The following is a 72,089-nucleotide window of genomic DNA, read 5'->3' as shown; positions in this document are numbered from 1 at the left end:
AATCAATGTTGAGGACTCCCAGGGCTACTCCCTCCTGACTGTATACCACGGTGCCACCACCTCTGGTGGGTCTGTCCTGCCGGTGGGACAGGACATACCCAGGGATGGTGATGGTGGTGTCTGGGACATTGGTTGTAAGGTATGATTCGGTAATCATGACTATGTCAGGCTGTTGCTTGACTAGTCTGTGGGACAGCTCTCCCAATTTTGGCACAAGCCCCCAGATGTTGGTAAGGAGGACTTTGCAGGGTCGCCAGGGCTGGGTTTGCCGTTGTCGTTTCCGGTACCGAGGTCGATGCCGGGTGGTCCGTCTGGTTTTATTCTTATTGTTTTTCGTAGCGGTTGTTTACAACTGAGTGGCTTGCTAGGCCATTAAGAGTCAACCACTTTGCTGTGGGTCTGGAGTCACATGTAGGCCAGACCAGGTAAGGATGGCAGATTTCCTTCCCTAAAGGACATTAGTGAACCAGATGGGTTTTTGCAACAATCGACAATGGTATCATGGTCGCCATTACTAAGACTAACATTTAATTCCAGAATTAAATTGAATTGAATTTAAATTCCACCAGCTGCCGTGGTGGGATTTGAACCCATATCCTCAGAGCATTTGACTGAGCTAGTCTAGTGACATAACCACTGCGCCACCGCCTCCTGAATAAATCATCAGTCACCTATTTGATGCATGGATGGACAGCAAATTGACTGATAATGCTTGGAAGGAGGTGGAGGTGTAAAAACCTGTTGTCCAGTTACAATGCCATCCTATGCATAAGCTTGTCTGCAGATCTTCCAGAAGCAGATGGCACAGTTCTGTAACTACCTGCTTGCTAAACCTCAGCCTCCAGAGACGCTGCTCTTCAATCATTCCCATGTAGCTGTGCCTGGGCTTGTATTTGTATTGATGGCTGGCATTTCATTGGATCTGAACAAAATGCCTTTGGTGCTATCTCTGGCAGGCATTCTCTTATTCATTCACTTTAAGTGCCAGGGGAGCACTGAAAATAATGCCCACCATAGTGGACTTTATGGCAGCAGAAAAACAGTAAAGCAGCAGTTCCTTGTAGAGTCCCTACAGGTGAGAACCTGGCACCACTGCAACATCTGTTTTTGGGTAAGTGGGAGTACATTGCACCTGCATGAATGCTGGAATTTGGTGGGCTTTCCCATTAATCAGCATCTATCCAGGAAAAATGACAACAAGGCTTAGGTCCAATAATGCACAACACCTTCAACGATTGGACAGTCATTTTGGACCAGATGGAAACTAGATGCCTAAGGACCCTTCCACTGCACTCCCATCACAATTCTGGTGGGAGTTCAGGCAAAGGACTGGATAACAGACCAAGATTCAGATACAACAGGTTCTGGCCTGTGCTGCCACTATGTGCAGGGCCTTGTAAAGGACAGAACCTCCGATTACACTTAAAAGAGCACCTGTGTCAGAGCAGTTGGGCTGAGGGTGGTGACACCCTATATTGTGAGTTCCTGCGTTCGCGGGCTCACAGGGACCTGGAGGAAATTTGGAGGTTGGTATGCTGCGTGAGACAAGGCACATCAGCTTCCTGAAGGACGGAGGAAGGCCCCACAGAGGTGGAGGGGATCCAGGTTGGTATTTGTGACCTGGACTCCTGAAGATTGATGATGAAATTATTTATTTAGCTTTGGCCCGGACTGGGGGTACTGCTGTATGTTTTCTTTGGGAGTCTCAGCACCCACCAAAATGTGCCAGACTTTCTGGCCTGTGGGACAAGTAGTTGCCTGAGATGTGCTCCTAGTTGCATGGGTTCCCACCAACTCCATGCAAGTAAAATGCGCTCCCCTTGATCCTGCATACTCTGGCGGGCACAATCCTGCAAAAATGCCAGAATAGTAGCTTGTTGAATTTCGGGGCCTGGCTGGGAATTATGCTGCCCACGTTGCTAGCCAGTATCTCACATTTTGCAACAGCAATTTCTAAACAGCAATATTTTTGCCCATGAGGAATGGTACAGGAGTTGAACTGTATTATAATACATTGTACATGGTACAACGTCCCTATCATTATAACATAGCAATACGCCAGCTCCTTGGAATTAGCTATTTTATTTTAAGCAAGTTAGAACTTCTGGCAAAATAGCAATAGATGAACATAGTAAACATTTCTGCATTAGTGAACTTGCTGATCTTTCAGCTGCACATTTAAATACATGAATGTTTCCCACAACCAGAGCCAGTGAATGACATCTTTCCAGTGTGACTGCACTGATGAGTTTTTACTCAGATGGGTAATTCAAGCCTTTCCCACAGTAACCACATTGATATGGTAACTAATACAATAAACAGTGAATAAAAAATACTGACCCATAAGCACACCCATCCCCTCTTGCAATAGCTGAAATTATTTTTGCCTGCACAGGCCTCCCCTATATCATAGGCCTCAGACTTGCCTTCTGCTTCATGCGTGGGTATCAATCCTTCAGCTAGGATTTCAATCTTCCTTGAATTGCTATGAAGGATTCAGGAATTACATTTTACACAGTGTCCCAAGAAAATGGTTGGAAGTACATTTCTCAAAAGACCCAAGCCCTGTTTCTGGACCCAAGACTTTGTTGTTAATGATTTGTGAGCCCACTACTCTATTACTCCCACTTTGCAGAAGTGAGACTCTCCTGCTCCCACTTTCTGGGCTCAGGCCATTCTTGCTCCTGCCTACCAGTCCTGGGATTCCTCTGCTCCTGCTTCCTGGGCATGGGAATCTCCTGCTTCTGCCTCTTGGGCCTGAGATACTGCTACTATTTCATCCTGGGCTCAAGAATCTGATGTTCTTTTCTGTCAGAACAGTACCAGTGAGAAGGAGTGGCTAACATGATGCAATTTAAATTTTGCTGAATCAGTTCATTGGCGTGGAATTTTGCAGGTAATAAAGAAACACAGCCAGCTAAAAAAATTACCTGTTGATTTCAAAGCTGAAGGAGCTAGCAAACTGGACTCAAGGATAAAACTCAAAGGTCCTATTATGTCAAATGAAATAGGGATCTAAGTCCTAATGCAAGGAGAATACCAAGGAGATGGCTAATAGCAGCAACGTCTGCTGAGAATAGCTACTGCAAGTGTAAGGACTATAAAACAAGATCTGAATGAAGGACAAGCTATAAGGGGAACCTAGAATGTTGGGCCCTACAGAATTATCTATTTCATTATTCATTCATGGGATGTGGGTGTCGCTGGCAAGGCCAGTATTTATTGCCCATCCCTAATTGCCCTTGAGAAGGTGGTGGTGAGCCACCTTCTTGAACCGCTGCAGTCCATGTGGTGAAGGTACTCCCACAGTGCTGTTGGGGAGGGAGTTCCAGGATTTTGACCCAGCGACGGTGAAGGAACAGCGATATACTTCCAGGTCAGGATGGTGTGTGACTTGGAGGGGTACTTGGAGGTGATGGTGTTCCCATGCATCTGTTGCTCTTGTCCTTCTAGATGGAAGAAGTTGCTGAAGAAGCCTTGGCGAGTTGCTGCAGTGCATCTTGTAGATGGTACACACTGCAGCCACGGTACGCCGGTGGTGGAGGGAGTGAATGTTTAAGGTGGTGGATGGGGTGCCAATCAAGCGGGCTGCTTTGTCCTGGATGATGTTGAGCTTCTTGAGTGTTGTTGGAGCTGCACTCATCCAGGCAAGTGGAGAGTATTCCATCACACTCCTTACTTGTGCCTTGTAGATGGTGGAAAGGCTTTGCGGAGTCAGGAGGTGAGACACTCACCGCAGAATACCTAGCCTCTGACCTGCTCTTGTTGCCACAGTATTTATATGGCTGGTCGAGTTAAGTTTCTGGTCAATGGTGACCCCCCCAGGATGTTGATGGTGGGGGATTCGGCGATGGTAATGCTGTTGAATGTCAAGGGGCGGTGGTTAAACTCTTGCTTGTTGGAGATAGTCATTGCCTGGCACTTGTGTGGCACGATTGTTACCTGCCACTTATCAGCCCAAGCCTGAATGTTGTTCATGCGGGCATGGACTGCTTCATTATCTGAGGAGTTGCGAATGGCACTAAACACTGTGCAGTCATCGGCGAACATCCCCATTTCTGACCTTATGTTGAAGGGAAGGTCATTGATGAAGTAGCTGAAGATGGTTGGGCCTAGGGCACTGCGCTGGTATCTATGATATCTCACCTTTTTGGCTGATTTTCAGATCATTATGATATTTCTAGTAGTAGTCCCAATTCTGTTTTGAAAGCAGTATGGATAGCTAGCAGAGAGTTTTTCTACCAATTTAACTGATGTCACCTGGGGTGCTTGATTAATGAATTTTTCTCCATTCCTTCTCTTTCTGTAATGGCCAAATGCCAACAAAACTGGAAAAAAAACAACTTGTGTGCACATTCGCTATAGATTTCCCCCAAATTTTTAGTACAATATATTCAAGAAACACATTGTTCTAGGTACTCAAAATACACTGTGGAGGGGAAAGCCCTTAAAACAAGTGGTTAATTGAATAAAGACAACCTCTGAGTTATGTTGCAAAATTGATTAAAATATGTTCTATACCTGTGATCTAATACAATTTGAAACTGTGATCTAATACATTTCTTTATAAAATGGATAAACTATTCAGTACAAGATAAATCTAATCTATTTTTGATAAGAATAAAAAACAATTTTTTGCTGTACCCAATGGGTTAAAATATCAAGAATTTCTTCATGTCTTAAATGTCCTCACTACCAGAGCTGACTACTTGGTTCACTGCCATACCAAGAATTTCAATAAAATTAATACTTTATTGCTAAACAAACCATTTATCCAAGTTCAAAAATTTAAGAATGTACCATATACAAAAGTGCCCTTCATACTCAATGTTCTGTGTTTCTCATCAGTGCTAAGTCTACTTCAGACCTTCTACATGATCAGTACCTGATACAAATTGCATTCAGTCTCATTACAAGAAGTGTACTGAAATTTTGTAAGAAAAATTGCACTGTAACCACAGCAGAACTTCTTCAAAATACCTTAAAGAGATTTCAGGCACAGCTCCTCTGTCCCAGAACTGTTATGTTCCACCAAATTAATTATAACAGGCAGTTTTATGCTGCTGTACTCTGTGCCATCATGGTCCAGCCTATAATGCCCCATACCAGCAATCGCATGAACAGGTTCCACTTTGCTTGAAGAGATGTATCATGCTCTTGTGCCAGCAATCACATGAAATGGTGTCACCCTTTAAATAAAAAAGTAACAAAATTATAGAACTAAACACTATATTTTTCACCTGACATTAATGTAGTTTAGTTCTGTACCAAAGATCGCAGTGGCACTTCTCCAGTCGTAATCATAGAATCATACAATCATAGAATAGTACAGCACAGAAGGAGGCTGTTGTGTATGTAATATGTGTGCTACTTTGAACCTATGGACAGGACTGCACTACTTGTTGGGCGTAGTGATACGCAGTACCACTCCTGGCCATAGGGGTATAAATAGTACTGTGGGTACTGATCTCCCCTCAGTTCCCGCCTGTGGGCATGAAGTAAAGACCTATGTATAGTCCCTACCTCCAACCAGTAAAGACCTGTTTGAGTTATACGTTTAAGTCTTTGTGTTAATTGTTCAATACAATACACATACTTAACACTGGCGATGAGTCAGGTTCTTACCCTGCGGCAGTTGAAGAGTGGTTTAGAAACATAAATATGGACTGGCATTCGCTAAAAGCCATAAAGAGTGAGAACTCGGTGCAGATAATCAGCCCAGACTCTAGAACTGATGATGGTAAGACCAACCCATGTGCAAAAGACAAAGTTTCAGCACAGAATTCCACTGAGCAACAACAACATAGTTCAACAGAGAATTCTGAGTCTGTCAAGTCTACTGATATGCACATTTTTGAGGGACACTGGGCTCGAACTCAACTCCATTTCAAACTACAACAGCAATTAGAACAAATGCTTCGCCGTTTTGAGCAAGAGTTGAATGCAACGAAAGAGTTCTTTGATATAGAGTTGGAGAATCTGGAAAGACAACAGAAGCAGCTGATGGAGAAAATGGAGCAGGAGCACACAAAACGTCTGATGTCAGAGGAGTTAACGGTCAGCCAACTCCTGCATATGCTGAAGGACAGGACTCTGAAATGGGAAAAACTTGAACACGAACTTCAATATTCAAACGAAAGGGGTTCGGAGCTCTCAAAGGTTATTGGAAGAGCTGAGGTGGCAACACAGACTGAGATGACTGCAACAGAGCAGCCCTTGGATGCCAAAAGTACGCTGACTCACGTCAACGTAGAACAACAGACCGCTGAAACAGCTGCTCCGGTAGAGGGATTGAATAGTCCGATCAATCAATCTCCAAAAGAAGTTGAAGTAGTAAAATCTCAAATGAGGTCATTAGTAAACGACTTGCTGAAAGCCCAGAAAAAGCTGGATGAAGAGGTACGCATGAAGAAGTCTCTTCAGGAAAGATGTCTGGACTTGGAACAAAAGCTGGCTAACGCCCAGCTGGGTATGGAGGAAATAGAAGACCCTCTCGCTGGCCTAGATCAGGACGACACCGAATATTACTATGTCCTGTCCTGCCCAACTTGTAACTTCGACTCCCACCATACAGAAATCATGGAGGAGCACCGAAAGTCTACGGAACATCGGGAGAAGGTGGCTCTACTACGGAAAAAGGAGGGAGAGAAGGAGGAACTGCGCATGCAGCTGGCAGCTGACAGTGGAGCCCAGAGAGTCTCCAAGAAGCAGAAAAGAAAAAGTCGAAACAGAAGATGACCCATCTGAACCATTATTACCTCTACCAGATCACACACGTGGTCCCTCCGAACGGAGCCAATTCAGTTCGGAAGTTCAAACTGTTAAATCCATGGAAGGACTATTGAATGAGTCACTCCAGCAACGTGAACCGACTCCACCACAGAGATTGAATCTGTGAACTGTTTTCCGCAGAGACTGAATCTGTGATCTGTTTTGACATGAAGTTATCTATGTATCTATGTTATTCTGTTATGTAAACCTGAAGTTATATATGTATATATGTTATTACGTTATGTTAAATGGGGAGATGACTGTAAAGCTAGGAAGGGAGGAATGTTGTGTATGTAATATGTGTGCTACTTTGAACCTATGGACAGGACTGCACTACTTGTTGGGCGTAGTGATACGCAGTACCACTCCTGGCCATAGGGGTATAAATAGTACTGTGGGTACTGATCTCCCCTCAGTTCCCGCCTGTGGGCATGAAGTAAAGACCTACGTATAGTCCCTACCTCCAACCAGTAAAGACCTGTTTGAGTTATACGTTTAAGTCTTTGTGTTAATTGTTCAATACAATACACATACTTAACAGAGGCTATTCGGCCCATCAAGTCTGCATTGGCTCTTTCGAAGAGCAATCCAGTTAGTTCTACTCCCCTGTTCTTTCCCATATCCCTGCAATTTTGTCTCCTTCAAATATTTATCCAATTCCCTTTTTGAAGGCTGCTATTGACTCTGTATCCAGCACCTTATCAGGCAGTGCATTCCAAATCCTAACCACTCGCTACATAAAAAAGTTTTTCCCCATGTCACCTCTGGTTCTTTTGCCAATCATCTTAAATCTGTGCCCTCTGGTTATTGACCCTTCAGCCACTGGAAACAGTTTCTCTTTATTTACTCTATATTTAAACCCTTCATGATTTTGAACACCTCTATCAAATATCCTCTTAGCCTTCTCTGCTCTAAGGAAAACAACCCCAGCTTCTCCCGTCTAACCATCTAACTGTAATCCCTCATCCAAGGAACCATTCTAGTAAATCTCTTCTGCACCCTCTCCAAGGCCTTCACGTCTTTCCTAAAGTATGGTGCCCAGAATTGGACACAATACTCCAGCTGGGGCCTAACTAGTCTTCTATATAGGTTTAGCATAACTTCCTGGCTTTTGTAATCTATGCCTCTATTTATAAAGCCCAGGATCCCAAATGCTTTATTAACTACTCTATTAACCTGTCCTGCCACCTTCAAAGATTTGTGCACAAACACCCCAGGGCTCTCTGTTCTTACATAGAAACATAGAAGATAGGAACAGGAGTAGGCCATTCAGCCCCTTGAGCCTGTTCCGCCATTTAATGAGATCATGGCCGATCATCCAAATTCAGTACCCTGTCCCTGCTTTCTCCCCATATCCCTTGATCCCTTTAGCCTTAAGAAATATATCTAACTCCTTCTTGAATATATTTAATGAATTGGCCTCAACTGCCTTCTGTGGTAGAGAATTCCACAGGTTCAACACTCTCTGGGTGAAGAAATTCCTCTTCATCTCAGTCCTAAATGGCTTACCCCTTACGCTTAGACAGTGGCCCCTGGTCCTGGACTCTCCCGCCATGGGGAATATCCTTCCTGCATCTCGTCTGTCTAGTCCTGTTAGAATTTTATAAGTTTCAATGAGATCCCCTCTCATTCTTCTAAACTCTAGCGAATATAAGCCTAATTGACCCAATCTCTCTTCATACGTCATTCCTGCCATCCCAGGTATCAGTCTGGTGAAGCTTCGCTGCACTCCCTCTATGGCAAGAACATCCTTCCTCAGATAAGGCGACCAAAACTGCACACAATACTCAAGGTGTGGTCTCACCAAGGCCCTGTACAACTGCAGCAAGACATCCTTGCTCCTGTACTCGAATCCTCTCGCTATGAAGGCCTTCTTAACCGCCTGCTGCACCTGCATGCTTACCTTCAGCAACTGGTGCACAAGGACACCCAGGTCTCATTGCACTTCCCCTTTTCCCAATCTACTGCTGTTCAGATAATAATCTGCCTTCCTGTCTTTGCCACCAAAGTGGATAACCTCGCATTTATCCACATTATACTGCATCTGCCATGCATCTGCCCAATCACCCAACCTGTCCAAATCATACTGGAGTTTCTCTGCATCCTCCTCACAGCACACACGCCCACCCAGCTTTGTGTCATCTGCAAACTTGGAGATATTACATCTAGTTCCCTCGTCTAGATCATTAATATATATTGTGAATAACTGGAGTCCAGCACCGATCCCTGCGGTACCCCACTAGTCACTGCCTGCCACGTGGAAAAAGACCCGTTTATTCCAACTCTTTGCTTCCTGTCTGCCAACCAGTTCTCTATCCAAGTCAGTACCTTACCCCCAATCCCGTGCGCTTTAACTTTGGCACGCCAATCTCTTATGCGGGACCTTATTGAAAGCCTTCTGAATGTCCAAATACACCACATCCACTGGTTCTCCCTTATCTATTCTACCAGTTACATCCTCAAAACATTCCAGTAGATTAGTCAAGCATGATCTACCTTTTGTAAATCCATGTTGACTTTGTCCGATCCTGTCACTGTTTTCCAAGTGCTCTGCTATTACATCTTTTATAATGGACTCTAGCATTTTCCCCACTACCGATGTCAGGCTTACTGGTTTATAATTCCCTGTTTTCTCTCTACCACCTTTTTTAAATAGTGGGGTTACATTAGCTACCCTCCAATCCATGGGAACTGTTCCAGAGTCTATAGAATTTTGGAAGATGACCAGCAATGCATCTCTCTCTATTTCTAGGGCCACTTCCTTAAGTACCCTAGGATGCAGATTATCAGGCCCTGGGGATTTATCGGCCTTCAATCCCATCAATTTCTCTAACACCATTTCCCTACAAATACTGATTTCATTCAATTCCTCCCTCTCATTAGACCCTATGTTCCCTGACATTTCTGGGAGGTTATTTGTGTCCTCCTTTGTGAAGACAGAACCAAAGTATGTATTTAATTGGTCTGCCATTTCTTTGTTCCCCATTATAAATTCCCCTGATTCTGACTGCAAGGGACCTATGCTTGAATTCATCAATCTTTTTCTCTTCACATATCTATAGAAGCTTTTACAGTCAGTTTTTATGTTCCCTGCAAGCTTACTCTCATATTATATTTCCCCCTCTTAATTAATCCCTTTGTTCTCCTTTGCTGAATCCTAAACTGCTCCCAATCCTCAAGTTTGCTGCTTTTTCTGGCCAATTTATAGGTCCTCTCCTTGGATCTTATGCTATCCCTAATTTCCCTTGTTAGCCAATGTTGAATCACATTTTTGTTTTATTTTTATGCCAAACAGGGATGAACAAATTCTGTAGTTCATCCATGCGATCTTTAAATGTTTGCCATTGCCTATCCACCGTCAACCCTTTAAGTAACACTCCCCAATCCAGGCGAGCCAACTCGCGCCTCATACCATCATAGTTTCCTTTATTTAAATTCAGGACCCTAGTTTCTAAGTCAACTACTTCACTCTCCATCTTAATGAAGAATTCTATCATATTATGATCACTCCTCCCCAAGAGGCCTCGCACAACAAGATTGCTAATTAATCCTTTCTCATTACATAATACCCAGTCTAAGATGGCCTGACCTCTAGTTGGTTCCTCGACATATTGGTCCAGGAAACCATCCCGTATACACTCTAGTAATTCCTCCTCCACAGTATTGTTACTAATTTGGTTAGCCCAATCTATATGTAGATTAAAGTCACTCATGATAACCGCTGTGCCCTTATTGCACGCGTCTCTAATTTCCCATTTAATGCCATCCCCAACCTCAGCATTACTGTTTGAGGGTCTGTATACAACTCCCACTAACGTTTTCTGCCCCTTGGTATTTCTCAGCGCTACCCATACAGATTCCACATCATCAGAGCTAATATCCTTCCTTACTATTGTGTTAATCTCCTCTTTAACCAGCAATGCTACCCACCTCCTTTTCCTTTTTGCCCATCCTTCCTGAATATTGAATACACCTGGATGTTGAATTCCCAGCCTTGGTCACCCTGGAGCCATGTCTCCATAATCCCAATTACATCATATCTGTTTACATCAATTTCCACAGCTAATTCATCCACCTTATTACGAATGCTCCTCGCATTAAGACACAAAGCCTTCAGGCTAGCTTTTTTTAACACTCTTAGTCCTTTTAGAATTACTATTTACTGTAGCTCTGTTTGATTTACACCCTTGATTTCTCTGCCTTCCACTTTTGCTTTTCTCCTTCCTGTCTTTTGCTTCTATCATTGCTTCCCTTTCCTCTGTCTCCCTGCACAGGTTCCCAACCCCCTGCCATTTTAGTTTAAACCCTCCCCAACAGCACTAGCAAACACTCCCCCTAGGACATCAGTCCTGGTCCTGCCCAGGTGCAAACCATCCAGTTTGTACTGGTCCCACCTCCCCCAAAACCGGTTCCCATGTCCCAGGAATTTGAATCCCTCCCCCTTGCACCATTGCTCTAGCCATGTATTCATCTGAAATTTCTTTCTATTTCTACTCTGACTAGCACGTGGCACTGATAGCAATCCTGAGATTACTACCTTTGAGGTTCTATTTTTTAATTTACCTCCTAACTCCCTATATTCAGCTTTTAGGACCTCATTCCATTTTTTTACCTATATCGTTGGTACCTATATGCACCACGACAACTGGCTGTTCACCCTCCCCCTCCAGAATGCCCTGCAGCTGCCCCAAGACATCCTTTACCCTTGCACCAGTGAGGCAACATACCATCCTGGAGTCTCGTTTGCGGGCGCAGAAATGCCTATCTATTCCCCTTACAATAGAATCCCCTATCACTATAGCTCTCCCGCTCTTTTTCCTCCCATCGCATGCAGCAGGACCACCCATGGTGCCAGGAAGTTGGCTGCTGCTGCCTTCCCCCGATAAACAACCTCCCTCAACAATATCCAAAGTGGTATATTACACCCGCTTTAAAATTGTACCATTTAGCATGTATTGTCTCTCTTCATTCTTCCTACCAAAATGTATCACGTCACATTTCTCTGCCTTGAATTTCATCTGACATGTGTCCACCCATTCCACCACCCTGTCTGTGTCCTCTTGAAGTCTATTACTATCTTCCTCACTGTTTACTACACTTCCAAGTTTTGTGTCATCTGCAAGTTTTGAAATTGTGTCCTGAACCCCCCAAGTCCACGTTATTAATGTACATCAAAAACAGCAGTGGTCCTAGTGCTGAACCTTGGGGAACACCACTGTATACCACCCTCCAGTCTGAAAAACAGCCATTCACCACAACTCTCTGGCCTAGAAATTGGGTATAGCCCCACTTGGGGCATTAGAATTGGCGGAGCGCAAATTTTATAGCCAGGCGCAACTTATCGACACCTCGTGCGATATTGGGTTGCAGCACCCCAAAGGTGATTGAGGCACGAGTTCAGGCATTACATGGGGCACCTAAGGCGCTAATATGCCGATGCAACCCAATATCGGGCCGTCCAGCCGCAGCGCAGGTGCTCTCAATTACCCATGACCACGAGACTTCCAGGCAGCGGCCAGCTCTTAAAGGGGTGGGTCAGGCAGCTCCAGCATCCACACTCTGCGCCTTTTAGGCCTGCAAATCGGCGCAGGCCCTTCTCTGGCGCAAAAACCTTGGAGCATATGGAGAGGGTGAGGCAGAGAGCAGAGCGCTTCACCAATGAGTCTCTGGAGGAATTGGTGTCCGCAGTGGAGCGCCGGCGAGATGTCCTCTACCCCGACAATGGCAGGAGGCCTAATCATAAGGACCACCGATGAGCTTGGAGGGATGTTTCTCAGAGGGTCAACTCCAGCAGCATGGCGACCAGGAGCCCTGTCCAGTGCAGGAAGAAATTCAACGACCTCACTCGGGTCGTCAGGGTGAGTGGAGCTAATGTAAACTTATGCATCCCTCCATTAGCACCTGACTTTATGGCTACAGGGTGCGCGATGCCCCAATGGCCATCTGTCAGCAAGCACCCATGGCCCTTTCTGGTCACACACATCCACATTTGACTCAGGGCATCATGTAAGGGCTGTTCCACCATGGGGGGCATGAGATCATCACTCAGGGCATCATGTAAGGGATGTTCCACCATGGGGGACATGAGAACATCACTCAGGGCATCATGTCACATCACTTCCCGTCCTTTGCCCTGCAGGCCAAGCTGGCGCGGAACCGAAAGGAGCAGCTTCGCACCGGAGGAGGCCGTCCTCAAGTGGAGCCTCTGACAGATCTCGAGGAGAGAGTCCACCAGATTGTGGGAGGACGTCTGAGTGGTCCTGTCACCACTGCAGCTGCTGACTCCATTGTCCACAGCGATGGTAAGGTTCTCAACTATTACAGCTGTCAGAAGTCACACAACACCAGGTTATAGTCCAACAGCTTTATTTGAAATCACAAGCTTTCAGAGCACTGCTCCTTCGTCAGGTGAAGTGGAGAAATGCATAAAGACACAGCTTATATAGTCAGAGAATCATGTCAGATGTTTACAGGTAATATTTCCAACTGCTATTTATCAGTACTCAACACCAACAACAGCCAATCTCCAGATGCCATCCTACAACTCATCCGCTTCATCCTTGACCACAATGTCTTCACCTTCGACAACCAGTTCTTTACCCAAACACACGGAACAGCCATGGGGACCAAATTTGCACCCCACTACGCAAACATCTTCATGCACAAGTTCGAGCAAAACTTCTTCGCTGCACAGGATCTCCAACCAACGCTATACACCAGATACATCGACGACATTTTCTTCCTATGGACCCATGGCGAAGAATCACTGAAAAGACTGCACGATAACATCAACAAGTTCCATCCCACCATCAAACTCACCATGGACTACTCCTCAGAATCGGTTTCATTCCTGGACACACGAATCTCCATCAAAGACGGACACCTCAGCACTTCACTCTACCGCAAGCCCACAGACAATCTCACGATGCTTCACTTCTCCAGCTTCCACCCTAACCACGTTAAAGAAGCCATCCCCTATGGACAAGCCCTGCAAATACACAGGATCTGCTCAGACGAGGAGGAACGCGATGGATACCTACAGACACTGAAAGACGCCCTTGTAAGAACGAGATATGACGCTCGACTCGTCGATCAACAGTTCCAACGGGCCACAGCGAAAAATCGCATAGACCTCCTCAGAAGACACACACGGGACACAACCAACAGAGTACCCTTCGTCGTCCAGTACTTCCCCGGAGCGGAGAAACTACGCCATGTTCTTCACAGCCTTCAACATGTCATTGATGATGACGAACACCTCGCTAAGGCCATCCCCACGCCTCCACTACTCGCTTTCAAACAGCCGCCTAACCTCAAACAGACTATCGTTCGCAGGAAATTACCCAGCTTTCAGGAGAACAGCGACCACGACACCACACAACCCTGCCACAGCAACCTCTGCAAGACATGCCAGATCATCAACACAGATACCATCATCACACGTGAGGACACCACCCACCAGGTACATGGTACATACTCATGTGACTCGGCCAACGTTGTCTACCTCATATATTGCAGGAAAGGATGCCCCGGAGCATGGTACATTGGCGAGACCATGCAGACACTGCAACAACGGATGAACGGACACCGCGCAACAATCACCAGGCAGGAGTGTTCCCTTCCAGTCGGGGAACACTTCAGCAGTCAAGGACATTCAGCCTCCGATCTTCGGGTAAGCATTCTCCAAGGCGGCCTTCGAGACACACGACAACGCAAAATCGTCGAGCAGAAACTGATAGCCAAGTTCCGCACCCATGAGGACGGCCTCAACCGAGATCTTGGGTTCATGCCACGCTACATGTAACCCCACCTGATGCAGGGTCATCCAGACTTGAGTCGACATTGGCTTGTTCTCTCTACACAGATGCGGCCGGACCTGCTGTGATTTCCAGCAAAAAAAATGTTTTTTGTCTGTTTTTTTGTTTTTCATACAGACCCCAGCATCTGCAATAATTGACCCCTTGTGACCCCACCTCATTGTTCTTTGATGTAATGTTTTCCTGACTGACCTGTTTGGACACCATTCACACCTTTGATTGCTGTGATTATCTCTCTGCCGAGGTGTGATAAATGGCAGTTGGAAATATTACCTGTAAACATCTGACATGATTCTCTGACTATATAAGCTGTGTCTTTATGCATTTCTCCACTTCACCTGATGAAGGAGCAGTGCTCCGAAAGCTTGTGATTTCAAATAAAGCTGTTGGACTATAACCTGGCGTTGTGTGACTTCTTACATTTGTCCACCCCAGTCCAACTCCGGCATCTCCACACCATTACAGCTGTCACCTTCCAGTTGTTTCCCCCACCAGCATGCTTTCTCAATGTGGACCCATGTCATAGCATTGCCGCACTGTTGCATCCCTTGCTGCCGAACTATCCTTTTGCTAAAGCCACTCTTCAACCTCCCTGCTTTCAGATGCTGCATCACCAGCTCGGGAGCTGGCCCCTCAAGCTGCCAGTGGAAGTGCCTCCGGAGGCGACGACCAGGAGGAAGCCGGACCATCCGTGCCACCCTCTGGGGAGCCACTGCATGTGGAGACTGGGGATAGTAGTTCCCTTGAGGGGTGGGGGGGCTCTGATGTGTTATGTTCATTAATAACTAGACATTCTTATTATGAACAGCTAGCTTCTAGCTTGACATTTATTCAGTACACGTTCTCTAGGTACAGCATCTGTAGAGATTCCTCATGTGTGCTTCTGTGTGCAGGCTTCCATCTTGACTACTGCCTTCTGGGTAGCCTAGTGCATCCTGGGTAGTGTAGTCTTAAACACATACAACTAAATATACAGCTCTATACAGCTCTACGGCTCCATCTAGTGTACCACTCCAGAATGACATGTTATTGATCATTACATCCCCCTTTCTTTGAGGTTAACAAAATCAATATCAATCAACTTTCAAGAGAAACGATAAGGATGATATCAGTAACACTTTTGTTAGTGCTCTATAATCATAAACATTTTCACAACAGTCAATACATTTTCAATATAGTTTTTTTTTACTCAAAGATTAAGTCTATCAGGCTTTTTTACTACACGTGTGGGTCTTCTCAACACAGGTAAGTCTGATGTGTTTTCATGAGATAGTTCTGGTGGTGAATGACAAGATTCAGTTGCGGCATTGTCATCAATCTGCTCTTGGATAGTTTCTTGTGTTTTCAGGAGGGAACGGCGGTTCCTCCTGAGAATCTGTCCTTCCTCAGTTCTAACAGTGTATGACCTTGGTCGTACTTCCTCAAGAGCTGTAGCTTTCCTGTTCCATGCATCTGGATCCTCAATCCTGACAACATCATCCCTTGTCAATGGTTTTAGAGTTTTGAATGACTTGTCATAGTAGGATTTCTGTTTCAGCTTTAACAGTTGAAGTCTCTGTCTCAGTTCCTTACTTTGCTTTTCTTTTGCACAGCAGGGTAGCGTGGTGCGCAACTTGCGACCCATTAGTAGTTCAGCAGGTGAAGAACCACAGTCTAAAGGTGAGGCTCGGTAGCTCAGCAGGGCGAGATAAGGATCAGACTTGCTTTCTGTCGCTTTCTTCAGTAGCTGCTTGAGAACTTGAACACCTTTCTCTGCCTTACCATTTGACTGAGCATACAAAGGACTGGATGTGATGTGCTGAAAGTCATACTGTGCTGCAAACTGTTGCCACTCCTTACAGTTGAAGCACGGACCATTGTTGCTAACGGCAATCCTGGGAATTCCATGTCTGGCGAAGATGGATTTCACATGCATTATGACACTGCTTGCTGTGGTGCTTGAGAGCAGCACCATCTCAGGATAGTTAGAATAGTAGTCAATCACTATTAGATATTCTTTACCATTCAAATGAAAGAGGTCCATACCAACCCTTTGCCATGGTGCTGTTGGTAAGTCAGCTACTATCATTGGTTCCTTTGTTTGTTTATTTTGGTATTTCTGACATGTCTCACATTTGTCTATCATGTTCTCAATGTCCTTATTTATGCCAGGCCAATAAACAGTGTCTCTTGCTCTCCTTTTGCATTTTTCAATTCTGAGGTGTCCCTCATGAATCCTTTTGAGCATGCCTTGACGTAGAGCCTGTGGAATGACTATTCTGTTCTGTTTTAGTACTAGTCCACTTGCGACACTCAATTCTGACCTTATGTGAAAATATTTTGGACAGGAACCTTTTGGCCAACCATGATGAATGTTCTCTATTACTGTTTGTAATACTGTATCATTTACTGTTTCTTCTGCTATTTGCTTTGATTTTGTGTCTGACACGGGCAGCGCAGCAGTGACCATACGCACATGAACATCCACGTCTTCTTCAGTAGAGCTCACATGACTCATTGTGGGTGCTCGGGATAGTGCATCTGCTAACACTATGTATTTGCCTGGTGTGTAGATCAATTCAAAGTCATATCTTTGCAGCTTCATCATGAGTCGTTGAATCCTTGGAGACATCTCATTCAGGTTTTTTTTTATGATGGCAACCAGTGGGCTGTGGTCTGTCTCAACTGTGAAGGTGGGAAGTCCATATATGTAGCCATGGAACTTTTCTAGTCCAACTACCAAGCCTAGACATTCCTTTTCAATCTGGGCGTATCGACACTCAGTATCAGTCATAAACCTGGAGGCATAGGCAACAGGCTTCCAATCTTCACCCTCTGCTTGTAGCAAGGCCGCGCCTAGGCCATCCTTTGATGCATCCGTTGACACTTTGATTCTCTTTGTTGGGTCAAAGAAGGTGAGTACAGGTGTGGTTGTCAGCACTGTTTTGAGATTCATCCACTCTTGTTCATGTCTTTCTGTCCATGCGAACTCATTTGTTTTATGTAGCAGGTCTCGCAGACAGGCTGTCTTGGCTGACAAGTTAGGAATGAACTTTCCAATGAAGTTTATCATCCCCATGATGCATAGCACTCCTTTTTTGTCAGTGGGTCGGGGCATGTTGAGTATGGCGTTTACTTTTTCCATATCTGGCTCTATTCCTTTACCAGATAGATTATCTCCTAGGAAAGTGACTTCCTGGACGCCAAACTGACACTTGGCTTTGTTGAGCTTCAGTCCATTCCGGTGTATGCTCTGTAGCACTTTAATCAGTCTCTCATTGTGTTCTTTCAGTGTGGAGCCCCAGATGATGATGTCATCAACATAGACCCAAACTCCTTCCAGACCTTCAATTATGTGTTCCATCGCTCTATGAAAGATTTCAGATGCAGATATTATCCCGAAAGGCATTCTGAGGAAACAATACCTGCCAAATGGTGTGTTGAAGGTACTGTATTTGGTGCTCTCTTCATCCAGTTTTAGTTGCCAAAATCCTTGTGAGGCATCGAGCTTTGTAAAGTATCTGGCACCTGACATTTCACTGGTGATTTCTTCTCGCTTGGGAATCTGGTAGTGTTCACGTTTTATGTTTGCATTTAAGTCCTTTGGATCCATGCATATTCTTAGATCATTGTTCTTTTTCTTTACACATACCATGGAGTTAACCCAGTCTGTTGGCTCTTCGACTTTCCTGATGACTCCTAGTGTGGTCATTCTGTCCAGTTCATTCTTGAGCCAGTCACGCAGGGGTGCTGGAACTCTTCGTGGAGCATGTACCACTGGCTGAGCATCCTCTTTTAGCTGGATCTTGTAAGTGAATGGTAGAACTCCAAATCCTTTGAACACATCCTGGAAATTACTCACCACAGAATACACTGAGTCATCTGGTCTGCTTATGGCACAGTTTATATGGTAGACTCTCTTGACCAGTTCTAAGTCTTCACAAGCTTTGTCATCTAGTAGTGAATCAAGTCCTTCAGCCACAACAGAAAACATGAGATGATGCACTTTGTCTTTGACTGTCACTTTAAGTCTGCATACACCTAAGCTATCTATTTTCTGTCCATTATAGCTCTTCAGTCGTACTGACTTTTTCTGTATTTTGGGCTTTTCTTTCATGTTTTTAATGTCACTCATACTGATTAAGTTTGCTTTTGCCCCAGTGTCTAGTTTCAATGTAACTAATGCTCCATTCACCTGCAGTGGGATCATCCATTTGTCCTCTTTTACTGCAGTGACTTTATGTTCAGTATTGTTTATTCCTGAGGGCTGCACATTTTCTGTATCCTTTTCTATATTATCTCACGACACCATTCCTACAAAAAATGTCTCACTTAAATCAGTGTCCTCAATCACATTAACTCGGACTTGTTGCCCTTTCTTTGTTTTTACTTTTGAAAAGCATTGTTTGGCAAAGTGATTCTTTCCATGACATTTTGTGCACATTTTTCCAAACGCTGGGCATTGTTTTAACTGGTGTTTGTAACCACAGCGTTTACAATTAAAAATTCCTTCCTCCGATTGCTTTTCATTTCTGTTCTGCCCATGTTGCTTCCCCTTGTAGAACACAGCACCGACAGCAGCACTTACTACAATCGCATCATTATTGATTTCACTGAAAGTCTTCGCGTGCTGTCGAGCTAGCTCACTGGCTTGGCATATATTCACAGCATTTTCCAATGTTAGTTCGGTTTCTCTCAACAGACGTTCCCTGACTTTTTTATCATGAATACCAAACACAATCTGGTCACGAATCATGGATGCTTTCAGCTCAGAGAAATTACACGTCTGTGCTTTCAGTTTCAGATCGGTCACAAAGCTATCAAAAGTTTCATTTTGCCACTGTGTCCTCGAACGGAACACGTATCTTTCATAGGTTTCATTCTTTTTGGGAGAACAATGTGTATCAAATTTCTTTAGCACATCGTCTAAATTTTCTCTGTTCTCCTCTGGATTAAATACAAATGTATTAAATACCTCTATTGCCTGTGGGCCTGCAACCGTGAGCAGCAACGCTATTTTTCTTGCGTCTGGCTTCGTACCGAATCTGATGGCAGCAATGTAGAGTTCGAATTGTTGTTTGAAAGTCCGCCAGTTGTAGTCGACATTTCCCATGAGATTCAAAAACTCCGGTGGCCTCAAATTCTCTATGTCGCTTTTCACAATTTTCAGCAGATCTTCACCAATCCTGGTACCATGTTATGTTCATTAATAACTAGACATTCTTATTATGAACAGCTAGCTTCTAGCTAGACATTTATTCAGTACACGTTTTCTAGGTACAGCATCTGTAGAGATTCCTCATGTGTGCTTCTGTGTGCAGGCTTCCATCTTGACAACTGCCTTCTGGGTAGCCTAGTGCATCCTGGGTAGGGTAGTCTTAAACACATACAACTAAATATACAGCTCTATACAGCTCTATGGCTCCATCTAGTGTACCACTCCAGAATGACATGTTATTGATCATTACATGATGAGGAGCCAGTTGCAGGAACCAGCGGCCTGCAGCAACGCGTGGGGGGTAGGGATGCTCGGGGGCTGTCTCCCCGGAGTGCAGAGGAGGTGTGTTGCCTTGCCGAAATGAGCACCCAGGCCCGGCTCAGGCACACTGAGCTTATGGCTGCAGTGGGGAGGATGCCTGAGTCCATCGACACACTGGCAAAGAGTGTGCTGGACTTTGGGGCAGCAATGGAAAGGACTGTCCAGGGCTTCGGGGCAGCAATGGAAAGGTCTGTCCAGGGCTTGTCCGAAGCAGTGGAAAGGACTGTTCCGGCCTTGTCCGAAGCAGTGGAAAGGACTGTTCATGGCTTCTCCGAAGCACTGGCACCTGCCACGCAGGTCCTCACTGCTGCCATGCAGTCACTTGCTGGCCTCGTCCACACGCAGATTGAGGCCACGCGAACACTCACTGCTGCCACCCTAGCTGCATCAGGCAGGATCACCCCAGGCCCTTGCAGCACCACAGCAGGCCATGAATCTGTGGAGCAGTCGATAGCGGCGGATGATCCGGTGCGGCACCGTCAGAGTGCCAGTGTGTCGGCCGACCACGGTGCAGGTGTCCTCTCTCTGCATGTGACCAGTCCTGATGCCACCGCTGGCACGTCAGCAGAGCAGCTGTCACCGCCTGCGTGGCACACTGCTAGCAGACATGCCCAGTTGGAGCAGCCTGCTTGCGGGACCTCCAAGCCCAGAGATCGTCCAGGCCGTCCCTCAGGGGCTTCAGCGCTTCCAGACACTCAGCAGGCGTCCCCCAGCCTTGATGCAGCCACTGGGGTACAATTACGGAGGAGCTGCAGGGAGGGAAGGGGCCGACCTCGTAAGAAGAGTTGGTCTCCATCAAGGGGTCACCAGTAGAGGGAGGTGCTAAGACGTCTCTTTTTCCGGTTTTAAGGCCGTCCACACCTGCTGTGTTTGTTTGTTATGGTTTGGTTAGTTTCGCCGGGTTGCCATACAGTTATCTGTTAGTTTGTTAGTTATGATTTCTGTTACCATTACGTTGTCATGCTGGAAGGAAGCACTTGTTTGAAAATAAAGAAAACTGTTTATTTACAATCGAGCTGTACACTATTTACAATCATCGAGGCCTTCATAGGCTTACAGCGAACCGGAGGGCGCGGTTCGAAGGGCCTAGAACCGAGCCCTTATGAGCCTCTGACAAATGGCCTTTCCAGTTTCTGGAGCCCTCCCATCTTCCTGCTCCTCCTCCTCCTCCTGATCCTCCTCGCCCGCATGCTCCTCCTCCTCCTCCACCTCCTCGTCCGCCTGCTCTGCTGGATCTTGAGGGTCGGCTGGCATTGGCTGGGTGCGTCGAATGGTCAGGTTGTGGAGCATGCAGCAGACAACAACGATGCGCGCCACATGCTCCGGCGAGTACTGTAAGGCGCCCCCCGAATGGTCTAGACAGCGGAAACGCTGCTTCGGCACACCAATTGTGTGCTCCACAATGTTCCTGGTGGCCTGATGGCTGCTGTTGTAAAGCTCTTCTGCCGGGGTGCTGGGCAAACGGAGCGGGGTCATGAGCCATGGGCAGAGAGGATAGCCCTTGTCGCCCAGAAGCCAGCCTCGTGGGTGAGCCGGTGCCTCAAAAAGGTCAGCCACTGAGGTCTGCCGCAGGATGAACGCATCATGGCTGCTGCCAGGGAATTGTGCGTTCACCGCCATGATCATCTGCCGGTGATCACAGGCCAGCTGCACATTAAGGGAGTGGAACCCCTTTCGGTTACAGAACTCCTCCGGATTCTGCAATGGCGCCCGCAAAGCCACGTGTGTACAATCAATGGCCCCCTGCACCATGGGGAAGTCTGCAATAGCCGCGAAGCCCTGTGTGCGCTCCCCCTGCTTCTCCAGGGTCACAGGGAAGGTGATGAATTCGCGTCTCCTTTTGTAAAGGGCAGCTGTAACTTGCCGGATACAGCAATGCACCGCAAATTGAGAGATATTAGAGATGTCCCCAGCTGCTGCCTGAAACGATCCGCTGGCGTAAAAGTTGAGCGCAACAGTGACTCTCACAGCCACCAACAGAGAGGTCCTGCACCGTATCCGCGGCTGCAGATCACCAGCAAGCAGGTGGCACAGCTCAGTGACAACATCCTTACCAAATCTGAGCCTTCGCAGACACTGCTCCTCTGACATGGTAAGGTAAGAGACCTGCTGCCTGAAAACCCTGGCAGCGTATGGTCGGATTTGGCGACGTCCATTGGCCCTCCTCCTTCTGGCCAATCCCGGCCCTCTCTCCCTCCATCTCTGTGCCCTTGCCAGTTGTTCAGCCAGGATGACGTTCCCCTCCAAAGCAGCTCCCATTATTCTGGTCGACGAGTAAGATGCAGTCAGCTTTCTGGATCCAACTGTTCTGGACAGGGCTGAAGGTCCCAAGGCTTCTCTGGCTCAATAAGAACAAGTCTGTGTCACTGAAGGTCTGCAACTCTCTCCAGCAGCAAGCAGTATGGCCAGGCCAAATGGCTGCCGGTTTTATACTAGTGCTGTCCCCTTTAAAGAGCGCCCCCCGAGTCGGAGAAGGACCTGGTAACGTTCCATCCAACTGTCACTAATAGCGCCAGGCAGAACGGAGGGGGGCGCCACTGAATTTCCGGTACAGGGCGCCAAAAAGGCGTTGCACAATGAAATGACGTCATTATCTGGCTGCGCCCGCGAGTGGGCGCAAAGACTTAGCGCCGGCGCTAACAGACTACTCAATATGGCAGGATGCGCTAGGATCACTGCACACGTCCGAAAATTGGGTAACGCCCCAAATCTCGGGCTCTTTAGGCGCTAATCGCTGGCGCAACCAACCGAATTTCTAGGCCTCTGTTTCTATCCCTTAGCCAATTTTGTATCCATGCTGCTACTGTCCCTTTTATTCCACGAGCTTCAATATTGCTTACATGGTAGTTTATCAAATTCCTTTTGAAAGTCCATATACACATCAACTGCACTGCCCTTATCCACCCTCTCTGTTATCTCATCAAAAACGCAATTAGATTAGTCAAACACGATTTGCCCTTAATAAATCTATGCTGACTCTCCTTTATTAGTCCATACTTGTCCAAATGGCTGTTAATTTTATATTGGATTATTGTTTCTAAAAGCTTTCCCACCAGCAATGTTAAACTGACTGGCCTGTAATTGCCCGGTTTATCCTTCTACCTTTTTTTGAACACGGGTGTAATATTTGCAATCCTCCAGTCCTCTGGCACCATCCCTGTATCTAAGGAGGATTGGAAGATTGTGGCCAGCACCTCTGCAATTTCTACCCTCAGTTTCCTCAGCAACCTAGGATGCATCCCATCCAGACTGGGTGACTTATCTACTTTAAGTACTGCCAGCCTTTCTAGTACCTCCTCTTTATTTTTATCTCATCCAGTATCCTGACAGCCTCCTCATTTACCATAGCTTTGGCAAAGTCCTCTCCCTTGGATAACACTGATGCAAAGTATTCATTTAGTACCTCAGCCATGCTTTCTGCCTCCACCAATAGATCTCCATTTTGGTTCTTAATCAGCCCAACCGCTCCTCTGATAATCCTTTTATTGTCAATATGCCTACAGAAGACCTTTGGATTCCCTTTTATGTTAGCCGCCAATCTATTCTTATACTGTCTCTTTGCCTCTCTTATTTCCCTTTTCATTTCTCCTCTGTACTTTTTATAGTCAGCCTGATTCTCCCTTGTATTATCAAGCTGACAGCTGTCTTATGCCTCTTTTTTCTGCTTCATCCTCCTCTCTAACGCCTTCTAATAGAAATAATACCTGTCTCTACTTTAATTTATAGGGAGAGAAGGAAAGATAATCCTGAAGAAGACTTTCTTAGAACTGAACAGTTGCAGATTCTTGGTGAAAATCAGTTATGGTTATAATCAAACAAGACATTTGAATTATGTCTCTTGTCATAATTATATCAACAGATCCTGGCAAGATTTAGATGCTAATACTCTTGCAATTTAGAGTTTGATCTTTAGGAACTTTGGGTGAACCTCTTTGGGACTTCTCCCATCTGCTGTCGTAACATTGGTGGACATTCAGCAGAAACCCCATTTACCCACATAGACAGGGTTTCTGTCAAAGTTATGGCAGCAGAGTGGGAGAAGACCAAGGAAATTCATCTCCTACGTTTCCTACAGATGGCTTGAATGAAAAATTGCCTGTTTCTTTGCTCTTTCCCTCAAAACTTGTTGGCTCAGAAATTCGGGTCTCCACGGGTGAGTACGCACGGGGTACTCACCCATAGGCCCAATGGAAGTGCCGGTTTCCTGCATGCACTGCGCATGCGCGGGAAACCGGCACTTCCGTTCCCCTGAAAGCAGGGGTTCAGAGGTCGAACGCGTGCGCGGGGGAGGCTGCGCGTGCGCATCGAACTTCATTTTTATTTACAGGTTTTCCCGGGAGGGTAAGTCTGCAGAAGTTAGAAATGTAAAAAGCAGGCATAAGGCCTGCTTTTTACAAGGTAAGTGGTGAATTAATTAAAATTAAAACATATTTTCCACAGGTTTATTATTTTTAAATACTTTAAAGCAAGGTAAGTTTATTTTTAGCCCCGTTAGAAAATAAAATTATTTTTTCAAAAATGTAAATTATTGTTTAAAATAGTTATTTCATTTAATTTATAGTTTATTTAAAAAATGTGATTTAAAAGAAAATTTATTTGACGATTTAGTGATGTTTTGTAAGAAGAAGGAGCCTGTAGTATTTCTAAGTTTGACAGCACTTCCTGTCAGACTTATGAATGGAGCATTCCCTGCTCCGATTGGCTGCCCATGGCCCACGTGATCCCAGGGGACGCATCGAACTAACTGCGCCCCTGGGATATGCAAGCACTGCGCGCCGGCAGCTGGACCAGGCCCCGGATCAGAATTCCACGGGGGCCCACAGCTCAACGGCCGGCGCGCAAGGTAAATGCAGATCGGGGTCTTGCACCCACGGGAAGCCCCTGACCCGAATTTCTGGGCCATTATTTTCCCGTCCACTTCTTTATTCTGGTCTCTTATGTTTTAAATTTTCCAAAATTACTAATGACAGGCACTTGCTAGCACATCAATTTTGAAAGTTTTCTGTTGTTTATATGTTTTTGGGCTAAGAGGAACCCTTCTGATTACAGTTACAGAAGCATGACAGACTGGATATGATGGGTTTGGAGGAGCCTGGAACATCCTGTACTGGATTAAGTTGGCTTGATATAATGATTCTGGGAGCCAAAAAGTTGCTCTGTAAAATCTTTCAAACCATTTTGTATTACAATCGCTTATGAATTTCCAATACCTTGAGATCATAACCATCTTGAAGCTGTGAGTATTGTAATGTGTCTTGTGCCTTTTGGGGCCACTAATTTGTCTAAAATAAAACACTTTCTAGTTTGTAGAAGGTAGGATCAGGCATACAGTGAATGGCATAGCTTCTCTGAAACATTTATGCCTGCCATCTCATCTTGGGAAGCACCATGGAAAGAGATAAGGAAGAAGTATTACAATAGTGTTAGTAAAGAATGCCTTTTAACAGTGGTAAAATGCCAATATATCATTTGTTCAGCTGCTGTTGTGCAAAACTTGCCTCTTTAATAGTGGAGGAGTAAGTGGAACAATGAGACTAATAAAGGGTACTTGCTGTGTGCTTACACCAAGCCAACAAACACTCCTTCCCCCAATTCTTCTACGGATTACAGCTCAGAGATTTAGAGAGCATTCTCCTCAAAGAATGAGAGGTCACAGGTTGGGGACTCCTCCAGCACTATGAGCGCTCCGTCTATGATTATACGCTGCCTTCTTTTGAATGTAGACACAAAATATACACATTTAGAATTTGGAAAAAATACGCCTTGCCTACATACCTCCTTGTGCGAATCCATTAAATTGCGGCGGGCATGTCATTTCTGGTGGCAATGTTAGTTCTGGGCGCACCTTGCATGTGACAGTATAGACCATTTCAATGCTACAAAGAATGTGTGCCCTGCAGCTCCATGGAGGTGACAGCATGTGTAAAAAAGCTGAAGGTTGTCTCTATGCTTTGCACGCTGCCCCCCTGTTGGTGAATGGATGGGTCAGGAAGGGACAGAGCGAGTAACAAAGGTAATAAGGCACCAGTGAGTAAGGTGACATCAGGGAAAAATAGAAATACGTCAAAGCTAAAGGCACTATATCTGAATACGCAAAGCATTCGCAATAAAATAGATGAATTATTAACGCAGTTAGAAATTAATTGATTTGATCCAATAGCCATCACGGAAACGTAGTTGCAATGTGGCCAAGGTTGGGAACTAAATATTCCAGGATACTTAACTTTTAGAAGAGATAGGCAAAATGGAAAAGGAGGAGGGGTAGCCCTGATAATAAAGTGATGGGATAAAGGCAGTAGAGAGAAAGGATCTTAGCTCCAAAAATCAAGAAGTAGAATCAGTTTGGGTGGAGCTAAGAAACAGCAAGGGGGCAGAAAACATTGGTGGGAGTTGTTTATAGGCCCCCAAACAGTAGTTGTAATGTAGGGCGGAGTATAAATCAGGAAATTAGAGGTGCATGTAACAAAGGTAATACAATAATCATGGGGGACTTTAATCTACATATAGACTGGGCAAACCAAATTTGCAGTAATAGCGTGGAGGACGAATTCATGGAATGTATGCAAGATAGTTTTCTAGATCAGTATGTTGAGGAACCAACTAGGGAAGAGGCTATTTTAGTTCTAGTATTGTGCAATGAGAAAGGGTTAATTAATAACCTTGTAGTAAAGGGGCCTTTAGGGAAGAGTGACCATAATATGATAGAATTTTATATTGAGTTTGAAAGTGATTTCGTTAAATCCGAAACTAGGATCTTAAATCTAAACAAAGCAAACTACGTAGGTATGAGGGATGTTGGCTAAGGTAGATTTGGAAACTACATTAAAAGGTATGATGGTAGACAAGCAATGACTAGCATTTAAAGAATTAATACATAATTTACAACAAATATGCATTCCTTTAAGGCACAAAAACCCCACAGGAAATGTGGTCCAACTGTGGCTAACAAGAGAAGTTAAAGATAGTATTAGATCAAAGGAAGAGGCTTATAATGTTGCCAAAAAGAGTAGTAAGCCTGAGGATTGGGAGGATTTTAGAATTCAGCAAAGGAGGACCAAGAAATTGATAAAGAAAGGGAAAATAGAATATGAGAGTAAACTAGCGAGAGACATAAAAACAGACTGTAAAAGCTTCTATAGGTATGTAAAAAGAAAAAGATTAATGAAAGTAAATGTGGGTCCCTTACAAGCTGACACAGGAGAAGTTAAAATGGGTAATAAGGAAATGGCAGAGAAATTAAACAAATACTTTGGGCAGGATTTTCATTGGGCCACGGAGGCGGGTTTGGAGGCATGTGGGGGGTTAAAATCCTGAAATCGGGGGGCATGAACCCATCCCGCCCCCAACCCGCCTCCATGCCAATTTCAAAGGAGGCGGATACCCGACCCGCACTGGGACACGCCTCCCTGAGGAGGGAAGGGGATTAGTGCCAATTAACTGCCTGTTAACAGGTAGTTGACAGGCAGTTTTTAGCCTAATCTCTATTTTCATTGGTGAAATGTAGGATTCCCGACGGCTCCAAACCATGCCAAGTTAGCGAGGTGGGCCGTCGGGATGAAGGGCTTGGAGGGATCGAGATGTCCGGTGTTCAGATGAGTGATGGGTGCATGAGTGCAGAGGTAAGTGTGTTTGGTATGGTTAAAGTGTTTAAACAAGTTTTACTTACCTTTACAGCCTTCCTTCCTTCAGGTCTCAGGAGTCCCTCATCTCACCGGCACTGAAAGCAGAATGGCCGCGAGCTGTCAAAAGTTGCAGCATTCAGCTTTCTGTTCCGGAGAGATCTCTAAACCATCTTGAGAGGAATGAATTAACTTGGAGTACAGATTGTCAGTGTTTGACAGCTTCAAACAGCTGTGAAACGCTAATATTTCATCTGTCAAAAGGTCTTGACAGATGAAATATCAATCTGTGACATCACCTGTTGCCGGGTGGCCCTTAATTGGCCTGCTGAGCCCGCTGGGTGGGCTCAACAAGGTCAATCAAGTCAAAATCACGTGGGTTGGCTAGAACTCGATGGAGGCAGGACTACAACCCCGAAAGTTGTAGTTCCGCCTCCTACCCACCTCCTCAATGAAAATCCAGCCCTTTGTGTTTGTCTTCATGGAAGAAGATGCAAAAAACTTCCCAGAAATAGTGGAGAACCAAGGCTCTAACGAGAATGAGGAACTGAAAGAATTTAGTATTAGTTAAAAAATAGTACTGGAGAAATTTATGGGACTGAAAGCCAATAAATCCCCTGGACCTGATGGCCTACATCCTAGGGGATTGAAAGAAGTGACTATAGAGATAGAGTCAACATGGATTTATTAAAGGGAAATCATGAGGTTGTAACTAGGAGAATAGATAAAGGGGAACCAGTGGATGTGGTGCATTGGAATTTTCAGAAGGCATTTGATAAGGTGCCACACAAGAGGTTATTAACAAAATTAGGTCTCATTGGATAGGGGGTGATATACTAGCATGGATTGAGTATTGGTTAATGGACAGAAACCAGAGAGTAGGAATAAACGGGTCATTTTCGGGTTGGCAGGCTGTAACTAGTGGGGTACCGCAAGGATCGGTGCTTGGTCCTCAGCTATTCACAATCTATATCAATGATTTGGATGAGGGGACCAAATGTAATATATCCAAGTTTGCTGATGATATAAAACTGGGTGGGAATGCAAGTTGTGAAAAGGATGCAAGGAGGCTTTAAAGGGATATAGACAGGCTACGTGAGTGGGTAAGAACATGGCAAATGGAATATAATGTGGAGAAATGTGAAGTTATCCACTTTGGTAGGAAAAATAGAAAAGCAGAGTATTTTTTAAATGGTGAGTGATTGGGAAAAGTTGGTGTTCAGAGGGATCTGGGTGTCCTTGTACACGAATCACTGAAAGTTAACATGCAGGTACAGCAAGCAATTAGGAAAGCAAATGGTATGTTGGCCTTTATTATAAGAGGATTTGAGTATAAGAGTAAAGTCTCTTACTGCAATTATATAGGGCCCTGGTGAGAGCACACCTGGAGTATTGTGTACAGTTTTGGTCTCCTTACCTAAGGAAGGGTATACTTGCCATAGACGGAGTGCAACAAAGGTTCACCAGACTTGTTCCTGGGATGGGGGAATTGTCCTATGAGGAGAGGTTGAGTAGACTAGGCCTATATTCTCTAGAGTTTAGAAGAATGAGAGGTGATCTCATTGAAACACACATAATTCGTACAAGGCTTGACAGGGTAGATGCAGGGAGGATCTTTCCCCTGGCAGGGTTGTCTAGAACCAAGGGTCACAGTCTCAGAATAAGGGGTCGGCCATTTAGGACTGAGAAGAGGAGAAATTTCTTCATTCAGTTGGTGGTGAATCTTTGAAATTCTCTACCCTGTGGCTGTGGAGGCTGTCATTGAGTATATTCAAGACAGAGATCGATAGATTTTTGGATGTTAAGGGAATCAAGGGATATGGGGATAATGCAGGAAAGTGGAATTGAGGTAGAAGATCAGCCATGATCTTATTGAATGGCGGAGCAGGCTTGAAGGGCCAAATGGCCTACTCCTGCTCCTATTTCTTATGTTCTTATGAATCAGCTATAACAATTTGCATTTATGTAGCACTTTTAACATAGAAAAAATTCTCTGTGGACTTTGTGGAGGTGTGAGGAAAAAGGATGGAAAGCCAAAGAAAAGGAGATTAGGAGGGGTTACCAAAGGCTAGGGCAAAAGGTTGGTTTTGAGGAAAGTATTAAAGGAGGAGAAGGAAGTAGAAAGGTGGGAGGACGGGGGGTTTAGGGAGAGAATTCCAGAGTGGGAACTAGGCAGCTGAAGTCATGCCCACCAATGGTAGACAGAGGGGGGAGGATGGACAAGAAGTTGGAGTCAGAATAATGGAGAGTTTTTTGGGGGGGCAGTGGTGGGGGCGGGGGGAGAGGAATTGTAGGGTTGGAAGAGGTTACAGAGATAGGGCGGGGTGAAGGCATTGAGGGATTTAATCACAAGGTAAGAATTTTTAATTTGAGGCATTGGCGGACCAGAGCCAATGTAGGTCAACAAGGATGTGCGTGATGGGCCAGCTGGACTTCGTGAGAGATGTGATACAAGTAGCAGAATTAGGGTTGAGCTGAAGTTTCTGAAGAATGAGAGGTCGGCAAGGAGGGCATGGAAATGACAAAGGCATGTATGGGGGCTTTGGGCTGCAGATGGACTGAGGAAGGGAAAGAGTTGGAATTAGGCAGTTTCTGTGATGAGGTCAGAATCACAGTTCAGGGTCCAATAGCAGACTGAGGTTGTGAAACGTCTGGTTCAGCCTGAGACAGTGGCCTTTGATGGCGATGGTGTCAATAGTGAGGGAACCGATTTTTTGAAGATGGCCTAAGACAATTGGTTTGTTCTTTCAAATGTTTAGCTGGATGGAGTCATTCAAGACTGGGCATTGGATAAGCATTCTGACAGCACAAAGGCAGTGGAGAGGTTCAGAGAGTTGCTGGAGAGGTAGAGCTGGCTATAATGGCCTAGAAATTGAGTTCGCGCTGCGCCAGGGCTTTAGCGCCGGAAGTTAGCGCCGGCGCTAAGTCCCTTTGCCCGCGCCAAAAATTCAGTAGCGCCGCGCCCAAACGGCTGCCGGCGCTACTGAAGGGTTTTAGCGCCTGAAAACTGGCGCAACGCGCCGCATTGCGGCGCTATTCCAGCGCTGCGGTGCCCGCTGCGGTGCGGCAGGCTCGGGAAGTGCAGGCCTCCTCCTTCCGTTAAGGAGGAGCTGCCTGCACCCGGCCGCGGCCCGCGCAAATCTCTTAAAAAATGAGCCCGGCACCTCGGACAAGTGCCGGGCTTGCATCTGTTCCGGGGGGGGGGGGGAGAAGTCCGGGGAGGGAGCTGCGGGCAGGCGGCCGGCGGGAAAGCGGCCGGCCGCCGCGCCTCCTTAAAGCGCCGGCGCAGACTCCGGCAACACTCGTTTGCCGGAGTCTTAGTTGCGGCTGCCACTGGCGAGGCGGCCGCAACTGAATTTCGGCTTGGTGCCGGGTTACCACGGCAACCGGGACGCTGCGCACACCGATGACGTCATCGGTGCCGGCGCAGCGCTACCGGTCTACCGCCGCGGAAGGGCCCCAGGCAATTTAGGAACCGGCGCCAATTGCAGCGCTAGGCCCTCTAGCGCCGCAAAATCGGTGCTAAGGGCACTGAATTTCTAGGCCAATGTGTGTACATATGGATGTTCTCAACAAGGGGCAGCATGTAGATGAGTACAAGGAAGATCAGGTTAAAGATAATGGGCTAGATTTTCAGTCGCTTGCGCCAGCAGTTAGCGCCTTAAGAGAAGTGTTTTTCGGGCGCTATGCGTGTAGCGCCCGGGCGCAGCACAGTTTGCGCCCCGCCCCAAATTAAGTTGCCCGTTAGCGCCGGCGCAAAGTTTAGCGCCCGCCCGGATGCGCGCGCAGAAAATGACGTCACATCCTCGTGCAACGCCCTTTGTGCGCCCCGATTACAAACTTCAGTCAGACCGCCCCATTGTGCGGCTGGCGGCCGGAGCGTTTGGAAAAAGGAACGCAACACAACCAGCGCGGGCCCCGGGTGGCGCAAATTAAAGGGGACGTACTCTCCAGTATAAAGGCCAGCCTTTTTTCAGAAAACACTCTTGTGCAACGCATTTCTGGAGACACAACAAGGAGGATAGCTAACTGGTTTCAAGCAGCAAGAGCCAGGTATTTTTGGACTCAGGCCAGAGCGCTGCAAGTGGCCTTTTGGAAATTAGAGTGTTTGCCAGGATTTGATGGGGGTTGCATGGGGTGCCAACGCGGAGCTGCAGCTCCATGTCCGTAGGGCTCGCAGACGCATTGTGAGAGGGGCAGCCCTGGCTAGAGGCAGAGGGGGCTACAGGCGTCGGCCACGTAGGCCTTACCCAGTCAGGCTATACCACCAGCAGCGCTCCTACCTAAACATGAGTGCCGTGCGATGTGTTAAAAGGCTCCGATTCCGAAAGGAGGTGATTGCAGAGATCTGCCACCTGCTTCGCAGAGATCTGCGGCCAAAGCTCAGGTGCAGGACGTCTCTGTCGGTGGAAGTGAAGGTGACGGTGGCATTGAACTTCTATGCCACCGGCTCCTTCCAATACGCTGCTGGGGACATAGCAAACATCTCCCAGTACGGCGCGCATCGCTGCATCCGCCAGGTGATCGAAGCACTGTTCAGAAGGAGAAGCCAATTCATCTCCTTCCCCATGGCCCTGGAGAGCCAGCATCAGCGCGCATTGGGATTTTCCAGACTCGGGGAATTCCCCTTGGTGCAGGGCGCCATTGACTGTACGCATGTGGCTTTGCGGGCCCCTCTGGAGCATGGCGAGCAGTATCGCAACAGGAAGGGCTACCAATCTCTGAATGTGCAGCTGGTCTGTGACCACAAGCAGCGCATCATGGCAGTCAATGCCAGCTTCCCAGGCAGCAGCCACGATGCCTTTATCCTGCGGCAGAGTACTGTGCATGACATGTTCCAGGCACAGCCTCTCCCAAGAGGATGGCTACTCGGGGACAAAGGCTATCCTTTGTGCACCTGGCTCATGACCCCGCTCCGCGCGCCCAGGACCGCTGCTGAAGAGGCCTACAACGAGAGCCATCAAACCACCCGCAACATCATCGAGCTAACTATTGGGGTCCTCAAGCAGCGGTTCCGCTGCCTTGATCGCTCCGGAGGAGCTCTCCAGTATTCGCCGGACCGGGTCTCCCAATTTGTGGTGGTTTGCTGCATGCTACACAACCTGGCTATCCGCAGGACTCAGGCACTGCCACCTGACGTTGGACCAGCACCTCAGGAGGAGGAGCAGGAGGAGCATGAGGAGGAGGAGGAGGAGGAGCAGGAGTACGTTCCCAGGAGGGAGCGACCAGGGCCAAGGGCCGGACGACGCCACCTTATTACACGGTACTTTTAAGCCCCCTGTCAGGGAATGGCCAGGGGCCATGAGGGAAGATGAATGCAGCCGCTCCGCAAGCCCTCAGCCGGCGAAGCCAACAAACACTAAGAAGAACAACCATGGAGACTGCATGAATAAAGATCATTTTTTATTACACAAAAATGAGAAGCCCTTCCCGCATGAATCCCCAAAAACAATAAACGGGCCCCACAAAAAGCCCAACAAACGACTCACTCCCACAAACTGGGGAGGAGTCACTCCACCTTTCTTCAAACCGGGCCTCAATGTTGGCCTAACGCAAAAAATAAGCCCTCCAACAACACAACCATGGGCAAAATAAAGATGGCCACCGCCATATAAAAGGAAAGCTGCCCACACCCTCTACTGAGTGGCCCGCGAGGGCGAGACCTTGCCCAGCCTTTTGCCTCCCCTGCCCGGCCTGCTGCTCCTTCGCAAGCTCTGCCCAGTGGCTGCTGCGAGGCTGGGGGAAGGTGCCTGAGGCTCAGATGCCCTTCCGCCAGATGCCGCTGGGGGGCGGCCTACACGGCGTTTGGGCCTCGAGGGGCCGTCTGCTGAGTGGCGCACCTGAGCCTGGCCACCATCAGCTGCAGCCGCTTGCCCTTGACGCCCCAGTGGGGGAATGGCGGCGACGGATGGCGCAATGTGGGCCAGCTGGCGTGTGGGATGCGCTGGCTGGTGCTGTGACGCGGTGGCACTCGGCCGGGCCCGCACTGCAGGATCCGCAACAATCAGCCGAGGGGCGGCTTGCTGGGATGGTCCAGCGCGGCGGCTGCCCTGGCGATGCCTGCCTGAGACAGCGCATGTGGCAGCAGTGAGTGCCCCTGTGGTCCTGGTGTGCGCGCGCATCACAGCCGCCAGGGTCTTGACGGCATCAGTCAGCATGCGGCCACTCGCGGCAGTTGCTGCCCCGAACTCGCGCACACTGGTCGCCAGCGACTCGATGGCCTCAGGCATGCGCCCCACCACGCTCATGAGCTCCGTGTGGCGCCGGTCCAAATCCTCGGCCATCTTATCCAGCTTCCGCACCTCCTCCGAGGCGAAGGTGTCCGGACTGGAGTCGCGACTCTCCCGCTGGGGAGGAGGGGGCCGAACTAGGGGACCCTTGCCGCGTTGGTGGCGGCGAGTGTGCCGAACAGCAGCACTCCTCTCTGATCCTTCCCCCCTTTGGGGGGAAGGCCGCGGGCCACGCGCACGGCTCCTGGGTGGCTGGACGCCACTGGTCCCAGAAGCTGCATTGCCCTGCGACAGTTCCTCCAGGCACTCATCCAGTGAGGAGGTGTCAAGCATTTCCTCCTCTCCTGCGGGACGTGACTGTTCCCCCGAAGGTCCGGCTTGCTCCTCCTCCTCCTCCTGGTCGGAGGTGCTGTCACTGGCAGCTTCAGGGTCCTGGTCGTCACCAGCTGAAAGCAGGAATGCACAAGAGTAGCTTCAGAGTGAGGAGACGGCGTCAGCGAGGGAGTTAGGACTGGTGGCATTCAGCGCATTGGTGGGACAGTGGCAAAGGAGGTAGCTCGGATGGGCCAGTGCGACGCGAGAGGGCCAAAAGGCGAGGTCCTTACCATTGCCGGGCAGTGGAGGGTCGGATACTCCGCACGCTGTGGGGACAATCACACGGGCTCCCATGAGCACACACACGCGCTCCTCCAGCCGAGTGAGCTTCTGCAGCTTGGCGCGGCCACCCCTGGCACGCGCCTGGCGATTAACCGCTACTTTAGCCTGCAAGAGAAAGGACGGGCTGTAAGTGCGCAGTGAAGCCCTGATGTAGTGTGCACTGCCTCCCATGGTGGAATAGCTTGGACAGAGTGAAGCCCTGATGTAGTGTGCACTGCCTCCCATGGTGGAATAGCTTGGACAAAGTGTAGAGTGCCGAATGACCATGTGATGCTCATGACTGTCCCAATGCTGCTGGCTGAGGGCTGGCCAATAGGACTTTCAGCTCCCTTTGCCCATCATGTCAGGTGTACATGCAAGAATGAGGAGGAGACTGGAAAGGCTACTCACCTTCACAATCCTGGTCAGATCGTTGTATTTTTTACGACATTGTTTGTGGGTCCTGGGGGCATCGCCGGTGAACGTCACCCTCTGGGCGATCTGCTTCCAGGCTTTGGTGTAGTCGTGGTGGGTTGGATTCCTCCCACTCTCTGGGAACAAGATCTTGCGCCTCACCTCCAAAGCTGTGACCATTATGTCCAGATCACCCTCTGAGAAGCGCAGGGCACGCTGACGGGCCTTCTCTGGCGTTGCCATGACTCCCTGGGGCTGAGCAGCAGTGTTGAGGCCTCTTTGCAAGGCTGCAGTGTGCAGGGCGTGGCAGCAGACCAAGTCGTCCCTTCCCCCTTTAAGAGCTGGTCGGCGCCACGGGGTCTGCTGTCAGTCCAAAAATGACCGCACCCGCGCTGCGCCCCGCCTGGGCGCTATCCCTCTGGACCGCCGGCTTAGCGCCTAAAGATAGGAGTGGAACGCCTCTTTTAGCGCTCCACCAATCTCTTGGGGCGAAGCCACTGAATTTCTGGCAACGGGGCGCTACTTTGGGGCGGGCGCTAACTTCGGGCGGGCGCTAAGGTTAGCGCCCCAAAACTGTCTATACTGAAAATCTAGCCCAATGTTTGTACCATGCAGGCTGCACTCTAATATTCCTAGTCTGCCAAATTTGGATAGCCTTTCCTTTGCTCTTCTTTTGATGTAAACTTTTTCTACATTTACTCCTAAGTCCTGTAGACCTGCATTGACTCCATTTGCCACCTCCATCCAAGCATTTTGGACCTTTGGATTTTGCAAATCTTTTTTTCTTTCCTTGTGGGGATCTACCTAGACTGTACCCAAACCATCTCCTCTTTAAAGGCCTCCCATTGCTCCATTACATTTCTACCTGCCTGTCTTTCACTCCAATTTATCCAGGCCAGATCCCTCCTTGATTTGCTGAAATTAGCCCTCCTCCAATTAAGTATTGGTTAAGGAGACACACAGTTGGATTCCCTATTCACTCAGGTCCCAGATGCCCTGTTTCCCTCGGTGCAACCTTATCAGCTTGCAATTGCAGCAACTAAGTGAGCAAAAATATTTTGAGCTTAAGAATGCAGGAGCAAGTCTAACTAATGCCTTGCTTCCAATTTCCACCCTTCCCTCACCTTCACATTGTCCATCTCCCACTCTTCCATTCCCTTCCTCGATTTCTCTGTCTCCATTTCTGGGGATAGGCTATTGACAAACATCCACTATAAGCCCACTGACTCCCACAGCTACCTGGACTACACTTCCTCCCACCCCGCTTCCTGTAAGGACTCTTTTCCTTTTTCCCAGTTTCTCCATCTCCATTGCATCTTTTCTGACGATGCCACCTTCCATACTAGTACTTCTGATATGTCTTCCTTTTTCCTCAACCGAGGATTACCCTCAATTGTGGTTGACACGGCCTTCGACCGTGTCCGTTCCATTTCCTGCACTTCTGCTCTCACCCTTTCCCCTCCCTCCCAGAACCACGATAGGGTTCCCCTTGTTGTCATCTTTCACCCCATCAGTCTCCATATTCAATGGATCATCCTCTGCTATTTCTGTTACCTCCAGCTTGATCCCACTACCAAACACATCTTCCCCTCATCTCCCCTTTTAGCATTCCCTCCATGACAGCCTGGTCCACTCCTCAATCACCCCCAACACCCCCTCCCCTTCCCACGGCACCTTACTGTGCAAGCCCAGGAGATGCAACACCTGCCCTTTTACCTCTTCCCTTCCCCCAAGGTCCCAAACACTCCTTCCAGATGAAACAGCGATTTATTTGTACTTCTTACAATCTAGTATACTGTATTCGCTGCTCACGATGTGGTTTCTTCTACATTGGGAAGACCAAACGCAGATTGAGTGACCGCTTTGTGGAACACCTCCGTTCAGTCCGTAAGGGTGATCCCGAGCTTCCAGTCGCTTGTCACTTTAATTCTTCACTCCACTCCCACGCTGACCTCTCTGTCCTCGGCCTCTTACACTGTTCCAGTGAAGCTCAATGTAAGCTCAAGTAACAGCACCTCATCTTTCTATTAGGCACGTTACAGCCTTCTGGACTCATCATCGAGTTTAACATTTTCAGACCATAACCTCTGCCCATATTTTTTCAGATGGCAGCTGTTGATAATTCTGTTCTACCCATTCACATCTCTTCTAGACTCATTTTTTGTTTCTTTTCTTGTCCCGGTACCATCTCCTTTTGCTTTGCACCATCATCCCTTTTGTCATTTAATCTCTCCTGCCTTCCACCCTATCACAGACCCTCCCTTTTGTTCTTTCCTCCCCTCCCCCCTTTCCCTGCCCCTGCACTTGCTTAAAATCTGTTATATCTCTAACTTTATTCCAGTTCTGACGAAAGGTCATCGACCTGAAAGATTAACTCTGTTTCTCTCTCCACAGATGCTGCCTGACCTGTTGAGTATTTCCAGCATTTTCTGTTTTTATTTCTAACTAATGCCCAACATTGTTAGATGCCCTGGTACAGCAAAATCTGGCCCAAAATCCAACAGCCACTCAGCCCAAATAAGGTGTTGACAGAGGTCATGCACCAATGCTGGACATATTTAACTCTCTCCAAGTATTAAAAAATAAACAATTTTGTAACTTCACTATGTATATATTTTCAATGAGAACAAAAAGACCCTCTATAAATCTTTAAATGTCTTTGTTTAGCAGGTTTATCAGCATTTTCTTGATGTAAACTGGATCTAGATGAAAAGATTTTTAAAAATTAATTAAATTGCGTGACAATGAAAAAAAAGCCAGCTCGATCTGGATCGTATTAAAGAATTTTTGCAAAAAACTGAAAGACAATTGAAGTCAGTTATTTGGGTGTTTAATATTTAAAAGCAGCACGGTAAATGAGAATTGAAATAAATTTTTAAAAAGGGAAACATGAACGTCTTGGTCACGAGTTTACTGATGTAAATCGTGCAGAAGAGAGTTCAATTAATTTTTTAACAACAGACTTTTGAAGAGCTCTTGGTGAGAATATCATGTTACATTTTTCTTAATTCTTGGTCTTTTTAAAACAGACTTCAAAACTTGGCATATTATTTAATCAGTTCCTAAACTAAAAAATTTAAGGAAATGCAGCTTTGATTTTTTCCTGAGATTCTTACAAATATAGCACAGTATAGCTTATTTCAAAAGTATTTACCACCTATAATGTTTGACTGACCGGGGGGAGATTTGATGCATCTCACTGGAAGCAGTTTTCACTCCAATTACATAGTCTGAGCTCTCCATAGTTACCTGTTATCTCAGCAGCTATTTACTGTGCTGTTTATAGCTCACCGCCGCTTTCTCTCGGCTCTACGCGCTGTCAACCGCTGCACGCATGGGTGTGCTTTGGAGAGGCCAGTAAGAGGAGCAGAGACGTCCAAAAATGCTGAACGGGCGTCAATTCGGCATTGCACGCCCATTGACGTCACGCTCCTGGTAATTAAAATACTGGCGGTGATCACAGGTAATGGCAGCGCTGCCGACCTGCCCAATATGGGGGCCGCCGCGTTCCGTACTGGAAGTGGGTGGAAGTGAGGCGGCTGCCATTTTTTCTTCAAAACCTGCCTTAACGGCCGGCCCTAAAGGTTTGAGTTTCTAGGTTGAATAGTTCATAGAATTGCTTCCAAATGTATTTTAATGCAGATAAAACTTCTCATTACCGCCATCGCTAAACTCCCGCGGGAGTCGTTAACGGTGCTGCACCCGGGCGAAAAGTCGTTTGCACCCCATTGGCGCCCTCTGGGGGTGGGCCGCTAACAAGAGGCGCAAATGCACCGAATTTCTAGCCCTATTCCAACCATGATCACATGACAAAATTTCACATGTATTAAGGCATTATAGAGTCACTGCCGATAGTTTCTTTATACAGAGAAACTGCAAATGTAAGAAATGTGATGAAGCGCCCCACAAGATATTGACCTCATCTTCTGTTTCAGATTCTGACTGATCTGCGGCATATTTTCAGCACTTTTTATGTAGGTTTTCTGTTTGTTACAATGTAATGCAATACAATATTCAACTAAGCATACCGATTAAGGCATGTTTTTAATCACATGCTATTGTGTTGATGTAATTGATCAGATGACTAGATGACTGGGCAATTTCCAAGCATTATTAAACGGTCAACAGAACTTATAATTTGTCATTTAGAGTTACAACAAATGTTACATTTTCATTTTGCATGTTTTTTTAACTATAAAATAATCCAAGGTCGTAGCAAAGGGAAAGAACACGAGAATTTCACGAAAAAGTCCCTTTTACAATACTTGGTTGTGACTTTCTTTAAATGTCCTGTTATTGAGTGTAACTTAGTTTCTGATATGTTACATCTGACAAAGAATAATAGTCATACAAATATTAACACATTATATTTCAAAGACATTCTCTTAAAAATGTAGTTCAAATGGTACGAAAAGTTTTATTTTCAGGATGTAGACAATAGGAAACTTTCTCAGCATTAAAAAGAGGAAGCGGATTGTAGCAGTATTTATATGGCACTCTTGCTTTCAGATCTGCAGTGCTAACTTGGAAAGAGACTGGGTATCTTCAGTAGCAGATGCACTAACTGCATTCAGAGTGGAACCACCTCAAATATTTATATTCAGGTAGGATGCACTTCCTTTCCATAAATTGTAATTTTCATCCATACAAAATATTCCTTTGACTTAGTACTACTATAGAATACATATGATTAGTGAGTTTTTAAGAAAATATAATTGTAAAGCTATGATTAAGTAATGTAATATACAATATAAATACATCAGATGTAATATATTTGGATTTTCAATAGGCCTTTGATAAGGTACCGCATAGTAGACTCATGATTAAGGATGGAGCATGTGGAGTCAGGCGACAGGTAGCAGAGTGGATAGCAAGCTGGCTACAAACCAGAAAACAGAGAGTAGGGGTTAAGGGTAGCTACACAGACTGGCAAAAGGTGGGAAGTGGTGATCCACAGGGATCGGTGCTGGGACCACTGTTATTCACAATTTTAATGATTTGGTCTCGGGAATCAGAAGCATAATTTCAAAATTTGCAGACACCACCTAATTGGGAGGAGTAGTTAATACAAAGGAAGAATGTGACACAATACAGGAAGACATTAATAACCTTGCATAATTGGCATGTAATTGGAAAATTAATGTCAATATGGGTAAGTGTGAGGTGGTGCATTTTGATAGGAAGAATAAGGAGGCCACATACTGCTTCGATGATAAGAGTCTAAATGGGGTAGAGCAGCAAAGGGATCTAGGGGTACAGATTCACAAAGCACTAAAAGTAGCGGCACAGGTTAATAAGGTCATAAAAAAGCAAACCAAACACTGGGGTTCATTTCTAGAGGGGTAGAATTGAAAAGCAGAGAAGTTGGCCTAGATTTTTGCAGTCGGCGCTGCACCTACGAAGTACGCAGCCAGCATCCAAAGAGAATGCAAACTTACCTGATGGGGAACCTCCTTCGTGAACTTGCTCTCTGATGCTGCGTACGCGAGGGCAGCGCAATGGCCCACGGAGCCCAGGGGCGCAGCGTGTGCGGCAGCGTACCTGGGATCACGTGGACCAGGTGCTCCACTCAGAAAGCAGAAGGTCTCTCATTGAGAATTGATCTTTGGAGCATTTATATTTGGAGAACAAACGTTGCAATAAACTTCGCATACACATAGCTCTGATTTTACGTTCAATTATAACAAGGATAGTCTGATTTTTAAGCCTTCGTCCGAAGTGCGTTTTGCATTTTGACTTTTTGATGAATTGATGGCGCGAGAGTAATAGTGGGATAAGATTAAGCATTTGTTTATCAAAATATGAAGAAGTGCAATTTAAATTAATGATGTGTAGTTGAATACTTGATTCTGTGTGTGTGCCTGTCAGTTTGTGCTATTCCACATTTTCTCCGGATGCCGTCCCGAATGAGACACTCAGGTTCTGCAACGTTCGGGGTAGGACATTTAGGACTGAGATGAGGAGAAATTTCTTCACTCAGAGGGTGGTGAACCTGTGGAATTCTGTACCACAGAAGGCTGTGGAGGCCAAGTCACTGAATATATTAAGAAGGAGATAGATAGATTTCTAGACACAAAAGGCATCAAGGGGTATGGGGAGAGAGCGGGAATATGGTATTGAGATAGAGGATCAGTCATGACCATATTGAATGACGGAGCAGGCTCAAAGGGCCGAATGGCCTACTCCTGCTCCTATTTTTCTGTTTCTATGTTTTTATGTTCCCGGATGTCATCTAAATGAAAAAAAAGCATCCAATGCAGTAATAAGGCATCAGATGAAGATTTCTTTTATACAGGTCTTGCGCCTTTTTCCACCAGCTGTAAAATTTTCGTACGTAATTGCTGGGCAGTTGGTGGACAATTAATGCAACTCTGCGCCAGCAATTAGGTTTTCAATGTCAGTGCAGTGTCGGTGCGGATGATCTGTCAAGTCGGAAATGAATAGATCGCAAGTTTTGGATTTAGCTCATACGCAAGCGCAGGCAAAAATCCCGAACTCACTGTCCATTTCAAATGTGGTATGATGGCGTAATCTCATAGTACGCTGCCATACCCACCACAAATTCTGGCCTGTTATGTTAAACATATAGGCCTAGAAATTGGATAGCACGAAAAAATGGGCGCGGGCACCGCGATGCGAGATATGCCTGCAGAGCGCAGGCAGCATGCCAACTTCGTGCTGCCTGCTAATTATAATGATTGCAGCACACAACCCAGCACTGAATGCGCTGTTGACAGGCTGTGCACTCAGCAGGGGGCCGAAATTCGTGTTGTTCAAGTGAGGCTAGCTTTAAAGATAGCTAGCTGCTCTTAAAGGCAGTCTGCTCCTCTTAAAGGTGAGCTGCCTTCTGCAGATGAAATTTTTTTAAAGTGCTTCAGCACTAACCCAAATGGCTCAATAGGCCAGGGAAAGGACACCCAGGATCTCAGATGTAGCACTCAAGCTTTGTGCAGAGGGTCAACACTGGAAGAGAGGTCCTCTACCCACAGGAGGCTCTCCTGAAAGAAGAATGTGGGACTAGATCGCTGAGGCGGTCACTGCTAGCAGTGTCGCCACCCCCCCCCCCCCGCAGGACCTGGCTCCAGTGCCCAAAGAAATTTCATGACCTCAGATGACTGGTCAAGGTCAGTGAATGCATCTTCAAAAGCCGCCTCCTACCAACTGCACCACTAGCCTCACACACTGCTCATTGCACGACCTCCCCCCCCCCCACCCATCACTCACCTACCAACAATCTCTACCAAACACGAGGCACACCTCCCATTCCTAGCTTTATCTCACCCCCCTTGGAGGAGACAGTGCTGGCCATTCTTGGCAGGAGCATGGCTGAGCCCTTGGCCGGTGGCTGGGCTGAAAGAATACAAGATGCCAGTATCCTCATATGTTATCCTCCTTCTCAAATCTCACTTCCCCCTCATCCCACAATCTCTTCTGATTTACAAATTGCACATGGTGTAAGCATCCACCTCTTGCTTTCCTGCCTCCTCCTCACCACAACCGTACCCTTGTGCCTGCCTCATTTCTGACACCCAAGAAATGCAGCCTGCCCAACCAATGGTTGACTGAGAAGGAGAGAAGAGTGAAGAAGAAGAAGAAACACCATCACTTGATTTCACACTCCCAGCCACCAGCTCCTCAAAATCTGCAGTGTCCCCCACTGAAAGTCAGCAACCTTCCACCAGCCATGCTGCAGCCACTGGGGTAGCACTGCGTAAGAGCACTAGGATAGGCAAAGACATACACTGGACAGTCACTACGGGAATGTATAAGGGTGATGAGTTGATGTTTTAATGTAATATTGGATGCATATATGAATAAAGTTGGATTGAAAAGTTTGCTTTGTGGTGGCTTTTATTTCAGCATTGTGGCCACTATGACGCTGTGATGGTCAGTAACAGAGGGAAGGTAAGGTGTAGGACAAATGTTGAAAGGGGAATTGGGGTTGTATTCACTGGTACCGTAGGCGGGTGATTCCATCCTGGATATCCCGGCCAGAAAGGGGTTGCCTCCTTCTTTCCACTTCCTCGTCTTCTGCTTCCTCGTCTTCTGCTTTTTCTTCTTGTGCTTTTTCCTCTTCTGCTTCTTCCTCTTCCTCCTCCTCCTCCTCTTCCTCCTCCTCCTATCCTCCTCCACCTCCCTCTGTGAGCAGCTTGTCCCCTTTGTTGCCTCTGCTCCATCTCCATGTCATGCTGCAACCCAAGGGGGACTGCAATTACAGCCCCATGACAGGGGCAAGTGGTGTTCTTAGAGGCTTTCCTTTAAGAGCCAAAGCTATGTAAACGTTCAGCAGCACTCCCTGCACTTCCTTCACACTTTAAAAACTTTTAAATGTCTTACACCAAGCCACTGCTCAAATAAAATTTAAAGAAACCAGTACAAAAGCAAAATTCTAAACTTAACTGCAAGTTAAGTGTGTCCTTTTAAGAAGCGTGGGTAGGGGGGTCCATCGTACAGCTGAGTGCACATTCTGTTGTGCGTGCTTTGGAGACGGTGTTAAAAGGAGTGGTGATGTCCAATATATCATGCTTATTGACATCATGATCTGACTCATCTAAATATCTGGAGCGAGTGCAGGCAGCAGCAGCGCTGACAACCTGCCCAAAATGGCAGCTGCAGTATTCTTCGCCAGAAGTGGGCGGAAGTGAGGTGGCCATTTTTTCTTACAATCAAGCTAAATTTCATGACCATAGAGCCTTGGTTATACCACACTTGGAATATTGTGCACTGTTCTGGTCTGCGTATTATGAAAATGGTATAGAGGCGTTGGAGAAAGTGCAAAAAAGATTCACAAGGATGATGCCATAACTGAGAGGATCCAAAAAGGCTGAACAGGCTGGGGCTCTTTTCTTTGGAAGAGAAGGTTGAGGGGTGACTTGCTAGAGGTCTTTAATATAATGAAAGGGTTTAATATGGTAGATGTAGAGAAAATGTTTCCACTTGTGGGGTGTCCAAAACTAGAAGGCATAAATATAAGAGAGTCACTAATAAATCCAATAGGGAATTCAGCAGAAACCAAGGAGTGGTACGAATGTGGAACATGCTACCACATGGAGTAATTGAGGTGAATAGCATAGATACATTTAAAGGGAAGCTTGATAAATACATGAGGGAGAAAGGAATAGAAGGATATGCTGATAAGGTTAGATGAAAAAGGGTGGTAGGATGCTCGTATGTAGCATAAACGCCGGCATAGATAAGTTGGGCCGAATGGCCTGTTTCTGTGCTGTAGACTTGTAACTCTATGTAACTCCATGTTCTGTTGCAGTTATCTACAGCTAATAGTGATGATTCTTTTTGGATGAATGCCTGATTGCAAATATTCATATCAGATTTGCTTTTGGTTATGGCATTTCTGTTTCAATTGAAGAGATAGTGTGGTGCTGATTGAAAATGGGTCAATGTCTAGTCTGGAATGGGACTGAAGATTATAGGGAAAATCAATAATTATCAAATACTTCATGGAAGAACATGGTTCCTTTCTGTAAAAAGCAACTCGCCAAGCTTGAACAATGGAAATGTGAGGATGTGGACACTCTTTTCCTGGTCCCAGGCTGAATCCAGAATTACAGCACGCCACAAATGTGACATAATGGCTCGGATTTTGCGGTCAGCGGTGAAGCAATGGCGATTGCCATTGACCTTGAAGAAAGCTGCCCACAAAGATCTCGCGATCACTGTGGTGAGGACTTGAAGTTTCTCAATGTTAAATTAATTGTAGTGCTGTCAATAGGGTATCCCCAGCACAGAGCAGCAGTGATGTCATCAAGGTGTCTAAGCAGCCAATCATGAAGAATTCTCACAGACAGCAAACCAGGAAATAAAAAACACTGATTCAATTCATTTAAAAAATATTTACAGAGAGCAAAATAAAGATTGGGAAGTACACGTGGGGTTAAGGTAGAAGCTGAAATATCATAAACAAACTTAAAAAATATATTTTTTAATTATTTTAAAAATCTAGTAATTTTCTATCATAATGGAGAAAATTGACATACCACAAATATAAAATTTGCTTTTCAAGGCCAAAAAGGTTGTTCAACAGTCAATACAGCATTAAAAACCCAATTACACCTATTACAACAAGGCTTAACTTTTAATGGGGTGTTTAACAGTGCAGTTAGATTGAAAAAGCTTAAGTTTTTGTCAGTTCAACTGATTTCACTGATTGTTGGCTCTGGGGAGTTCCACAGCACAGCCTGCGGTGGAGCAGTGAATGATTGACCGCAACTTCAGGATTTCCGCATTTATCTGCGCACGTGCTAAATCCTGAAGTTACAGTCAGTTTCAGAAGGATAATGATGGCGAACGTTGACAGTTTGCCATCATTACCACCATAAAATCTGGGCCATTGTATCCTCAGTTGTTCTCACTTAGTCATGTGGTAATTAATATAGGGTGGTTAAGTGTGGGTTTGGGAAGAGAACTCCTGCTCCTGTAGGCTCCATATTCAGGTACATTACTTACCTTCTTTATTGCAGGCATTCCCCAGGCCTGGGTTCCCTGAGTGCAGCCTACCATGGTGCTGGCTGCCTTCGGGAAAACCAATCTTGGAGAGGGGACCTCAAGCAACCATTGGGCCCCTTCAGGCATGGGTAAAGGCTGCTTTAAATTTTTTCTTACTCAATATGGCAGGTGGCCGGCTGTGTGCCTGCACTTCCTGCCTGCCACTTTGAGGCTTTAGATGTCCGCGCAGTGCCTGGAAAAAAAATGATGCAATTTCCAGGCTCATTTTTTTTTAGCCTTTCTTCATAACTATAACCTCTTGATATAATCATACCTGAGCCCTTTCCATGACCCTAATTTCCTTCCTATAATGTCACACCTTCAACTGAATGGTTCAAATTTGATATTCATAAAACAGCTCAATGTGAGTGAAATATCCTGGTAATGTTTGTGATATTGCTGGAAATCTATAATAGGCAATCATGGCAGAATTAGACGTATTGTTAGGCTGTCAAAAACAAAATGTCCAATACTGACATGTTAAATTTACTAGAATATTTAAAAGCGAACGTTCACTGCAATTCACGGTAAGATATGGCTCTGATTCACTTTGCTATTTACAGGTAGTTACTCTGACAATCATGGTCTACCAGAGAGGAAGAGACACCTGAAGTGGGAAGTAGTGGAAAATTGAAAGGAGAATATTTAAAGTGTAGCATCTACACAGATACTTACAGCCTTCAATCAGCAGTCAATGTTCAGTAGATTTGAGTACCATTGATATGTAGCCAATTTGGTTGAAGTGCAACAATCTGTATGAATGAATGGAGTGCACTGATACTATTCAAGTGCACAAATATAATATGATGACTGTTTACACTGATAATCATTCTTAATGAATAGTACCGGACATCTAACCAATAAGATCTGAGAGCCATTGTTTTATGCAGTGTGATATGTCAAGTTAATGGTTTTTAGTGGGGTATAACAAAATAAAGAACCCTTTATTTATTGGAATAGCCATTAGAGAAGAAGGGTGGCACTGCAGGAATCTCCCATGGCAATTTCACTTCCTCTTTTTAAAGTGTCAATATAATGTTGTGAAAATAAAACAAATGCTGTATACTGAATGTGCATGAGATATACTGAATTACAAGTAGAACCTTTGGTTTATTTGTATTTAATTGTTTTGATGGACATTTTTTTGAAGCAGAGATGGTGCCACCCTCTTGTCATTGCTCAAAATGTAACTTTCCATTTCAGACTGCACACGGAAAATCCCAAAAAAAATTCCTGCAATTATAGGATGTTTATTAATTCTATGCAGGTCACGAGCATATGACTCATTCTCACATTTAATCCGAATGACAGGAAAATACCCACATACTTGCATAACTTTCCAGCTGTGTTTATGTGTTTGTTGCCGACCTTGGGAAACGCTACAAAATAGCGCAATGTCATGTCAGCATGAATAAATTAGACTAAATGAAAGGGAACTCATTTCTAATATCATCACCCTTCCATATTAATTGTAATTAAGAATACTAGATAAAAAAATTAATTCATTAGTGTTAAAATAATGACACCAACCTTTGACTAAGCCAGAATATAATAAAAAATATCCCGGTCAGTATCACTAATAGAAATAATGCTGGAACCAGATATTGCGTTTTTGGGAGTGAGTCTAGGGGTTGTCTACAACATAAACTATAAGACTAAAACTCAAGTAGCACTGTGTGCAGTTCTATGCACAGCATTATAGAAAGGAGACTGGATACGTGGAAAAAATGCAGCATAGGTTTTGCTAGGATTGTACCAGGAATAAGGATACAATTAGTTGAGAGACTTGAAAAACAGGGACTGTCTTCACTAGAGCAGAGAAAGTAAAGGAGGATCTAATAAAAGTATTCAAAGTTTTGTAAAGGTTTGAGAGGATGAATGGTAAAAGAATATTTTCCACTGACTGGTGAATCAGTAGCAGAGGGACATAATGAAAAATCAGTGCTAAAAGCATATGGAGAAATGTTATGCAGAGTTATCAGAATTTAGCATAAACTATCACAAATGGTTATTGAAGCCGAGTCAATCATGGCACTAAAAGGGGATTAGATTAACACTTGAAGAGGAAAAATATTAAAGGGGAGGGGAAATGAGATTAGAGTAGATGGCTCTGATATAGAGCTAGCACACACATGATGAGGTGAATGGCCTCCTTTGCACTGAAATTTCTATAGCTGCACCTGAACCTGAAGATTAAATTACAGCCCTGAACACACTCCCTTCACACTGCTTTTTTTGCATGGTTATTCCAGTTCCTGTTGGACATGGCTGTTAGTATGATCCATGCCTTCAAAACATGATTCAATTCAGAAAAGGATATTTATTAGGCACGCCACCTTATGATACAAGCAATAAGAGTTTACTGGTGCTTAGAATATATTGTAAGTAACCTCAGTTAGGTTGTAATTATGTAGAAGGTACAGAGCTGCTTTCTGTTATGCAAGATTCCAGCACTTAACATGAAAGTGGTAGCTACGTATTCTGTCCTTTTTATTTTCATGGGAGAGAGGTTGAAAAACTTAGACATGCAGTGTAATGTTTACATAACTAGAGTTGTAGTATTGAATTTGTTTGATATTAATACTGTTTTTCACTACAGCCATAGTATGGTCACTTTATTATTTTTTAACTCCCTCATTTGAAAATATTTTTTCAGTGCCTGTCTCATGTGTTTTATCACTGTTCCCTAAGTGAGATAGCAGGCTGGCAAACTGTTCACATACTGGTGTCAATACTGGTGTGTAACTGAAAGGTTGACTCACACTTGATTTTCTCCTCCCTCCAGTGGGGAAGTGCCTTGCCTTTTCTTACTACCTTCTGCTGATAGCCCAGTTAAGATGGAAACCTCTGCATGAGGAATGATGAACACATGCCAGCAGCCATCTCCCCATGGCAGCAGGTGTTGATGCACACTGTCATTATATATTGGTGCCATGATGAATGTTTAGTATTCCCACTCACCCATCACCTCGCAGACCTGCACTGGCTCCCAGTCATCCAACAACGCCAATTTAAAATACTCATCCTTGTGTTTAAATGCCTTCATGGCCTTACATCTCCCTATCTCTGTAACCACTTCTAGCTCTACAATGCACCCACCCCTGGAACATCCCGTTCTTCTGACTCTGGATACTTGAGTATCCCCCCCCCGCCACCCTCGTCCCACCTTTGACAGTCATGCCTTCAGCCATCTAGGCCTCACGCTCTGGAATTCCCTTCTTAAACTGCTTTGCCTCTCTCCTTCCCTCTCCACCTTTAAGACCTTTCTTAAAGACCACTTCCTTGACCATCACCCTTCCTAGAATCTCCTTCTTTGGCTCGGCATCCATTTTTGTTTGATTATACCTCTGTGAAAGGTGCTATATAAATGCACGTTGTTGTTATTCTTGTTGTTGTTGTAGGCTGATGCCCCAAGCCATACTGATGTAACTTCTCTCAAGTTCTGCAGTGTTAATTTGATGCTAGTATGAGAAGGTTGTTTAAAATTGAAATGACAGAGCCACTGATTGTCAGCAAAAATGTTCAAATAATGCAGCTTGATTATCAAATCATTAATCTCAGTGATCGTCGTGAAGAAAATTCACTGCATTTTAGTTTTAGCAGTGTGAGGTGTGCGACAAGTAGCAACGTTTAAGTTTAGTGGTCCTGGATCAGTAACAAAGAGAAAAATCCCACCATTCCAGGTCCAGTAATGGCCAGTGTTTATCATAAATTGTCCACATGATAAAGGGCCTGTGAAAGGAAATCCTTTCAGTTAACTTTGCACATGTCTGTGTAAAAATAGCAGTGTCTGGTGCTCAAAAGTAATAAAAAATTCCCATGATAGCATGTGACTTTATTATGTCACTCCTCTTATTCTACTTCTGTTTCTTTCGAAAGATAAACAACAGAGCCCGAAAAGTCTTGAGTCACGGACAGCTGGGATGTGATTGGCAGTCAGCCCTCGGAGATAAATAAGATACTAGTGATACCTGGTGCAATAGGCATTTAAATAGGATTCTTGATTTGATGTATAAAGTATATACTCAATCAGATAGATTATGTACGTTTTACTTGCTTTCATCATGTATTTTCCTAAGTTCGGTGAACACTAGTTTTATCTGTAGGCTGCCAAGGGAAGACTGTCCTTGTGTTGTACAAATAGCTAAATTTAATGTTGTAATATAAAATAAATTGATGTAGTAAGTGTATAATTAAGAAACTTACTAAATAATTCTGTTGAAAATTAAGAAAATGAACCTTCTGGCAATGTCTGTGAATATAGAAATACAGGGTTTGGGTTATAGGGAAAAGTTTGTATTACAATTAACTATATTTGCATGTGCTAATTAGTTCCAATTTGTCTAAATTAACATTATTCCTAACAATATAATTATACTCCCTGAGTTGTAAGGTACTGTTTAATGTTCTAACTGACCTCATTTACATGTGCAGAAAGGCAGTTAGTTCACATTTAATTAAGTCGTAGGCGATTCCTAGTGGTATATACAATTATTCTTTCCAAGTTTCATAAAGTTACATCTTACATTTCTTGGGTAATGTGGGAAATCCCTGTTTCCTAAGCAACATCATTTATATATGTGAATCTAGTAAATTAGGAACAATTTCTTTACATGTTATCACTGAAAGGACAGCACTTATCTCCAACTTTCATAAATATAAAACATGATTTTTTTTACTTATGATGGCTCTTTTACTATGTGCATTTAATAATTCATCAGGAGAAAATTAGATTTTAAAATCTTTATGTGTCCTTTTGTAAATTAAGCCAACAGAGAAGATGGGTGCAATTTTGACCCCCGCTGGAAATGGGCACTAAGTCAACAGCGTGAAGCTGGTGTCGGTTGACCCCAACCACTTTTGGGTTCTGGCCTCATTTGAATGCCACCAGCAAGCTATGGATGCCCTGCTGCAGCTCGCCAGTCATGGGCAGGTGGGAAATCAGCCAGCTCCAATGTTGAGCTGGCCAGCAAGCTGGGTGACGTAAGAAAACTACTAGGCACTTGATCTAAGCGTTAAACAAAGCTTTAATCAACTGTTTTACAACATGGAAGTCTAGTTGTGTCCTTCACTAGTTCCTGTTAAGGAATGTTCCGAGCAAGCTGGGCCCATGCCCAAGTATTTATACTCTCCCTGGACAGCGCCACCAGCAGGCCGCCCAGTATTATTTCATAAGTAATTTCCACATGAATGACAAGATTCATGTCACCGGGCCTGGGGGTTGGAGGAGCCGATCCCTGGAGGGTCCTCCTGGCACCACAAAAATTCTTCTAAAAAATTTCTGGCCTTTTTCTTGAGTGGCTACCAGCAGTGGCTTTAAGGACCGCTGGTTAGGTTGCTCAGTGCTTCATACAAATGGGCAGACAGCGCATGGCACATGCTCCGCCCATTTGTACCTGAAAATTGCAAACAAGGCCCCTTCAACTGGCGCAGGACCCCGATTGACATTTCTAAGCATGTGGGCGTGCTGCTTACCCACTGGAAAGTGCAACTGGTGGGCCTTGGGCATCAATTGAGCAGCTGAGGTGCCCCCACCCACCCTGCTTTTCAACTGCCAGCCGTCCATTTTCCATGTGAGATACGGGCATCCAGCAGTCGAAAGCTGCCCCTGTTGCTGGTTTATTTGGAATTGTGTATTTTGTATCCAGGCATTATGAGGGTAATTTTAACCCCCCAGGATGGGTGGGACAGTGTCGGGGGAGGGTTAAATTGTTAAAAATGGGAAAACCAACCCTAACCCACCACGAACGAACCTACTTCTGGTTTAACCGCGGTGGGTTTGGGGTCGGACGAGTAACCCGTTCCTGAGAGGTGGGTCATTAATTATAATATTTTAATGAGGCTTTGTGCCTCAGATTTTATCATCAATTTGGATTTAACGGCTGCGGGCCGGGTTTCCCAGAGCTTGGGCAACCCGGCAGCTAAAGGGAGGCAGGAGCTGCCGGCTTCAGCAGGTAAGTGCTTTTCCAGCACTGCTTGTGGGCCAGGAGGAGCAGGAATGCTTCCTCCCGGTCCCTCAAATAAGCCTACCACGATCTGCCTCACTCTCCACGATCTTCAGAATCTTCTTTACAATTGGCCCCCCCACCCGCCGCCCCCCCCGACTATCTCTTGGACCCCCTCCCCGCGATCTCTGCCCTCCTTGTGATCTCTCACTCTCTCTCTGCCGCTCTCTGAGCAACCCGCGCCCCCCCCCCACGACCCCCGATCTTCTCGGTTGCCGAGGACTGTCCCCAGCAACCCCTGGCTGCTGCCTTGTACCGCAGACTTTCCCGCCCGACAGACAGCCAGTCAGCCTGTCAATCTGGCCAGCTGTTGGGTAGGAAACGGAGTAAAAAAATTCTGATGAAGTCCTGCCGTTAAATTCTGCAGGACCTCTGTGTTTCTGGTATTTCCAGGTTTCCCGGCTGGTGACAGGCACCCCCCCCGTTCCCTCCCTGCATTCCTGTAAATGTCAGGGCCCATAGCCTTCTATTCTCAATGCCGAGCTGTAGATCAGGTTGTCAAACATTTCGATGTTGGGAACGCTCTTTAAATATTGATACACTCCCAGGGAGCCCCTTTTCTAACTTTCAAAAGACAATCTCAGTGCTATCATTGTAGAAACTGTTTATTTTAATAGTATATACCACAACACAACTCACATGCTAGTAAATCAAAAAATAGAGAAATCTGATGACAGATGGTAGATGGACAGAAATCTTATGGTCTTGCAGTCTTCTAAGAGTTCTTATAGACTTTTAGGGCTAGAAATTGGGTACCTTAGTGACTTACCGCCCAGGCGTGGCGATGTTAACGCCGCCAGCGAAAGTCACCTGGCAGTTTGCGGCGGCGCTGAGCGCTATCGCCACGACCGCCTGCGGCCGGAGATCGTGACGTCAACCGGTGGTGCATCGCCCCAGTAGCGCCCCAGACCGGAAATTCATTCTCACCCTTTGTCTCAGCACCTGCCGTTAGTAACGACAGGTAGAGGAGGCGGTTAGCAGTTGGCTGAGAACTGGAGGAGCGCTATTTAAAGGCGTGAACTTCCGTTTTTTTTTAGTCGGCAAACAATGCTGCCTTGTCAGTTTGACAGAAACAGACTGGCGTTTTGACCGATTTGAGCTTTTCCTACTTGAAGGAGTTTTGCTCCTGAAAAAAATGTATCACTTTCATTTGGTTTACAGTTGACAGTGCAACATTTCCATCATTTAATGGGGGCTGTACTGGCATTGAACCTCACCCTCCAGCTTCACTGTCAGAGGCAGCAGAGGCAGAGAGAAAGATTGCAAAACCTGGCCAGAGGGAGGAGGGCCAACAGGGCACTTAACAGGAGGCCTTACCCTCCCAGCGTATTCCGGGAGCACTTCTCCTACATTCATCTGCCACAGTGCCTTAGAAGGCTCCGCTTCAGCAAGGAGGTGGTCACAGAGCTTTGCCACCTCCTGCAGCCAGATCTCCAGCCTCAGATCAGGACGTCTCTCTCAGTGGCAGTTAAGGTCACAGTCGTTCTCAATTTCTACACCAGCGGCTCCTTCCAGGCTTCAACAGGGGATATTGCAAACATTTTGCAGTTCGCATCCATTGCTGCATCCGGGAGGTAACAGACGCTCTGTACCGAAGGAGAAGGGAGAAACAGGATGAATGCAAGGATAGTTGTCTTCCCCATGGTTCAGGGCACCATTGACTGCACCCACGTGGCATTGCGGGCACCTCATCACAATGCAGAGGTGTTCCGTAACCGCAAAGGCTACCACTCTCTGAACATTCAATTGGTGTGTGACTACAGACAGCGCATCCTCACCATCAATGCCCGCTATCCTGGCAGCAGCCACAATGCATTCATCCTGCGTGAGAATGGAGTTCCAGCACTGTTCCAACCACCACATGAAGCTCGCGGCTGGCTGCTCAGAGACAGGGGTTGTCCATTCGCCACCTGGCTGATGCCACCCCTCCGTAACCCCAACACTCCTGCTCAGCACATGTACAATGAGAGCCATAGTGCCACCAGAAACCTGATCGAACAGACTATCGGGGAGCTAAAGCAACAGTTCCGCTGCCTTGACCACTCTGGCGAAGCCCTCCAGTACTCCCCTGATCGAGTCTCCCTTTTCATTGTTGTGTGCTGCATGCTGCACAACCTGGCCATGCTGAGGGCCCAGCCATTGCCACCAGAGATTGCAGGTCCACCTCAGGAGGAGGAGGAGGGAGAGGAGGGGGAGGAGGTGGAGGAGGAGGATGAAGAGGAGCAACTGTGTTTAGTTGTAGATATTCTACAACTAAAAAATTATACTTTTTTAAATTGTGCATAAATATTGTCCATATGTGTAAACCAACTAACCAGATTTGTCTTGGGGTAAATGTTTAACTCTGCATTACAGCTCCCCTCTTGACTCAAAATGGACTAATTACACACATCGATTTTGGCAGACTAAACACACTGGGTTGATATAAGCAAAGTGAATATCCTGCAATGTGCTAACCTTTTAACATTGCTGTTGAAGAGAGTGATCTCTTATTTACGGAGCACGTTGTGGGCCATCTTTTTTCGAGTCTCCCTCAGGTATATTTGTTATATTTCATGGCAGTATAATCCATGGAGTCTTGTGCATGAACTCCAATAAAACCAAAGACAACGTCATTATAAAATCAAATTCTTGTTATAACGTAAAACAAAGGGTTGAATGTTTGGGCAGCTGGATTAAAAAGGCATCAACCCAGTCAGTAATAGTCAGGAAATAACCAATTTGCAATCTTGGAAGAGCTGCATTTGTTACCTGAATAAGTAGCTGTGAAAATTTCATAATTTAATACAGAACAGCTATAAGTATCATTGAGCTGCAGCGAAGAAGCAGTGATTCTTGTGTGTGGAGAGAAGAGCGAGATTCAGTAACAGTCAAACTAAATCGGTCTGATTTGTACTGTGTTGTAAAAACCTTAAATACTCTTGGAAGAAGTGTGACATAATGGATAATTTGCTAAAAAGGTTTATCGCATGTGGTATCTCACAGTGATTGGATTCAAATGTACACTCACACGACATAAAACATTCATTAGGCAATAACGAGGGTGTCACACTTAATGTTTGTTATAAACAGGCGTGGGAATAAGTCCGGAAAGAGATTATTCCTTCCATAAATTGTTCATCACCTATAATTTAAGCATCTCTAGACACCATGGCCTTGTTTCAAATCATCAAACATTAACTTCGTGTTTTTGCATGACTAGGCAGTAAATCATGGCCAATGTACTGTGACAAGACTGGATATAGCCTTACTGGTGGCATGGTGTCATTCTTAGTGACATGTCTGAATTTCAAGCTTCTGAAATAAAATTTATGGTCCAGTGTAAATCAGCTTGAATTTTTGAGGGTTGATGGGGTTGATAATTTACAATCACTATTCTACACCACTTGTATGTTTATGTGCTTTATATTCTGTGTCTGAAGTGTGGTACAGACTACTTTACTTTACAGTGAGATTGGACAAAGCAGGCTCCCAGAGGATTGGGTGGTGCAGGATATTTTAAAACTGCTCTTCACGTCTAGAATTAGTGTTTAAACTTGACTCAGACTGATAGGATAAGAGGGCCCTCTCTAATAGTTGTGCCACCAGTAACTGTTCAGCACTGTGAAACTGGCAAAATAAAACGTACAACTGATAGCCTTTTTGTTAAATCTGTGAGTTGTTCAAGTAATTAATACTCAGACTTAATCAGTAACAATAAAACAGGTCTTTACTGGTTGGAGGTAGGGACTATACGTAGGTCTTTACTTCATGCCCACAGGCGGGAACTGAGGGGGATCAGTACCCACAGTACTATTTATACCCCTATGGCCAGGAGTGGTACTGCGTATCACTACGCCCAACAAGTAGTGCAGTCCTGTCCATAGGTTCAAAGTAGCACACATATTACATACACAACATTCCTCCCTTCCTAGCTTTACAGTCATCTCCCCATTTAACATAACGTAATAACATATATACATATATAACTTCAGGTTTACATAACAGAATAACATAGATACATAGATAACTTCATGTCAAAACAGATCACAGATTCAGTCTCTGCGGAAAACAGTTCACAGATTCAATCTCTGTGGTGGAGTCGGTTCACGTTGCTGGAGTGACTCATTCAATAGTCCTTCCATGGATTTAACAGTTTGAACTTCCGAACTGAATTGGCTCCGTTCGGAGGGACCACGTGTGTGATCTGGTAGAGGTAATAATGGTTCAGATGGGTCATCTTCTGTTTCGACTTTTCCTTTTCTGCTTCTTGGAGACTCTCTGGGCTCCACTGTCAGCTGCCAGCTGCATGCGCAGTTCCTCCTTCTCTCCCTCCTTTTTCCGTAGTAGAGCCACCTTCTCCCGATGTTCCGTAGACTTTCGGTGCTCCTCCATGATTTCTGTATGGTGGGAGTCGAAGTTACAAGTTGGGCAGGACAGGACATAGTAATATTCGGTGTCGTCCTGATCTAGGCCAGCAAGAGGGTCTTCTATTTCCTCCATACCCAGCTGGGCGTTAGCCAGCTTTTGTTCCAAGTCCAGACATCTTTCCTGAAGAGACTTCTTCATGCGTACCTCTTCATCCAGCTTTTTCTGGGCTTTCAGCAAGTCGTTTACTAATGACCTCATTTGAGATTTTACTACTTCAACTTCTTTTGGAGATTGATTGATCGGACTATTCAATCCCTCTACCGGAGCAGCTGTTTCAGCGGTCTGTTGTTCTACGTTGACGTGAGTCAGCGTACTTTTGGCATCCAAGGGCTGCTCTGTTGCAGTCATCTCAGTCTGTGTTGCCACCTCAGCTCTTCCAATAACCTTTGAGAGCTCCGAACCCCTTTCGTTTGAATATTGAAGTTCGTGTTCAAGTTTTTCCCATTTCAGAGTCCTGTCCTTCAGCATATGCAGGAGTTGGCTGACCATTAACTCCTCTGACATCAGACGTTTTGTGTGCTCCTGCTCCATTTTCTCCATCAGCTGCTTCTGTTGTCTTTCCAGATTCTCCAACTCTATATCAAAGAACTCTTTCGTTGCATTCAACTCTTGCTCACAACGGCGAAGCATTTGTTCTAATTGCTGTTGTAGTTTGAAATGGAGTTGAGTTCGAGCCCGGTGTCCCTCAGAAATGGGCACATCAGTAGACTTGCCAGACTCAGAATCCACAGTTAAACTATGTTGTTGTTGCTCAGTGGAATTCTGTGCTGAAACTTTGTCTTTTGCACCTGAGTTGGGCTTACCATCATCCGTTCCAGAGTCTGGGCCGACTATCTTCACCGAGTTCTCACTCGTTATTGTTTGTAGGAAATGCCAGTCCATATTCATTTTCCTAATCCACTCTCGTCCTAGTAGTGGAGAACCTCCTTCAGATATCACATATAAGTCCATTATTTGACTGTCTTCGCCCTTGTGGACCACTGCAACCTCTATTTTCCCGATGGGGTACACTCTTTGCCCCGTGTATGTTTCCAATATAATCCCCGTATCCTGTAGGGGAATATGTTGGAATAACTTTCCGTAATCTTTCTTATTTATGACCGTCAATGCCGATCCAGTGTCCAATTCCAGTTTTACTTGGACTCCTTCTATCTGAAGAGTGACCCAAATTGTCTGGAGGTCTGCACCCTTACCAGCATTGAGTACTCTTAAGCTAGCCAGTTCATTACTGCTAGCGTCTGAATCGGACTCCTGTTCGGTCACCTTGTGTACCTTTGTGTATTTTCCTTGCGGTGACTTCTTGTTGCTGGTCTTCTTCGCTGACCTGCATACTCTAGCTATATGTCCAAGCCTACCACAAGTTCTACATTCTTGGTTTTTAAACCAACACTGGTTCTGATCATGCGTTGTCTTTCCACAACGATAACATTTGCCAGAACTCACACCCAATTTGTGTGCACTGAGCTCCGGTGACCGTAGCTGCATTACTGCCGTGCCTCTCGCTGCGGCTTCGTGTGCTGCTGCCATAGTGACCGCCTTCTCAAGCGTCAGCTCATTCTCCTCGAGCAGTCGCTTTTGTGTATCCTGTTTAAATAAACCACACACAAATTTGTCTCGAAGTGCCTCTGTCAGTCCCGTTCCAAACTGGCAATATTTCGCTAATTTACGCAATTCCAGCAAATAATCAGCATTGCTTTCATGCTGTAGCTGCCTTCTGTCGTAAAATTTAAATCGTTCCGCTAGCATCAGCGGCGTGGGGTTTAGATGATCTTTCAGGACAGTAACAATCTCATCGAACGTCTTATCCGCCGGTTCATCTGGTGATAACAGGTGTTTCAATTGCCCGTATGTCTTCGCACCCATTAAATTTAATAATGTTAGAGCTTTATCTTGGTCACGAATTTTATTGGCCTTACAATAATTTTTTACTCTTTCAACATATATGGCCCAATCTTCGAGGTCACTATCAAAGGTGCTAATATTCCCGTGTTTAGGCATTGTAGATTTGCAATTTCTCAGATTTTCTTTTCTTTACTTGTTATCAAAGATGGCGGCTTCCCGCTCTTGCCGTCGTCCTCCGCCCACAAAATGGCGGTTTTCCCGCGCTTGGCGGTCTTCACCCGTCCCCCGACGCTGTCTCCCTTCAGCCCCCGAGTGCGGCCCTTATCTTCGCCGCGATCGCCCGAGTGCGGCCCTTATCAGCGGATGCGATCGCTGGATCGCGAAGCGGCTCTCGGCTCTTATCAGGAGATGCGATCGCTCCGTTGAAACGCCTCCCGCTCGAAGCGGCTCTCGCGCCCTATTCCTCCAGCTCCCCCAGCCCCGTTCGTGCGGCCAACGCGGTCGACTGCCTGTCGCGTCGCTGCCCGGCTCAGACAACGGCTTACCCACCACCAAGCTGGAGAAGAAGCTGACGGTCGCCGATGGAGGCTCCGAGGTCAGGATGTCTTCCAGTGGGGTGGAGAGGGTGGAAACCTCTCTGCAACGTCCTGGCTGTGGACGAAGCTGCCGTGGAGTGACTGCCGCAGGGTCCGAATCAGACTCGTCGCCAGTGTTAAATCTGTGAGTTGTTCAAGTAATTAATACTCAGACTTAATCAGTAACAATAAAACAGGTCTTTACTGGTTGGAGGTAGGGACTATACGTAGGTCTTTACTTCATGCCCACAGGCGGGAACTGAGGGGGATCAGTACCCACAGTACTATTTATACCCCTATGGCCAGGAGTGGTACTGCGTATCACTACGCCCAACAAGTAGTGCAGTCCTGTCCATAGGTTCAAAGTAGCACACATATTACATACACAACACTTTTCTATTTAGCAGCAAGTGCACAGGCATCGATACCTGTTTACAATAAGTAGGCACCCTCCACCACTCTGAGGGAAGCAATTCTTGCCTCTATTTTTCCTCCAGGCGAATTAATTTGTTTACTCACGTCTTCTAATTCTGCAATCACAGTTTAAAGTTAATTACCCTGCTTGCATTCTCGTCAACCAGTTCTGTTATTTTAAAGCCAGGATCAGGCACCAAAATGATTTCTAAACATTTTCTAATCTTCCTCTGAAACAAATCCAACACTCAAAGCTGTAATCTCAAAGCTACTGTAACATTTGCCATTTCACACAATTCTGAAACTCTGAGGGCTTACTTTAACCTGATTAAGATATTAATGCTTGGGAATGTAATTAACAGTAATTAGAGACTTCACATAATTACATTGTAGCAGAACAAAATACAAACATTGATAAAGTTAAAAAGAGTCTTCCTAGGAAAGGAATCCCAATTATTCACACACAAGGGAGTAGATTTTGACTTTGTGCAATTGTGTAAAATGCATGATAGCAAATTGGCAGCCTGTTTTACATCTCTCCTGATTTTTTATTTCTATTGACTTTGCTTGCACTAGTTCTTTGGGGATTCTGCAGATCTTTTGCCGAAGTTACGGCAGACGATCACGAGAACGCCCAAAGAAATTGTCATTTTTTTTGCTGTGTTGGTTGAGGGAGAAATGTTGGTCAAGACACTGGGGAGCTTCTTGGTCTTCTTCAAATACATCATCCTGAAAAGGCAGCTGGGACATCTCCTCCAAAAGATGGCACCTCCGGCAATGCAGCACTCCCTCACTACTGTACTGAAATGTCAGTATAGATTACATCCTCAAGTCCATAGGGGGGCTTAAACTCCCAATCCTCTAACTCAAGGACAAGAGTGCTACCAACTGAGCCAAGCTCACATTTGCAAATGAGGCCAATTTCTGCCTGATGATTACCCAAGGTGGGCCCCATTTCCACTGTGGGCAGGGCTGGTATGTCTTCTTGCTCTTGGTATTCCAGCTGCTGGGTGCATCCCAGGCCAGGGCAGTGGAAACTCTTAGCTTGGGAGTCCTTTTCCCAAGTCTATATGGACTGCAGCCACTGGCTTCAGACTGGTAGGTGCAGTGTAAGTGCACACTATGTTTTGTTCCATAGGCTCACAATTTCTATCTTCTTCTTCAATCTCACTTAAACCCAGGATTATACACAATGCTTAGAAAAAGTATGTAACTTTTCACTGAACTCATTGCATTATTATTGTAAATAACCTTTAGAATACAGAGTAGTGAAAAGCTCGAATCTTTGAGGGCCGTTTTTGGTTTTACTGTTAGCAGAATCTAATGGAGTGCACAGCCTCGTTTCTATCCATTGCTCTGAGAAATAGTTTTTTGTGGTTGTTCTTTCTTGCAATTCACTTCTGCACCTTGGGACTCGGAGAATTCCTGTTGTGAAGGTTTCCTGGTTTGTACGTTTGTTCCTCTTCTTCACTTCCACATGGGTCAACTGGAGTTCTCAAATTCACAGCCCTAAGGCGTGTATGGTGTGATCTATATGTTGCTTCTGGGTCCCTGGAGTTACCAATGCCATTTCCAAAGTTGCTGCCATTTTAGGTGTCATTGCTGCTAGGTGCTATTACCATCATCTTGTACTTCTGCGGTTGGGAAATGTACATCTGGGGGTTGAGTACATCTAGTCTTATATAATATATAGAAAAAATGAACATTGGAAAGTATCATCTAATCAAGTTTTAGAGGATGTGGAAAACTTTTTCTGCCCTCTTCGGCCATTTCCATGGACTGGTTGCACTCCAGTCTTGCGCCTCTGGTTGGGCCTTGTGCCTGAATATCAGGCAGCAAACAGGAGTGTAGCTTTAGGCCTGAGAGAACTGCAGCCGCGCTCTTGGCTCCTGCCATCAGGGCCTTCTCATCATCCTGGGGTTTATAAGATAGGAGCAGGAGTAGGCCATTCGGCCCCTCGAGCCTGTTCCACCATTTAATGAGATCATGGCCGATCATCCAAATTCAGTACCCTGTCCCTGCTTTCTCCCATATCCCTTGATCCCTTTAGCCTTAAGAAATATATCTAACTCCTTCTTGAATATATTTAATGAATTGGCCTCAACTGCCTTCTGTGGTAGAGAATTCCACAGGTTCAACACTCTCTGGGTGAAGAAATTCCTCTTCATCTCAGTCCTAAATGGCTTACCCCTTATCCTTAGACTGTGACCTCTGGTTTTGGACTCCCCCGCCATCGGGAACATCCTTCCTGCGTCTAGTCTGTCTAGTCCTGTTAGAAATTTATAAGTTTCAATGAGATCCCCTCTCATTCTTCTAAACTCTAGCGAATATAAGCCTAACCGACCCAATCTCTCTTCACACGTCATTCCTGCCATCTCAGGTATCAGTCTGGTGAATCTTTGCTGCACTCCCTCCATGGCAAGAACATCCTTCCTCAGATAAGGCGACCAAAACCGCACACAGTACTCAAGGTGTGGTCTCACCAAGGCCCTGTACAACTGCAGCAAGACATCCTTGCTCCTGTACTCGAATCCTCTCGCTATGAAGGCCAACATACCATTTGCCTTCTTAACCGCCTGCTGCACCTGCATGCTTACCTTCAGCGACAGCTGCACAAGGACACCCAGGTCTTGTTGCACTTCCCCTTTTCCCAATCTATTGCCATTCAGATAATAATCTGTCTTCCTGTTTTTGCCACCAAAGTGGATAACCTCGCATTTATCCACATTATACTGCATCTGCCATGCATCTGCCCAATCACCCAACCTGTCCAAGTCATACTGGAGTTTCTCTGCATCCTCCTCACAGCACACACGCCTCCCCAGCTTTGTGTCATCTGCAAATTTGGAGATATTACATCTAGTTCCCTTGTCTAGATCATTAATATATATTGTGAATAGCTGGAGTCCTAGCAGCGATCCCTGCGGTACCCCACTAGTCAGTGCCTGCCACTCGGAAAAATACCCGTTTATTCCAACTCTTTGCTTCCTGTCTGCCAACCAGTTCTCTATCCAAGTCAGTACCTTACCCCCAATCCCATGAGCTTTAAATTTGCACGACAATCTCTTATGCGTGACCTTATCAAAAGCCTTTTGAAAGTCCAAATACACCACATCCACTGGTTCTCCCTTATCTATTCTACCAGTTACATCCTCAAAAAATTCCAGATTAGTCAAGCATGATTTACCTTTTGTAAATCCATGTTGACTTTGTCCGATCCTGTCACTGTTTTACAAGTGATCTGCTATTACATCTTTTATAATGGACTCTAGCATTTTCCCCACTACTGATGTCAGGCTTACTGGTCTATAATTCCCCGTTTTCTCTCTACCACCTTTTTTAAATAGTGAGGTTACATTAGCTACCCTCCAATCCATGGGGACTGTTCCAGAGTCTATAGAATTTTGGAAGATGACCAGCAATGCATCTACTATTTTTAGGGCCACTTCCTTAAGTATCCTAGGATGTAAATTATCAGGCCCTGGGGATTTATCGGCCTTCAATTTTGTCAATTTCCCTAACACCATTTCCCTACAAATATTGATTTCATTCAATTCCTCCCTCTCATTAGACCCTATGTTCCCGGCCATCTCTGGGAGGTTATTTGTGTCCTCCTTTGTGAAGACAGAACCAAAGTATGTATTTAATTGGTCTGCCATTTCTTTGTTCCCCATTATAAATTCCCCTGATTCTGACTGCAAGGGACCTACGCTTGACTTCCCAATCTTTTTCTCTTCACATATCTATAGAAGCTTTTACAGTCAGTTTTTATGTTCCCTGAAAGCTTACTCTCATATTCTATTTTCCCCCTCTTAATTAATCCCTTTGCCCTCCTTTGCTGAATCCTAAACTGCTCCCAATCCTCAGGTTTGCTGCTTTTTCTGGCCAATTTATATGTCCTCTCCTTCGATCTTATGCTATCCCTAATTTCCCTTGTTAGCCACGGTTGAGTCACCTTTTTTGTTTTATTTTTATGCCAAACATGGATGAACAAATTCTGTAGTTCATCCATGTGATCTTTAAATGTTTGCCATTGCCTATCCACCGTCAACCTTTTAAGTAACACTCCACAATCCAACCTAGCCAACTCGCGCCTCATACCATCATAGTTTCCTTTATTTAAATTCAGGACCCTAGTCTCTGAGTCAACTACTTCATTCTCCATCTTAATGAAGAATTCTATCATATTATGATCGCTCCTCCCCAAGGGGCCTCGCACAACAAGATTGCTAATTAATTCTCTCTCATTACATAATACCCAGTCTAAGATGGCCTGATCTCTAATTGGTTCCTCGACATATTGGTCCAGGAAACCATCCCGTATCATCTAGGAATTCCTCCTCCACAGTATTTTTACTAACTTGGTTAGCCCAATCTATATGTAGATTGATGTCACCCATGATAACTGCTGTGCCCTTATTGCACGCGTCTCTACTTTCCCATTTAATGCCATCCCCAACCTCAGCATTACTGTTTGGGGGTCTGTATACAACTCCCACTAATGTTTTCTGCCCCTTGGTATTTCTCAGCTCTACCCATACAAATTCCACATCATCAGAGCTAATATCCTTCCTTACTATTGTGTTAATCTCCTCTTTAACCAGCAATGCTACCCACCTCCTTTTCCTTTTTGCCTGTCCTTCCTGAATATTGAATACCCCTGGATGTTGAATTCCCAGCCTTGGTCACCATGGAGCCATGTCTCCATAATCCCAATTATATCTTATCCGTTTCCATCCATTTGTGCAGCTAATTCATCCACCTTATTACGAATGCTCCCCACATTAAGACACAAAGCCTTCAGGCTTGTTTTTTTAAAAACATTTTTAGTCCTTTTAGAATTATTATTTACTGTGGCCCTGTTTGATTTTCACCCTTGATTTTTCTGCCTTTGCTTTGCTCCTTCCTGTCTTTTGCTTCTATCCTTGCTTCCCTTTCCTCTGTCTCCCTGCACAGGTTCCCAACCCCCTGTCATTTTAGTTTAAACCCTCCCCAAGAGCGCTAGCAAACACTCCCCCTAGGACATCGGTCCTGGTCCTGTCCAGGTGCAAACCGTCCAGTTTGTATTGGTCCCACCACCCCCAGAACCAGTTCCAATGTCCTAGGAATTTGAATCCCTCCCCCTTGCACCATTCCTCTAGCCACGTATTCATCTGAAATATCCTTCTATTTGTACTCTGACTAGCACGTGGCACTGGTAGCAATCCTGAGATTACTACCTTTGAGGTCCTATTTTTTAATTTACCTCCTAACTCCCTATATTCAGCTTTTAGGATCACATCCCATTTTTTACCTATATCGTTGGTACCTATATGCACCACGACAACTAACTGTTCACCCCCCCCCTCCAGAATGCCCTGCAGCTGCTCCAAGACATCCTTGCACCCTTGCACCGGGGAGGTAACATACCATCCTGGAGTCTCGTTTGCAGTGCAGAAACGCCTATCTATTCCCCTTACAATAGAATCCCCTATCACTATAGCTCTCCCGCTCTTTTTCCTCCCGTCCCGTACAGCAGAACCACCCATGGTGCCAGGAAGTTGGCTACTGCTGCCTTCCCCCGATAAGCCATCTCCCCCAACAGTATCCAAAGTGTTATATCTGTTTGAGAGGGGGATGGCCACAGGGGACCCCTGCACTACCTGCCTGTGCCTACTACTCTGCCTGGTGGTCACCCATTCCCTTCCTGCCTGTGCAGCCTTTACCTGCGGTATGACCAACTCCCTAATCATGCTATCCACGATGTCCTCAGCATCGCGAATGCTCCAGTATGTATCCATTCACAGCTCCAGCGCTGCATTGCGGTCTGCTAGTAGCTGTTGCTGGATACACTTCCCGCACGCATGGTTGTCAGGGACATAGGAAGTTTCCCTGATTTCCCACATAGTGCAGGAGGAGCATGCCATGGGGCCGAGCTGTGCTGCCATGACTTACCCTTTTAATTAACCTAAATTAAATTAAATCAAATCAATACCACTAATTACACTACAATTAAATGATATACTCACGGGCCCTTGTTTACTAGCACTCCCCGCTATGCAACAGAGACCTTAGCAACTATAAACCACAAAATTAAGACCTTTTAAACCTTATAAACTATTAACCTTAACTGTCAAACTATAGAGTAGTGTAAATACTCACCTGGCCGTACTCACCCAATCAGCTTCTTCTCCTGCTCCGGCGTCACTTTTTGTACTGTGACGTCACTCTCAAATTTTGCCGCCGCTCCCGCTGCTGCCGCTGCTTGACTGGGCCTGAAAATCACCGACCTTTATTTTCGCCCACAGCCGCTGCTCCCTCGCAGGTCCGCCGCTCCCGCTGCTGCCGCTGTTCGACTGGGCCTGAAAATCACCGACCTTTATTTTCGCCCACAGCCGCTGCTCCCTCACAGGTCCGCCGCTCCCGCTGCTGCCACTGTTCGACTGGGCCTGAAAATCACCGACCTTTATTTTCGCCCACAGCCGCTGCTCCCTCGCAGGTCCGCCGCTCCCACTGCTGCCGCTGTTCGACTGGGCCTGAAAATCACCGACCTTTATTTTCACCCACAGCCGCTGCTCCCTCACAGGTCCGCCGCTCCCGCTGCTGCCGCCCTAAGAGGGCACTAACGGGGCGCAAAGCAACCAAATTTTTACCCCTATAAGTTAATATAGTGGTATGTCAATTGCTAATTGTAATTTCCGTGTTCCTCTGGTGTGTTGTTGTGTCTGTGTATACATGAGGAAAATGGAGCATAGACAAGTTGCATCAGGTCTCTGCCCACATTTCACTGCCCCTAGGCTTCCCCTAAATATGTAACCACAGGCCCAATGTTTGAATATGTTAGATCCCCTGAAGCTAGCCAATGTAAGGGCCTGCCACAGGACCCCATTGACGGGGTAAGGTCAAAGAGTAAAAAGAAAGGCCAGTCAAATTTAGTGCTGAAGTTAGTGCCCACAAAGGGGCGCTACTCAATTTTTAGCCCATAGCATAAAATGGAGTTTTCCACAAGCTCATTGATAGCAGTGGCAATAACACTGATGCTACAAAATTAGGCACCTGGTCCTTGAAGTATAGTAGTGTGCCCTTCATACTCGCAGATGACGGTGCCAGCAATGAGACAGCGGATGTTCATGGTTGATGGGAGAATTGATTACTATGTAGGCCGATACATGGTAGATATTGTCTACCACAAGCCTGGGAGTTCTGCTGTTGATGTTGCTGATCCTTGCCTCTCTCTTGCATCTGGCATCCATACTGGCATGGCATTGTAGCACAATGCCTTTTACTTCTCTCATTTCAGCATGCATTGATGTCTGTCATTGACCAGGATTTCCCCAAGAGTCAACGACTCTGTTGCACTGTCTCAAGTGAACCTTCGGTGTGTCCATGTAATGCTTCTGTTGTCTTTACTACTTTCTTCTGCCATCCACCAGTTCTCTATAAGTCCACTGCTTCGGCAACCATACATCGTCCATTCTAACAACATGTCCAGCCCAGCAGAGCTGAGTATTGATTATGATAACCTCATATTGGTGATGTCAGCACATTACAGTACATTGCTGTTCAATTCAATTTTTTATTTGCCATATGTACTAGTACAATGGAATGCTTAATCCCCGTAGGGACACGTCAGCTATTTTTACAGCGCCGTGTTCAGAAAGTCAATTCTTTGGCATCCAGTGGCAGTGGGAGCACGATGTCCCTCAGCCGCTCCATCCTCCTCGTCACCGCGGCCTCCTCCTCACTGTTGCCGGCTCGGCTCCACGTGTGGTGGCCTGCTTCTCCCGCTCACCCTCTGGCCAACATTCCCGGCTCCCCTCCTCCCAGTCGGACTGCGAGTCATCGTAGCTGCTGCTGCTCGATGCGCTGCGCTGCCTCCGCCCGACTCACCAAACACATCCTCCGGTCGCCGCGGCCTCCACCTCACCGTCGCCGGCTCCACGGTCCGACGGCCCGGGCCTGCTTCTCCCGCTTCCGGTCCGGCCTCTGGCCGCCATGCTCGGCTCCCCTCCTCCCAGTCGGAATACTTCCCCGCTGAGGAGCAGCCAGCCGACGTGCTCTAGCGGGTCGACGTGGCTGCTGCTGCGTCCCGATGCGCTACGCTGCCTCCGCCCGACTCGCCGAACACCTCGCTCCGGTTGCGGGAGCGAGCGGCGAGAGTGGGCCGCCCGAAGCAGGGAGAGCGTGCTAGCGCCGGACCGTCTCGGTCGCCATCTTGACTCTGTTGATGATCTTGTTCTGCCACCTAACATGAATTATGGTGCGAAGGTGTCTAACATGAAGCGGTTGAGTGTGCCTTCTATAGTGTGTCCTTGTTTTGCGTCCATACAGGAGATTGGTGAGGACAACTGCCTTCTAAACCGTCAGTTAAGTGGCAACCTTGATGCTGCGCTGATTCCAAATGTACTTGGACATTCTACCAAAGGCTCGTACCTAAACCATCACTTCCTTATTGATCCTTGCATCATCAGATAGTACACCCACTTGTCCAGAACTCATCTGGCATTAAAATTGGAGCTGAGATATTGCACTATATAATTACACTGTCGTTTAAACTTAGATTTTTGTGGCTTAAACTTCACTTGTGGTCAAAATGGCAATACACTAAAACTGGGGAAATTTAGGAGTGGTTCAATTATTCTTGATCTAAATATAATGTTGAACTGGAGTTTTTTACAAAATTTCCCTTAGTTTATTTCTATCAGCTGCAAGCACAAAACCCCCTCAGGGCAGTGTCCTTGGCTAACCATCGTTAGCTGATTCATCAGTGACCCTCACTCTGTCATAAGGTCGGGAGTGAGGCTATTTACTGACGATTCTACAGTGTTCGGCTCCATCCACAACTCCATAGATAATGAAGCAGCCCAATCATCCAAAGCAGAACATGGACAACATCCAGTGTAAGATTAGAATCACAGGTCACACACAGATTACCCAAAGGGTATTAGGAGTTGAAAGGCTTTTTATTAAAGAGCTACAGTTTAAAGCATAATCAGCTATTACTACATGCGATTGAAATAGATACAGTAGACATACAACCCATGACAGATGAGAGCGATCTACGGCCCTGGAACGGAACGAAACAACCGGACAGATGGTGAGGCAGTATGATGGTCTTGGATTGGGTGGATTCCTGCAGTCTGCTGGAGTGGTCACTTCCATTGGGTCATCCCTTGAGCTGTTGGAGGTGTTAGGCCATCAGCCACATCAGAGGCTAAACTTGACCAAGGTGTTAGGCCGTAGCCACTTCGGGGAAGCCTTCGCCCCTAACTGCCTGATTTCCTCTCTTGGTCGTCTATATTTATAGTTATTTTGGTGGGCTGGAGGTTACCTGGTGTCAATCATTTGTTCCCCATCCTATTGTCCAATTACAAGGGAGAGGCTACCTATGACAACCCCCTCCCAGCCTCATGAGGTCATTTTCCTCCTTATCTCTGTTCTAAAGGTCTTGTTGCCCTCGCGTAGACAGCTTGTTTATCCTACAGCTCCTTGCTGCATCCCTTATCAGGCCTAGTTATGCCCACTCGAAGGCCTGTTTTTCTGTTCTGACCTTGTAATCCAGCTCTCTGTACAGCTATTTTTCTGACATAACTGGAATCTTTCTGTGTCATCAACTTAGGCAAACTGTTGATCTAGGGAACCCGTAACAGATTATTATTTCTTTCAATCCACGATTTCTTACACCAGGCTTGTGCTGGCATGTGACAAGTTACATTTACAGCGCATAAGTGTCAGGACATGACCATCCCAACAAGAATAGGCCCAACCACTGCCCTGTGATTTCAACAGCACTATCACCAAATCCTCCACCAACAACATCCTGGCATTTCCCATTGGTCAGAAACTTAACTGGACCAACCACACCAACATGTTGGCGGCAAGACCACTTCCCAACCCCTCAAAACCTCTCTACTATCTACAAGGCTCAAGTTAGGAGCGTGTTGGAATACTGAGCCCCAGCCTGAATGTGTGCAGCCACAACAGCACTCAAGAAGCTCAACACCATCCAAGACAAAGTCAGTCTGTTTGATTGGTACCCCTGCCACTGAACTCAATGTATACCCCCTCCACTATCAGTGCACTGTGACTGCAGTATGTACTATCTGCACTGCAGCAACTCGCCAAGCTGACTTCGATAGCACTTCCTAGCTCCATGACCTCTTTCACCAAGGAGGAGAACAGCAGCAACATCGCAAGAATACCATCACCTCCACGTCCCTTTCTAAGTCAAGGTGCCATTGCAGTTCTTGTAAAGAAAGAAAGACTTGCATTTATATAGCACCTTTAACAACCACTGGACTTCTCAAAGTGCTTTACAGCCAATGAAGTACAGTTACTGTTGTAATGTGGGAAACACGGCAGCCAATTTGCACACAGCAAACTCCCACAAACAGCAATGTGATAATGACCAGATAATCTGTTTTTGTTATGTTGGTTGAGGGATAAATATTGTCCAGGACACCAGGGCTAACTCCCCTGCTCTTCTTTGAAATAGTGCCACCTGAGAGAGCAGATAGGGCCTTGGTGTAACATCTCATCTGAAAGACGGCACCTCAGACAGTGCAGCACTCCCTCAGCACTGCACTGGAGTGTCAGCCTAGCTTTACATGCTCAAGTCCCTGGAGCAGGACTTGAGCCCACAACCTTCTGACTCAGAGGCGAGTGTGCTACCAACTGACACTGTAGTGAAGGAGCAGCGATATATGTCCAAGAAGGCAGCCCACCATCACCCTTCTCTGGGGAACTGGGGTTGTGCAATAAATGTGGCCTTTCCAGCATTGCCTACATGCCAAATAAAAAAAGACTTGCATCAGAGGATGAACTTAAATGATGAGGGATAAGCCATCATTTGGCCTTACCTGTCAGCCAAGTATTTCATCTGTGCTCAACGATTCCACCTGAGATCAAGAACTCACTGTCCAGGGGAAGCTTGGGACAAACACCACGGAGGTTGGAATCTGTACCAGAATCTACAAGTCTATGCTGTGGGACAAGTCAAGTAATTAGGGCGGGAGCCTAGCACTAGCTACAGATGTGGGGTGGGGGGTGGGGGGGGGGGAGCCTAGCGCTAGCTACAGGTGTAGCTAACTGTCTTTCAGAATTTAACCGCTGTCTGGAAACCATGCATCTCTGCAAATTAGAGTTTGGAAAGTAAAAAAGTGCTTATAGATCAACGATAGGATGTGATAATAATGAATTTGAAGTTGTGTGCACATAGAAGTTTTATCATGGCACTGTTTATTTTAATATTTGGTTTTAGCACATGCTAGAACAATCTCTGGCATCATAAATATCCAACTTGCTCGTGCCTGTTTATTCATTATTGTCTGACTAAATACATGGTATTGTTCATTCTCAAAACATCTCATTGTTCTATGTTAGATATGCTTCTGTAAGTCAACTATTTTAAATACTTCATCACTACAGGGCACAACAAAATTAAAATGTTTCCCCACCCCACAAAATCAGATTGGAAACAAAATACCTTTAAATGTCAAGTTTTGGAAAAATCTGCAATTTGGAATAATAAAGTGCTGAAATTGCTGTACCCGCACCCGCTCCCCCCTCCCCCCCCCCAAAAAAATAAAAAAGCTGTGGCTGTAATAAATCTTTTGGCCCTGAAATTTACACTGGGGTTTCTGTGGGTCTCCTACTGAAGGTAGATAGCCCCATGGACATTCACAGCCATTACCTTCTAAACATAATGGCTAATAACGTCTGTAAATGAATCAGTTAAAAATGAGCACTTCTTTAATCCTCCAAATGTTTTACTGAAATTCCCCATGTGCACTCAGAATCCATTGCAGTGCACCCATTGTGTGCTAACTCTCAGCTTGAAAAAAAGAGTATTTTCAGCATACTATATAATTCAGAGTTTTAATTTCTATTTGTCCGGAAGAACTTTGCCCAGATTGCTTTTTAAAAGATGTAATGGGAATAAAAAAGTTGCAGTCACTGCTGAACTTTAAAAAAATGTATTTGCTATATATATATAATATACACAAGAGCCAGCAGGGGGCATCTCTCCCCATTGTATGTATTACTTCTGTTTTTTATATAAACTTATGGGTGGTTATTTAAATAGAATGGTATAGTAGAGGTGATAAAGTAGTAATATTTTGGCAGGGATAATAGATTCAACAGGGCTACACATTAAGGATTTTTATGCGCTACTAATTCCAGCTTTGCCACCTTTTACTTTTGGCATTTGCCTTTACATTTTGATAATTATTTTCTCACCCTCTTTAGGTTCCCTAAATGATGCTCTAAATCTCATCCAAGGCAGTAGATAAGCAACCTGCTCCCAGGCTTCTGCTGCTGGTATTCGACATGACCTTTCACCGAGGAGTGCACAAGAGCAGCGTCCGCTTAATACTGTTCGACCAATACTGTACCACCTAACATACCTGGTTTTAAAGCAACAGCATCTGCAATCAGCCTTGTTCACAAACATTTCAAGGGCTGGTATTTTGAGCATGGGTGGGCTGAGCGAATTGCAGTTGCACATTCCCATTATCTGCAACATAACCCTTTTACCCCACTGTTTTACCTCTGTTACCCCACCTGATGCAAGGTGCGGGGCTGGGGGCAGTTGGATTAGCAGTCTGCTGCACAAGCTACTAAAAATAGTATACCTTGAAAGGTCAAGAGCACTGTAATATTTTATTAAAAGAAAAAACATTCCTTTATAAAGCATTTTAATGAAGGTCTGAGTTGAACTGCAAGGTGTAATTTTGCTGCAATAAAATAAAATAAAATCCTTGTGAGTTTCAAGTAAGACAGATACGTAATATTTGACTCATCATATTCCTGCATCAATAAGAGAAAAGAACACAGCTAAACAAAATTGGTGTAAAATTATCATTTTCAAATTTCACGTGTAAGCTTTCAATATTTGAAATGTTTGTAACTATTGGGTAATGTGCTTGCAACTGAAAATTGCAGTTAAAGGTTAAATCCCAGCTCTGATCCTATAGGTTGGCAAATCGGCCACTTATATCAGAAGTATGATTGCAAACTTCCACAACCCCTCATTGTGTTCATCCCTTAAACAAAACCTAAAACAGATTATCTGGTCATTATCACATTGCTGTTTGTGGGATCTTGCTGTGCACAATTTGGCTGCTACGTTTCTTACATTACAACAGTGACTACACTTCACCGGCTGTAAAGCACTTTGCGATGTCCTGAGGTCGTGAAAGGCATTCTATAAATGCATGTCTTTCTTTCTCATCCTTAAAGGGTTAAAATAATTTTGAATAGACGACTATGTAGCCATTGATTACTATTTTGCTGACAGATGGTTTACCTTTTGCAACTGGAATTGTATTTCCACAAAATTAGATTTCAGACTCG

The sequence above is a fragment of the Somniosus microcephalus genome, chromosome 16, assembly GCF_052327205.1.
Source record: "Somniosus microcephalus isolate GS21.2 chromosome 16, FLI_Smic_1.0, whole genome shotgun sequence".
Taxonomy (NCBI): Eukaryota; Metazoa; Chordata; class Chondrichthyes; order Squaliformes; family Somniosidae; genus Somniosus; species Somniosus microcephalus.
This window is presented reverse-complemented; position numbering follows the sequence as displayed.